General features: G+C 37.2%; 2 pseudogenes; one reads left to right on the forward strand and one right to left on the reverse strand.

The window, feature by feature from the left end:
* The first annotated feature begins 12433 nt into the window (after window positions 1-12433).
* Window positions 12434-13063, forward strand: LOC120212108 (annotated as a pseudogene).
* Window positions 13064-14389: 1326 nt separating this feature from the next.
* LOC120212107 lies at window positions 14390-21406 on the reverse strand (annotated as a pseudogene).
* Between the last annotated feature and the right edge of the window lie 49231 nt (window positions 21407-70637).

The following is a 70637-nucleotide window of genomic DNA, read 5'->3' on the forward strand; positions in this document are numbered from 1 at the left end:
TTTATACGAGCTGTGGTGACAGCATTAGTGCACAACCTCAATAGACTCACATATCTATAGTTCTAAAAGTGTACATGGGCTAAACAAAGAGATAACAATGAAGATGGTACTTGTGAAGTATATGTTTTTGTGATATGAATTGTATTATATGATTGTTATGATGATGTGTGTATGGTTTGAATGAGTCATATGCTGATGAAAAGTATGATTAAAGGATATAATTATAATAATGTGGAAATAGAATAAGATTAATTATGGAAATAATGTGTGATTTGTATATATGTACATTATATTATATATAATGATTGTGTGACATCATGAAGTAATATGTTCATACATATTTAAGTATTTAGAGTTTCCTTTATAAATTTAATGTCTCACTAAGTCATAGATTTAGCGTGTGATTGTTTCACACGTAGGTTAAAGAGCGAGAAGAGAAGCGAAGAAGAGCAAGACAGGTATCATCCCTTACAAAATTTCAGATCAGAAAATAGATGATTTAAATGTGTTTGGTTAATTTGAATATAGTTGTCATGTACTAATTGATTGAGTTGAATATGCTCTGATCGATTTTGATTATTTTGGTCAATTTATATAAATAAAACCGCTTTATTTAATGAAAGTTTTAAATTTTGTCAAGAGTCAAAGTTTGAAAAGTCAATATGACACCTCAGACTCGTATTTGGGTCGGGTATGGGTTGGGGGTGTTACATTTAATGGTATCAGAGCTAAGGTTTAGCCGATTCTAGGCTTAAAGTGAAGTCAAATGAGTTTTAAAAATGTATACATGCCAACATAAAGTGAAAATTTCTGATCTGATAGTGTAAGGAGTGTGTTGTCTTGCTAATAGAATTAGATGCTAAGTTATAATAGAAGTATGATTATGATAATTCAGAAATAAAGTGAAAGGTGATATTCCTGATGTTGTAGCTATTCACCTGTCCTGGCCAGGCAGGATAAAGAGCGGACACCTCAGGAGTGCCTCATAAAATCAAAGGTTGATTTCATAAGTCGAAAGCATATTAGAATAATGATAGAAGATTTTCCTAGTTTGAATCAAAAAAGTGATGTGAAGTATTCTTATTATTCATTGGATAAGGTAGAATATGGTGAACAAGTGTCACCATAAGAGCGTTAAAAGATCAAATGATGCAGTGAGAATTGGTAGAAGAGTTCAAGAAAAAATGTATTAGTGACAAGCGCATAAGATGTATAAAGTCAGAGCTTATGGGTTTGAAACGAAGGGATAATATTGAGTATAAGCAAGAGTGTGTATATGATAAGGTTTTGCAGTTAAGATGGAAAGAGTTAGCGATTGGCTAACCAGAGTATGTGATAAAAATGTATCGGAATTATAAGATAAGATATTGTCAGGTTAAGATAAAAGATATGAAGTGGATCTGGATATAAGTTAAGAATTGATCAGAAGAGTTTAAGAATGTGTATACGATGATCAGCTTATAAGACAAAGGAAGTCAGAATGTTGAGTTTGAACAACGGAAATTACCGGATGTATGAGGATAGAGGTGAAATTGATAAGTTAAGTAAACTAATTTTTAAATAATTTCTATCGGAAAGGATGTATATGATTGGTAGAATAGGCTTGTGCCCTATATTGAAAAGATGTTATTGACTAACTATCAGAGTAAAAGTGATAGAGTTATGAGATTGCAGGAAAAGATAAAGTTGAGTTAATAAATTATGATGTGAATCTGAATATAGTGTGTATTATGATTAGATAGCTATGATATAAAAAAAAGAGATAAGTATTTGCATGAAACCTTAAGGAAGAAAAATACAATTATAAAAAATGATAAATAATGAAGCTCTGTATAAGAAATGGGTTATCAAAGTTATGAGGATGCAATGAAGATTGGTACATAGAGATGAGTATAGTGTATAACACAAGAGTATGTGAACATGAAAGGAAAGATATGATTTGTGTATAAGGAATAAAGGAATAATGGAATAAAGAAATGAAAGGGATTGAATTAAAGGATCAGATACGATAAAGGTATGGAAGTGTAGATGTTAATTTTGATATAGAAGTAAGAAAAGTGTGCAAGGTGATGTGAAAAGATCTTAAAGTGTATGTTGAATCATATTTAAAGAAGATTTAAGGTCGTGTTCTTGGTTAAATGATGATGGAAAAAGAATTTGGTTATGGTTATAAGGTAATTAGAGATGGATGTTATTGTCTATGTGATGAGTGATTATATGGAATATTAGAAAGGTCAGAGGAAAATGCAGCATCGAATGAGAGAAAAGACATGAATGGATTGAGGTTACGGTTACTGTGTATATAATAAGTGATAGTAAATAAATGTATAAATGAAAAAGGAAGTTGAAGAACTAAAGGAAGGAAATGTTAAGTACAGGAGGCAACATGAGAATATTCGAGGACGAATTTTTAAAATGAGGGGAGATTTGTAATATCCTAAAATCAGGGTGAGTGACTAAAATGGAATTTTTGAAACTTTGAAGTATGATTTCAACAAATTGTAATGCAGGGTCTTATTGTAAATATTTTTGAGGGATTGTTGGTAATATTAAATGAAGTAAAGGGTAAAATGGTCATTTGACAAGGAGATTTTTATTTTCCCTTATAAGATAAGGAAACCACGTGAGAAGAAAGAAAAGGTTCAAGAGTTCTCTCTCTTCCTTCTTCATACGTGAAGGCTTGAACAAAAGGTGAGTCTTCTATTTAGATAATTTATGGTTAAATTAAGGTTGGGTTATGATCATTAGATGATAACTAAGCTTAAGGAAAGCTTAAGTTATCTTAAAATCAAAAGATAAAGGGAATAGGGAAGATTAAAGATTGGAGTTCTGAGTGAAATATTGAAATGAGTTTATAATAAGAATTAAAGTTGAATTTGACTTTCCATCAATAAGAATAAGAGATTATGAAGTTAGAAAGGATTAATAACAAAGTTGAAAGTTTAGTAATATTCTTAAATTTTAAGAATCACGATGAGATATGGAAGATAAAGATGGTTTATATGGATAAGTTAGTTTAAGTAATGGTAGTTGAGTTTAATGACATGATAAGGGCTTAAAATAGAAGAATGAGTGAAAAGTTGATGGTTTTCAGGATTAAATGCAATTTTGGGCAAGGTGTATTGATGCACTCTTTAAAGAAGAAACATCGAATACAATTAGTGCATCGATGCATAAGGAGTGCATCGATGCACCCCTTAAAATGAAAACATCGAAGATGATTGGTGTATCGATGCATGGGGTTAGTGCATCGATGCACATGTTAAAGAATGCATCGATGCACTGTAGAATGTATCGACGCACTTCAAATGGGAAATAGAAAAACCTTTCTTTTGGTCTAAGAAATGATAGATTAGAGTATATCAATTGGATATTGATATGTATCAATGTGTGATTATGTAGATATCAAACATGAACAAGTTCCGGAATGATTATCAAGTTAAGATTCGATCGAAAGAGAGGAAATCATAAGTGGATTGGAACGTATGAGGCCAAGGTGAGTGCAGTTATTTTTATGAGATTATATGGAAATTGGACTTGTGATAAGTCTATTTCCTATAGTAATAGCTCATTAAGTCATGATCATAAGTATGTTAACAACATGAAGTGTATGTATGTTTGATTATATGAATTTATATGTTTTGTGTGCTATGTGGTTACGTAAAAACACTATTAAGTGTTAAGGAGAGAATATAAAATAAGTTATGAAATTATAGGAATATAGAAGATAAGTCAAGTGATATATGGAAATGGAAATAGATGTCTATAAAGAGTTATAGGAGAACAAATATAAGTCATATGATAATGAAATATAAGACTATGTGAATACATGGTTATGAGATAAAATATGTAATAATAGGAAAATATGATGAAAGTGAGTTCATGAGAAGTGATAGGAACTAGGTAAACATGTGTAACAGTATATGCTTAATAGAAACATGAGTTGGACAAGTACATAGTGGTATGATCCATTATGAGAATTAGTATAATAGAGCTTTTGATTTAATGAGAGTTAAGGGAACTAAATAAGATTGAATTATAGAATGAAATGGGAATAGTATATCAATTAGGAAACTTGAATATAAAAAGGATGATACGAATATATAAGATAAGTTATATGCTAAAGATTTATGGAGCTATATGAAAAGGTTATAAGGAATATATGAAATTGAATTAAGTAAAAAGATTAAATTAATATAAATAAAATATTATTAAACGATATATGTTTAGAAATACAACATAATTTATGTAATCTAAAGGAATACAAAGAAATGAAGCATAAGGTAGATGATATGACAAAGTTATTATATACATATAGGATATATGTTATCAAGTAATATGAAAGGACTCGAAAAATTGATATAAGCTATGTGGAAGTGTTCTAGGTGTTTCTATGTGCTATATGAAGTATATATGATTATATGTGAACAAGATATGATATATAGGTTTACATGAACATCTAAGAAATGATCTAAGCTATATATGATCTACGTGATATATGCACTTTGGATATATGTTATATGACATGGATCTATGTGACTACGTGAGAAAGAATATAAGCTATGTGACGTGTAAATATTATATGATATGTTCTACGCGTAAGTGAACTATGTGTATATATGAATATGTTAAATGACATAAATGATAATACCCATGTTATGTGTCATGAGAGCTAGGGGTATAGTTGGCATGCAAATAGTCGAGGGTCTACGCGATCCTTCGGGACATATATTTATTCCTTGGAACATGTGTGATGTCTTTGAGACACATACTTGATCCTTTGTATATGTATATGATTCTTAAGGAATTTTCTACGTGGTCCGTAGGGACATTTGATATGGCACTTCAGTGCAATTCTACGCGGCACTTTGGTGCATTTATACGAGCTGTGGTGACAGCATTAGTGCACAACCTCAATAGACTCACATATCTATAGTTCTCAAAAAGTGTACATGGGCTAAACAAAGAGATAACAATGAAGATGGTACTTGTGAAGTATATGTTTTTGTGATATGAATTGTATTATATGATTGTTATGATGATGTGTATGGTTTGAATGAGTCATATGTGATGAAAAGTATGATTAAAGGATATAAATGATAATAATGTGGATAATAGAATAAGATTAATGATAGAAATAATGTGTGATGTGTATATGTGTACATTATATATATAATGATTGTGTGACATCATGAAGTAATATGTTCATATATGTTTAATCATTTAGAGTTTCTTTATAAATTTAATGTCTCACTAAGTTATAGACTTAGTGTGTGATTGTTTCACACGTAGGTTAAAGAAGCGAGAAGAGAAGCGAAGAAGAGCAAGACAGGTCAACATCTCCCTTACAAAATTTCAAATCAGAAAATAGATGATTTAAATGTGTTGGTTAATTTGAATATAGTTGGCATGTACTAATGATTGAGTTGAATATGCTCTGATCGATTTTGATTATTTTGGTCAATTTATATAAATAAACCGCTTTATTTTAATGAAAGATTTAAATTTTCTTTGAATTTTGTCAAGAGTCAAAGTTTGAAAAGTCAATGTGACACCTCATACTCGTATTCGGGTCGGGTACGGGTTGGGGGTGTTACATAGATAGTATGTTGAAAAAGAACCTTTTTGTTGAAGTTGTACCTCTTTGAAACAGAAGTTTCTAAGAAGAAAAAGCATAAGGCTTCAAAAGCTAAATATGTTATAGTTAGAGATGTTACCAATGTGAGTAGTTATTGAAGTAAAGCTAAACTTTGTTCATTATTTGATAAATATTGATTTTGATTTGTTTTGCTTTTAGGATGGATCTGTCCCTAACTCTGGCATGGTTCCCATATGGGGAGATGAAGGTATTATCCTATTTATCCTTTCTCATGGCGTTCTTCTTTTGGGATTACATGTAAATTTGATTCTCTTCACGTTATTTATGGTCAACAGGGTGGTAAATCTAGACAGGTGTCACAACAGTCCATTATTCCTGCAGTGGATGAGCCTGCTCTTGGCTATTCATACAATCCCTAATTTGAAAGTCATCAAGTAAATTTTGAACCCCTTTATTGTGTATATTATCTACTTTACTCTTTGCCCTACTTTATATGTTGAGATATTGTATATTTCTCTCATGTCAATCCAGGATTCGTTGGCTCAAACTATTGCCGAATAAATGCAAAAGGCCTACAAGATTGAGTTGGGACCCCAACTAGTTCCATTAACAGCTATAGGAGAAGTGGTTGATGAAGATGATGTGAGTCTCTATTGTTCTATTCATATATTAATTATTCTTTATACTTGCAATGCATTTCTAGACACTGATAAATTGTTTTCATGGAATCCGTTTTTACCATTGTTTTAAACTATTGTTACCGTCATGACTTAACCATCTTTTTTAGAAATACTTTATCGTGGTAGATGATAGAAATGATGAAATGAATGAGCAGGATTTGAATGAGGATAATCTAGAAATGAATTTAAAAACCAGTTGGTTAATCAGGTATAGTTCTTTCATAATGTCATATGCTTTGCTTGATTGATGCAAGGGCACTTGCAACAAATTATTGGGGTTTTCCTTAAGCATGTTACATGATTTACTGCTAGCTAATGTTATCATGATAGACTTATTCTCTTTCATAATGTTTTTCATCTGTCTTTGTTGGCGATTTAATACAGATTTATCTTGTCTAATGACATGAACTTTTTTATGAAATTTATAAATGTTTGTATTTTTGTGTTCCTTTGTATATATGTATATCTTACCTGGATCTTGCTTGTCTTTGATACTGGTTCTTCCTTGAAAAAATGTTCCAGTTATTGGAAGTCAAAATTGTGGGCATCGAATTCGGTGCATTTAATTTGGTTGATTTTTTTGGTATGGGATAACTATACTTTAGTCCCTGTACTTTAGCGTACTTTTAAGATTAGTCCTTAAGCTTCAACTATAAATACCCTAACCCATTTAGCTTCATAATCATCCCAAATCATTTCTTTCTCCCAATACTAAAGAGTTTAGAGAGTTTTCTTGTGAGTTATGAGTGTTTTGTAAACACCTGTAAATTTTCTCTCTTTAGTAAAAGATCTGCAGTATTCCAGAGACGTAGGCTTAATTGGCTGAACTCCGTTATCAATTTTGGGTATTATTTTTCCGCTTTATTTCACATTCTCACTAATCTGGTTATAGGGAAATTACTCGTACTCGTTTATTTCCCAACAACTGGTATCAGATCTTTGGTGGTGAATTTGTTTTTTTCTGCGATGTTACTATTCACATTAATAGTAAATTTTGTAAATAGTAAAATTTGGTCGGCGATACGATTTTGTCGACGGAGGTGTTCTAATACACGATGGTTTGCAGGAATTGTCAGAAATGATCTAAAAGAAGCTAGATTCGAGTGGGAGCGATTACTTTGAGAAACGAAGTTGATGAGCTCAAGAGGGAGCTGCTCATATGCAAGGGAGAAATGAGTGAATAGGGTGTGCTCAAGACCTTCTTGGAAGGACTTAGACCAGGGGCGATGCTCTGGGGAGAGCAAGGTGATGCCTAGAGACTTTCGGAGTCCATATCTGTAGTCGGAAAGCTGACTGAACTTGCAAGTGACAAACCAAGTAGTGATGTGTCGTCCAGGCCCATGTTCAAAGATAATGGTAATAGTGGGGGGACCAGGAAAAGGTGCAGCGGAGAGATGGTATAGAAAGCTCTTCGAGTGGTCAAGGTGAGCCATTGACTGTTCGTAGCCAAGGAAAGCTATTGGGAAGAATGTCAATGCTAAGTCCGATGTAAAGAAGAAGGGGAACAAGGAAAAATTGATGTGCTACTTATGTGATGGTCCTCATTTGATTAGAGGATGTCCCAAGAAGCGTCGCCTTACAGCCATCATGAAGAGGATGGAAGAAGGCGAAAAGTAGCGAGAATTTGTGCGGTCGCAAGTGTTAAAGCTACCAAGACAGGAAAAAGACTTGGCCCTATTAATGGGATCAATGCAGCCAAGCAAGGATAGAAATATGACGAGATTGCTGGTGTCAAAGCAGTCGAGCACAAGAAGGGACCCGGTGCGATAGCAAGAGATAAAGTCGTCAAGCTGAGGTGCAAAGTGAGCAAGTCTGCTCACAGTATGCCAGGATGGAGGCGTGGTCCAAGTTTAGGCGTCTCAGGCATAAAGGGACACTTAAGGGATGCGAGTCGATTCATAAAACTCATGCTCAAAGTTCCAAGTTTGACTGAAGAAGATAAAATTTTTCACTTTCATGTTCGGATTGAAGCCATGGGCGAAGAGAGTGTTAGGGCGAAGAGAGTGTTGGAACGAAGGAAAGTCAAGGAGTTGTCTAAAGCCTTGACAATCGCTGAGTCCATCAAATAATTTGGAGTCAAGAAGAACAAGACTTCCAAAGCAAAACTGAAAGCTGAGGATAGTGGAAAGAGATTTCGTGATGAAGGCTAGTCAGAGGATGAGGAACGTTGTTCCTCGAGTGGCAGAGAAAATCCACTTAATGATGAACCAGATGGTGAGTCTGGGGAAGATGTGTGCAGTCTTGGCACAAGTTCAAGTGCCAAAGATGCTAAGCCGAGGGTAAGAGTCGAGCAAACGAGGGGGCACAAACTTAAGATGCCAGAAGTGTTGCAAGATTACCCGAGGGGAGTCGAGTCATCCAAGGTGATGGATGAGCCCAAGATCGAGTTGTCCAAAAAAGAGGACGAACCCAGGATCGAAGAGGCATTGAGATTTGACTCAGTAAGGTTCATTTCTGCCAAGGCAAGTAAAATCCAAGTGCAGGAGGAGTTGGCCATGTGCAAGGAGTTTGTTGAGCATGTTCGTGTAGAGAACATGGCTTCAGAGACCATCATAAGAGAAGGGTTGAAGCAAGGGCTTGCTGAGGATGTTCAAGTAAGGAACAATCCTTCAAAGACTAGTAGACAAGAGTCGAAGGCAGTAAAGACATTAGAGGATAAGGCAACCGTGGAGAAACTACCCACTTGCAAGGTGAGAAGTGAGCTCCAACCTTCATGTTAGAAGGGAGGAGGCAAGAAAGGGCATCAAAATTTGTCGTGAGAAATTGTCAATGCATGGTGGTGTAAAGAACTCCAATGACAAGGGTTCAATGCGAGGAGTGTCAGACTTTGGAGAGTAAGAAGAACTAACGCAAATTTTGAGTAAATGCCAATGAAATCAGAGGGGAAGGTACATCTCAATACTACTCTAGTGTTCTTTTAAGGTTGATTTGATGTTTTAAGTGAGTATAGGTCGAGCAAGACCTAACTTTTAACGCGGAGAAACCAAAGTTTGGAGGGGATCCAAGACTTTGCCAGAGGACCGGGAGGGTCCAAACCGAGGTAAATCAAGACTTGTAGGAAAGAGAGTTCTTACGGTAGAGATGCATATGTGGGAGTGTTAGCCCATTTCATCACTTGGTGGCAAGAACCAAAGCAAGCACAATCGTTATAGGAGATCGAGTCCTTATGGGGGGACATGAGCAAGTGGTGGTGTCGAAAGGCAACCAAGTTGATGTTACATGCGGCAAAAGCCAAGGCAAGCAGTTCGTATAGGATGACCAGAGTGCTATGATTAAGCAATACAAGTGGAGGATTTAGTCAAGTGTGAGTCTTCCATGAAAGATGAGATAGACTCGCTTATGTCAAATCAGACGTGAGAATTAGCTGTATTACCACCAGACAAGAAAGCGCTCCATAACAGACATGTTAACAAAGACGGTGACTACGGACAAACTGAAATTGTGTTCAGCTTCAATTGGCATGCTAGAGTAACAAGACCAGAAATGTTGCTGCATTGATCGAGGTGTGAAGACAGATTAAAATCAGTCTTCAAGTGGGAGATTGTTGGAAGTCAAAATTGGGGGGTTGGAAATCAAAATTGGGGGCACCAAATTTGGTGCATTTAATTTTGTTGATTTTTTTTTTGCATGGGATAACTATACTTTAGTCCCTGTATTTTAGGATATTTTCAAGATTAGTCCTTAAGCTTCAACTATAAATACCCTAACTCATTTAGCTTCATAATCATCCCAAATCATTTCTTTCTCCCAATACTAAAGAGTTTAGAGAGTTTTCTTGTGAGTTGTGAGTGTTTTGTAAACACCTGTAAATTTTCTCTCTTCAGTAAAAGATCTGCAGCAGTCCGGAGACGTAGGCATAATTGGCTGAACTCCGTTATCAATTTCGGGTATTTTTTTCCGCTTTTATTTCACATTCTCACTAATCTGGTTATAGGGAAATTACTCGTACTCGTTTATTTCCCAACATGGTTGTACCCAAGGGTGGTTTGCTGCTTCTATTTTTCATCTTGCTTCAAAGTGAGTTTGGTTGCCTTTTTATCTTCATGTGTGATAGTTAAAATTTTCTATTCAAATCAAAGATTAGGCTAACATTCAGGTTTCGTGGATTTTCCTTTCATTGAAGATTGGCTATTTTTCCCTAATGAATTTCTTGATAATAGAAAATAAAACATAAATTCAAAAGAAAAACCAGGAAGGTGGAAGAATTGATAATAAAATTATGGTATGTTCCATATTTTACTACCAAGGTAATCCCAAAACACCATTTCAAAGATATATATGATTCTCTTTGTACTTTTAGCAGGCAAGCATTGTTCTATTATTCTAAAATTTGGAAACCAAGTTCATTGTATGTACGCTTATATTTTATTTATAGTAATTGTTGAGAGGCATGAAGAGAACAAATTTCTTTTCATTTTGGAAGCATAATAGAAATTGTTATTGAGAAGTTGCATTTGCGAACCTAGAGTTTCTATTGAATATGTTTAGGTAGATTTTTTTCACCTTAGCTAGCATGCACTGTTAAGCCTCATTTCTTTTTGGTTTTATAGTAGTGGGTAGTGTCTGCCAATGATAGTATAATACAAGTATAAAGTATTTGTTTTCAATACATGCATCTCCTGTACACTTTCTAGCTTTTTTTCCTTCTCTCTAGTTATGAATTTTGATGTTTCTAAACAATGGTGCTATACAGGGTGCACTTGAGAAAGAAATTTTCATCTAGTACGGAGACACAAACCGATATCAAGTTTAGGAGGTCATTGGAAAGGGAAGTTACGGGCTTGTTGCTTCTGCAATCGAAACCCACACAACCAGTCTTCTTTAATCGATTAAAACAACAGCTGAGTCAAGTTGATGAAAAATTACTCAAATGAAAGTCGAAGCTGAAGCGAGAGAAGCAGAGAGAGCAGCGAGAGAAAAAATATGAAGAACTTCAAAATCAAATTGAAGCTATGAAGCAGATGATGCAACATAATTAAACAAAGAATTCATCATCCTAGGTGTTTTATTAGGTTAATGTTTTGTTTATGTTATTAAAAAATATTGAACTACATTATATTTAACTTGGATGTTTGTAAACTTTGATTTATTTATGTTTTTATGTATTATTACTTAATTCTAATCGTAATTATGTTTAAGATGGTTATTGGATATTGTTACAGGTTAAATTTGGGTAATACAAAATATGAAGAAGATATGTTGAAAATCAGTTTCGATTAGCGGGTTTTAGGGGCAAAACGCCACTAACGGAGTGCATATTTGGCGGCGTTAAATTAGATACAAAAAAAGAGTTAAATTAGATGCGAGATTACTGAATTGGATGATTTTTAATTAGATTAGATAATTATAAGATAATATTTATTTAGAATTATTTTAATCTATTGATAATTTTGTATGCGTAGAAACTTCCAAGGAATGTAACATTATTTTTAATCAGTGAAATTGTTTAATAGATTCTAATTAACTTAAATATTACATTCTTCGAGTTGACTTGGACGTCACAATTTAAAGAAAAAATTGATCCGATCCATTGCAGTCCATCAAACCTTGCAAGAATACAAAGATGTTAGGGTTTCACTATTCCTATTCCATACTACTAATATATATCTAGGCCTGTAAACGAATTTAACGTTTAGTGAATCATTTGTGAATTATTCAGTAGAAAGTTCGTTTATTTATTAAACAAACGAATATGAATAAGATTTTGTGTTCGTTTAATTAAATGAACGAACACGAACAGATGACTCGTTTGTTCATTTACGTTCGTGAACGTTTGATAATATGTTTATTCGTTTATGTTCGTTTACTTTCGTTCGTTTATGTTAATTTATGTTTAGCCCAATCTCTCTAGATCCATTTAAAATATTAAGGCCCAATAAATTTTAATTTAATACCCATTAATATTTTAAAATTCAATTAATTTTAAATACAAATAAAAAAAACCAAAATAATTAAATACAAATTAACTATGAAGTTTCAACTTATACTAATGAATTTTATGTGATTATTGTTATTGTTGTTTATGTTCGTTTATTTCATTTATTGTATTCGTTTATGTTTGTGTTAATTCATTATTTCGGTTAAAGTTAAACGAACGAATATGAACAAACATATATATTACTTCGTGTTAGTTCGGTTAATTTACGGGATACCTCTTTGTAATTTTCCATTCTTTCTCGACTTAGGGCTTCTGCTTGGAGACAACCCCGAGGAGTAGTTGCAGCCGTCGTCGCCATGGTGAAGTTTCTGAAACCCAACAAGGCCTTAATCGTCCTCCAAGGTCGATACACCGGTCGCAAAGCGGTGATCATGAAATCCTTCGACGAAGGCACACGTGACCAATGTTTGGTTGCAGGGATAAAGAAGTATCCCAGCTAGGGTATCCGCCAAGAAAACAGCCAAGAAGTTACGCGTTAAGTGCTTCGTCGAGCTCGTCAATTACCAGCATTTGATGCGCTACACCCTCACGTTGACTTTAAAGAGCGGTTTCCGTCGACGCTCTTCAGACCAAGGACAAGAAAATCGATTCTTCCAAGGAGAGGTTCAAGACTGGGGTGTTTTTTTTTTTACTAAACTTAGGTTTGAGCGTCTTTTGGTACCATGTTATCGTTTTGTGCTTGATGTTCAACCTAGTGCTTCGAACATTTTGCATTTTAAGGACGGATTTGAATCCGTTTCTATGATATGTTTCTGGGTTGTTTTGTTGTACGATGCAATGCTATTTACTCATTTCTCTTGGAAGGTTATGAAAGATTGCTTTAGATTGATGGAAGATGATCTTTGAATTTCAAACATTCTTCAATTTTTTGTATTATCATTGCAGCATTTAGGTATTTGTTGAACCACAAACCATTAGATCCGTTTTGACAAACGACCAAGGGAAGGAATGAATAATCAAAGACTCATAGGGCTTTTCCTAAAATAATACCGACGATCAAAAGCTCCTCCCAGGATGAACTTTGAGGTGCCGCTTCCAACTTTTATCTTGATCTTCCTTTTTGACGGTGGTATAAAAGTTAATGGGTAAACTATTCAAGTCACCGTTTAATTATGAGATTAGTGTCGATATGATCATCATACTTTCAATTCTGACAATATAGTCATATGACAGACAAATCACCTGTACGGTTTATTTTGTAACGTAGTTGGCTATATCGAAATCACTTAAATAATTATATAATTATATTGTCAAAATTTAAAATATGATGGTCATACTGACATTAGTTTCATGGTTAAATGGTCATTTTAAGTAGTTTACCCAAAGTTAATCAATTACCATCCGATGATCTGATTTTTTATTTTTTGAAAAACTGTCTTACCATGATGAAGGTTTGATTGGTCATTACACAACGGGTAGTTCTATAATACGATAGTTTAATTCAAGGCTAATAAACGATAAGAAATGAGTACAATTGAAAATATTATAAGAAAATATAATATTTTCAGTTGGACGCAATATTTTTTCTTATTTTTTATAACATTTTAGATTCAACTAAAAATGTTATAAAAAAGAAATATTTTCGATTGTCAACAGAAAATATTATGAAAAAGGTAACATTTTTTATTGAACCGAAAATGTTAGCAAAAAGTTAGTTTTAGGTTACAATCTAACAAAAAAATATTATAATTTTTATAACATTTTCAATTACACTTATTATATGTAATTCTTTAACCGGCTATTATCCTTAAACTCATACACAACATTAAACACATAACTAGTAGAAATATACCAGTAGGATTTCATATTTGGTCTCGAAGTGGCGCCCAATCCATAAACGACCGACCAACCACCCTTTTATGTTCACAAGTTGTACCTAAACCTTATCTGATAACAAAATCAATTACAAATGTAAATTTACCCAACATAACAACGACATTTCCCATTTTGTTTTCATTTGAATTCATAAGAGTTTTATGGGTCGGATTACCTATTCAAATGAATATCCGAGAAGGTTTTGACCAAGAAATTTACTTGAACAAAACAATAAGCTACACTTAAAAACTCCTGAATTTATCCGACCCGTGAATACTTGTATCGTTTTATTTTTTGTCGGTTTAGTCGCAAACACGACAACAAATGAAATGCAGGTGAAAAACAAGAAACAAAGCATGACAGAAAACAGTTGCTTTATTAAGGCACCAAATATCTTTACAGATATGTCGTATGAACTCTATGCATATCAGAAGAGTCCACAGCTACCACCTTTATTTACTTACCGACTTAATAGAGATAGCTGTCAGTTCACAAGAAGCAGCATTACCTTTCACCATCATCAACTAAGTCTCTTCACTGTTTCTTCTGCTGGTACTTGAGTTCCTTCACCCTCTCCTCCGTCGCCTTCAACGCTCTCCCGTATTTGTTTATTAACTGCAGGTAGTAATGAGTCCAGGATTAGTATTTTTATAGTACAACCCTGCTTAACAACAGCTAGAACTGTTATTTCTATATGTCAACCAAGAGAAAGTCGAATAGCAAGTTTTCAGTTATTATCATTCTTCTGCGGTTTCGGCTCACAGCACCATCGATACTTACTACAATCATGATAAACATGACATGACCAAAAACCCTTCTTGCGATTTGAAACCAAACATTTAATTGGAAAAATTTTCTCTATGGTCGATGAAGCTTGAGAAGGGAAACTAAGAGTGACTAACGGTCATACAAGATAATTTGCTAGGACTTACTTTAAAATTTAAAGATAATTCAGCAGATAGAGCTAACATCCTTAACTTACTTCGTCGACCTCCGGAGGAGTAATTATTAATGGTGGAGACATCATTATGCTGTCGCCTGCAACACGTATAAGCAACCCTTGCTTCTCACATTGTGATCCAAAATATGCACCAATTCCTGTCGAGTAACGATATAAAATCCGTCACTAATTGCCTTTATATAAAATAAAAAAGCAACTCAAATCACCTATCATGCATACAGATGATAGTTTTCTCTCAAGGAGAAATAGGAAGTAGAAATGGAACATACCCCATTCAGAAGGGAACGGATCATTAGGTGACTTGTTGTCTGTAACTCGGTACCATGAATCAAGCCAGTGCCTCTGATCTGCAGAATCAGTGAAGGGTAACCATTTCATGTCTCACGCTTACTGAATATTGACTGCATAAACTGGATATATCAAATGCAGAACGTACCTCTCCAACAATAGGACTGTCGGAAAAGGATTTTAGACCATCTTGAAACCTAGGTGAGATGCTCTCCACTTTCTCAACAATGTTTCTCTCCCTGCAAGGATGTGAAATAGACTTCCCTGAGTATTGCACACAATATGCAAATTAACTCGAGTCAGAAAATGTCCAACGACGTTTTGCAGGTTAATTGATTAAATAAAGAATATTTAGCTGAAAAAGAGAGCCATATAACAGATTTCTTTAAAACGACTGTTAACCATATACAACCTGAAGAAATAAGCTTGGTAACGTTTTCATTATGGCACTATTTGGTTATTACTTCGGTTATTCATGTGCCTTTCAAGATAACATGAAGATTTAACCTATTTTATTTTTATTTACTCCATGGAGTTCTACTCCATGAAATAACAGCTATATAGAAACTTCTGTTAGCTATCTAGACATTTAAAAAATATGTTATTTTTTCTACTTAGTGGCAGGATAGAAACACACTTGTAGAGCTTGAGTGCTTCAATTGCGACTGCACAGGATACAGGGTGTCCAGAGTAGGTGAATCCATGAGAGAAAGTACCTGAAATGAGCGTAAATTAGACCAGGCACTGAGAAAGTGAATAAGAACACGTCATTTAATGAGTAATATTCCATACCAAGTTTGTTGCTTTCAGAATAAATGACTTCTGAAATTTCAGGGCTCACCATGACTCCTGCGATGGGCATATATGCCGAAGAAAGGGCCTGTAGAACACAATACCAGCATATGCCAGAAGATGAGAATTATCTCACAGTTGTAGCCTATTTTATACTCGAATATCATATTACAGCTTCACCTTTGCTACTGAAACAAGATCTGGTTTAATATTGTACTTGTCACACCCAAACATTGTCCCAAGCCTTCCAAATGCACAAATAACCTAAAGCAAGAACACAAGCATGCTTAAAAACAAATAATGGAAATATTTCTAAAAGCATTGATGGCAATATCAATATGGACACAGAGATAATTGAGTACCTCATCTGCGATAAAAAGTATGTTGTATTTCTTCACAACAGCTTGTATCTGCATGATATTTGAAATTCTACATCAGTAAAAACAGCAGAGAATTTTTTAAAGATATCGGAGCAGAAAAAATGAAAAATTGCAGAAAAGTGATAATGCTTTTGCACGCATCAAACTATGTTGTGCTACCATGCCGTTTTGAGTTCCAGTAAATCAGGAAAACCATGTTAAAATGCTCATGGGCTCAGAAAAAAAAACAGTTATTTCAAACTATAATTAGCTAGTAAAAGCTCACCTTCTCGAAATAAGTAGCAGGAGGAAGTATAACACCTCCTGCTCCCATCACAGGCTCAGCGATGAATGCAGCAATCTAAGATAAACAAACTTGCTAGGTCAGCTATAAAACCCCTTCAAGTTGCAAAAGGATTCCCATTTCATGTTTAAAACATATCAGCTGACATTACCGTTTCTGGACCCTCTTTCACGATAAGATTCTCTAAATTGTTGGCTAATCTGGTTGAGTACTCCTCTTCCGTCTCACCTGAGACATGAATAAAGATGCCTGTTATTTCGAACTCTCAAAAGTATATCTCAGAAAAGGCTGGTAAAATTGAAAACCTTCGAGATGATAGCGCCAATAATGAGGGCAGTCGGTGTGCAACACGAATGGAGCTGGAAGGTCAAACTTTTGATGTAAAGCAGGAAGCCTGTAATGGCAATCTAACCATTACAAACTAGATTTCAAGCAACTAAGCATAAACATCTTGACAAAAAAAGTAAAACATTTTGACAAAAAAAAGTAAACTTTACCCAGAAAGACTAGCTGATATCAAAGTTGAACCATGGTATCTAGAGATATTTAGAGAATAGAAGGGAGGTAAGTACTCAAGAAATAGCACAAAGAGAAGCAAAAAAGAACAATATTGATTCAGTAGTTGAATTTTACGATTTTGCTCGAGCAATAAATTTCTTCTTATTTGGTCTTCCAAGTGCATTATTATAATACCAAACGAGCTTCACCTACATATAAATAATGAAGAAAGTCAAACATCAGCAGGGACCAACTTCACCCCCTTTTCAGTTTATACTTATCATCAAGATATGTCCATTACATATATGAATGCTTGAAAAGACAACCTGAGTATCATTTGCTTCAGATCCACTGTTTGTAAAGAAGACCTTTGCCATTTTTCTTGCAGTAAAAGTTTCAAGAAGATCCTTAGCAAGATCCTGTAAGATCAATATTTTCTCTCTTTAAATTTGTTTGTAATAAACAACTCAAAGGCAATATGAACAATATATTATGCAGAACACGACATAACCTAATGAGAGAAATATTCTAAGTGAAAAAATTGCATTGGATGGATGAAACCATGGGATTATGAACTCTGATGAATACCAGTGAAGGTTTTGTCGTACGATTCCAAAACGAATGGTAAAATGGCAATTTATTCAATTGAGCAGTGGCAGCTTCCACAAGTCGAGGCTCGTTTCCTCCTACAAAATTTAGCAAACATAAGGGACTTCATGAAATTCTTCTGCCATAAAATCATAGCGTTTAGGCTCATTTTTTTTCTGTTGATTAAAAATGCATGGGTAAACAAGAAGATGCAGTGGACATTTAGAAAAGGCATAACTCCAATTTAACAATAATCCTAGAATGGGAACACAGTTAAGAAGTTAAAAGCTCTAACTCAGTTTGTGGTGGTGCATTTGCATATGTTTCCACATGCAAGAACAATAAAGAATGACTGATCTAGATACAGCACATTCTAAAAGGGGCAAACAACAAATATTTAACATGCAGGCATAAATGATATACTACATCCCTGAATGGTCATCACAGATTATAGTATAGACCAAGTGCAACAGCAGAGACATCATCAATGGTAGAGAATATTGAATGAGGAAGAGAATGCAAAGAAAACAACAGAGGAAGTACGGATGGCAAAAAAAAACCGAACCCGTCAGGGAAAACCGAATTAAACGGGTCGGGTTCGGGGATGATAAACGGGGACGGGGATGGGGAAAACCAAAATTTTTAAACGGGGACGGGTTTGGTAATCCCCGCCCCGATTAACCGAATACCCGGCCCGATAAATATTAAAAATAATTATTTTATTTATGTATATATAATATTAATAAATTTAATTTAAATTAAAAATATATATATAAAGGAGATTAGGATTTAGGAGTACACATCTAGACCTACTCGTCACTTTCTCTGCGGCTGATCTCAAGTCTTGCTTCGCCGATCTTCACCTTCCCTGCTCCACTGCTGGTGACTTCACTTCGCCAGCCGATCAATTCGGAGCTTGATATTTTGTCTTGGTGGAAAACAAATGGTTTCAAGTATCCAACATTACAAAAAATTGCCCCGAGACATATTAGCAATTCCAATATTCACTGTTGTGTCCGAGTCTGCCTTTAGTACAAGTGGTAGATTGGTGAGTCCTCATCGGAGTCGTCTTCATCCAAAGACGTTGGAAGTGCTAATGTGTGCCCAAAGTTGGTTAAAAAACGAAATAAGAGATAATCAATTGTTTCTTTTACTTATAAGTTTATTTTTTCAATTGTATTGTTGATATGATATGTTATATAAATTAATAAATACAGCAACTTGTTCACAAGAGTCCAAAGCATATTGTTAAAGCATCGAATATGATCGTGATGATGGTGACGAGGTACTAAATTGATATACAAGTTATACGTGATATCATTAACTTTTTTATATAAATTTTGGTGGCTTATAATTTTTTGTGTAATTGTAGCAATCGGGGGTCACAACTGTTTTGATGACAGTGGTGGTGTCGTTGACGTGACTTGGAAGTTGGAACTTTGGAAGAATGATTTCGTTTATGAAAGTTGAAACATTATATTATTAGTCGTTGTCATTATATTTGTCTATTTGAATTGTTTTGTTTTTATATTTTGGAAGCATTTGGTGGTGTTTGGCGTTTCAAGTAAGTTTAGATCCGATAATGACATTATTTTTTAAATAACTCGTGTCATCGTGTGAAATTTAAACGGTAACGGGGATCCCCGTAGTGAAAAATAACCATCTAAGGTAAACGGTTATTTAAACAGATAATTTTCACCGCGGTTATTCCTGTTGTGAAAATTACCCGTTTAAATAACCGTTTATGCTAAACAGGGATACTCGTTTCCCCGCGGTTTTCCTCGATTACCCGATGGGGATCTCCGTTTAAATCCCTGCGGTTTTTTAAGCGGGGACGGGTACGAGTTTTTTAAACGGGGACTAATCCCCTGCCCGAAACCGCCCCGTTGCCATCCCTAAGAGGAAGAGAGCCGAGAGATATTTTTAAAATAACAAGACAACATCAATACCTAATGCCGTACACCATAAACCAGCAAGAGCATCCAGATACCTTTTCCCATTGGCATCATAAGCATAGCATCCCTGTGCAAGATTAGTTTTACATTGATATCACAGCAGGAATGAAGAGTAGCTTTAGAAGAAAAGATGAAAGAGCATTTCTTGAGGTGAGTTCATTCACCTAAGCAATTTTGATTAAGTAAAAGAAAAAATATATATCTTAGACTCGTACCTCAGTCCTTTCAATAACCAGGGGATTTCACGTCAGTGGTCTGCCACCCTGCTGTAAATGGAGCGAGCATATCATGCCCCTTAAACCTGATATAAAGGAGATACATTAATACATACCCCATATGCATCAATATAGAATGCACCTTCAAATATAAATTGTCAGACATTAAATGAATTTATTTAAAAGAATAATAATCAATTTAAATCTCCAGATTTCATTTCTATATGCATAAACAAAGGTATCCACAATATGAGTAACAACACAGACAAGGGATGTACACTACTATATGAGATAAGACGAACATGAACAAAAGTTTGAATACTGAGTTATTGATACCTAAAATATACATACCCTTTACCATCCTTAAAATCTGAATCTTCTTTCTGCAAAGATGGCTCAGTACTATAAAATCTTGCCAGCAATGGACCCTTAAGTGGGTGGTCCATAGAACTTCTGTATGCAGCAGCATTTTTTATGTAGGAACCAAACTGTAAATGGCAAGGGGAAATAAAATTAATACAATGTTTGAGAATCAATGCAAAAAACTAAAGGAAGACGAAAAATCAAGTGGCTGTTGCTCCACTAAATTTGATATATGATATCTTAAATGAACCAAATCAAACACAGCTGCTTAAACCCAGTTCCTTCAGGGAGAAAAACATTCCCTTTTACCACTGACGCCACTCAATGACTTAGTAATGTGATCATTCAGATGTCACGGAAAGGGGTTTCATATTAATGGATTATAAACAAGACATGGCTATGCTAGCCAGAAATAAATCTTGCGCAGGTCAGTATTTTCTCAGAAACCAAGCAGAACCTGAAATTACAGCCAACGAAGTTGAATCTTGAAAATGAGGTAGTAGATTTAGTACGACAAAACATTTTTCAGTACTGAAGAATCCAGTCCATAATTTCCTGAGCATCTCCGATCATATTCCCTTTTAACATTTTTACGAAAATAGATACTCAAAAGTAGATCCAGGAAAAACAAGAAAGTTAATTTAATTTTAAATTCAAAATGCTTAAACGATGATATCCATTAACTCTTATCTGCAAAAAAAGTATACATAAAGCCGGAAACAGTGCAAAAAGTCCAACAAATCATGACAACAACAGTAAGAGAGAAAACACTAATAATTAAGCTTCTTCCTTCTACTAACACTTCTCAGTCAAAAAGAAAATCAAACATGATGATCTACAAGTCTTTGTTTACATCAGAAGAAGCGGAAAAAAGGGTTATCTTGTCATCATCCGATCATGGAAGAGAAAACATGAAAGATGGCTTCTTTAAAACAAAAGGTCGATCGAAGGGTAGACCAAAAAGAAAAAGAAAGCATCTGGCTATTGCAAAATTAGAACCTGGGTTTTGAGAGCTGATCGAAGGAGGCTGTTGGGCACCATTTTTATTTTCCTCTTTTATTATCTAAAACAAAGACAAAAGCATGCAGAGAAGCACAAGGCCAAATGAGAGCCGGAGAGGAGAGAGTGATGCGAGAAATGAAACTTTAATTTAGTGTCTGATTTTTCTTACATGAACCAATAAATAGATGCGGACAAATTTGAATGTAGGCTCCACCGTCAGCACCCTGTCATATTAAGATTAAGATTTTTTTTGTTTTTCTCTCTCCTCTTGTTAATTAAGATTCAAAATAATCCGAGTTAGACTAAGGTGGTGTTTTGTTCGTTGAAATGTTTATGAGAAAATTAAAATTTGTGAAAGAAATAGAATTTGTAGGAATTGAAATCTAAATTTGAAATATGTTTAGTTGACAGAAAATTGAATTGGAATCAAATTCTATATTTTGTTTTTTAGTAATATAAAATGACAAAATTACCCTTCTTATTTTTTTTTGCTTAATTTTAATTTGTTTTATTATAATTTACATGTACCAATATATTATAAAAAATTAAAAAATATTAAATTTTCATTTTATTGATTGATTATTTATTTCAATAAATTATAAAAATTATATTAATAAACATTATAAGTTAAAATCATCTCAATTAGGGATGGCCATAGGTCGAGTTTTTAGTCCACCCGACCCAACCTGAGAGCAATGGAACCTCCACCTGAAACCCGACCTGACCAAAATAAAGTTTCATCCGACCCGACCTGAATATATGAATTAGAAACCCGACCCGAAATAATAATAAAATATTTTTATTCAATAAAAACAGTGACTTAATTGAAAAAAATTATATATAGAGGGGTATTATTGTAATTATTCCTAAATATATAATGTAAAATTATATTTTTTTGGGTCGGGTATTTTTCACCATAAACCCGAACCGACTGAAATATCACACTTAAAAAACCCCGACCCGACCTGAATATCACACTTAAAAAAACCCCGACTCGAATATCACACTTAAAAAACCCGACCCGACCCGAATTCAAACTTAAAAAAACCCGTCCGACCCGAACCTGAAATTTTAAAAAAAAAATCCGACCTGAATACCAAAAGATTGATGAGGGTAGTATGGTCAAATTCCATATTCCCTCCTCCAAAGGATTTCAATTCCATCATGTTATAGATGAAATTTACTTTCACTCCCTTAATGTAATTGGATTCCAATTTCCCATTTGAAAATTTGAACCAAACATGAAAAAATAGTAGAATTGGATTTCTATTCCCCCTAATTCCATGAGATTCCAACGAACCAAACGCCACCTAAGAGTTGAAATTGCATAAGAATTTTGATTTCAACTTGATTATTTGAATTAATTTATTTGTTTTAAAATTTAATGTAGATTCTAATATGCTGATTTAAAATTAATTTAATTAAAGTCGAATCAATTTTATTTGAATTAATATATGCTCGAATTAAAGTAATTTAACTCGAAAAAACTCAAATTGAAAATAATTCCAATCAACAAATCAAACTTAAAATAATTACAAAAGAAAATAATTACAAAAGAAAATAATTCGGATTTAGTTTATCCAAATTTGATATAAACAGAACTTTGACATAATGAATAACAAAAATATTGATATTTGATAAATAAGTGTTTAAATTATATATTTTTATTTAAGTGTAACAGTTTATTTTATAATCATTAAAATTATAATTTTCTTTTTCGGAGAAGAACATATTTTTACCAATTTTTAATAAAAAATAATTTTTAAAATTTTTTAATATAAAAATAATAAGGTAAAGACACAAATGATTCTCTGACTATAGATACTATTTGATTGAGTTATTTGACTATTAAAAGTTATAAAATGATATCCGATTATATAGAGTTGCTTTGTTGAGTCCCTCGACTATTAAAAGTTACAAAATGGTCACTTGACTATTCATTATATTTCAAACTCGTCATTTTTCATTAAAATTTTAACAATAGTCTGAGTTGTACGCTAGCTTGTTGAGTGAGATATGATAAAATACAATCTTATAATCTCAAATAATTATCATATCTCAGTCAACATGTTAACATTAAGCTCAGAAGATTGTTAATTTTTTTATAAAAAGGACGAGTTTAAAACATAATGAATAGTCGAGTGACTATTTTATAACTTTTAATAGTTAAGAAACTCAATAAAACAGTATCTTATAATCTTAGAACCATTTCTATACTTTACCCAAAATAGTAAGATAATTTCAAATAGAACCATATGTCATGCATTCATTTACAAAACTATTTTTTAACAGACGTGACCAGGAAATTGGGACGTGATAAAACGTTTAAAAGCAGCGACCACGATTAGTCTCAGGATAAAGTATTTAAATAGTCCCCAAACTTTTAGGATGCTTATATTTTAGTCACCTAATTTTTGAAACTTATAATACAATCATCGAACTTTTAATTTGTTTTCATTTCCGTCCCTATCGTTACCTCTGTTCGTTTTTTTGTTGATGTGGCAGTTAACCTCCCGTCAACTCCTTCTTCTTCTCCTCCTCCTCCTCCTCCTGAAAACCTTATCCTCCAAAAAATCAGAAACCTAAAAGTCAAGACATTCAAAATTTTGAAAATCAATTTAAAACATTCAAATATTTATATACCATGTTATACGATCAAATTAACTCAAACAGTTATTTTTTTCTAAACACTTACGGTAATTACACCATACAATCAAAAGTAGAGGGTTTCAGTGATTCGGCTTCGACTCTTGATCATTCATACATACTATGCTCCTTGGAATAAACCCGAATGATCTTTGACGCCAGACAGAATAGTGATTATCCTGTAGGCTAGCTCCGACAGACGATTCACAAGAGAAAATTCGCCCAAAAACTAGAGAAAAAAAGTCTCTAGGGTTTAATAAAATATTATAAAATCAAAAACATCCAAAAAGCAGTCCACAAGCCGGGCTGTTATAGCAAAAAAATCGTCTTTATTCGAATTTTGCCAAAAATAGCAAAATCCCGAAAATCACTCTAAATTGAAATTCGAAATAAAATAAGCAATCTCCCAAAAATCCGGTCTAGATCGGATTTAAATTGACTTCCTAATTAACAAACGAAATATTACCATAAATAGTAAAAAAAGTAAATCTAGTGATTCGGAGGGAAAACGGCAGAATTTGAGGTTGAAAAAAAGGCCATATGGAGCGTAGCTCAATGTGGAGAGCGTGCGCGTTGAAAAGAGCTTTCCGGATTGGGGTCTTATGCGCGATTCTGACACCTGTAGCCAAAGTTATGGCCAAAAGACTGAAACATACTCAAAACGACCCCAATAAGGAACATGTCACAATCAATTCCCGCCTTTGCGCTGATCTGCCAACTCATGGTATCTCAGCGCCATCAACGTGCAATCTGATAGCTCAGCATCATCTGTCTCGGATCCCCCTGCATCAGTCACCCCGGGTTGGAAAGAACTCGTCCTCGAGTTCAGAGTAGTGTCATCAGGATCCACAAAACAATGACTCAGGTGCTTCACATTAAAGACATCAGAAGTCTTCAAGTGACTGGGAAGTCGCAACCTGTAAGCATTATCATTGATCTTCTGCACGACCTCACAAGGTCCAATCTTCCGATCCTTAAGCTTATTATACTCACCAACAGGAAAACGATCACGAGTTAATACAGCCCAAACAAAATCACCAACATCAAAAAGTACCTGACGACGATGATTGTCGACCCGAGTCTTGTACTTGGTATTGCTCTCATGAATGGTCTGTTTCACCTGCTCATGGATACCCGAAGATACTTTGCCATCTCATCTGCTTTAGGACTGAAACGTCCTATACGTGGAATAGGGGCTAAGTCCAACCCCGGATGGGTTCTGACCATAGACAATCTCAAATGGGCTTAAACCTGTGGTTCTGTTTTTTGATCTGTTGTAGGAAAATTCTGCCTGAGGCAATGCCAAATCCCACTGCTTCGGCTTCGTTCTTGCTAAACACCTTAAAAGGTTTCCCAAACTTCGGTTCACCACCTCAGTCTGGCCATCCGTCTGGGGGTGGTAGGCGCTACTGAAATTCAACTGCGTTCCCAGTTTCCCCCACAGGCTCTTCCAGAAATGACTGATGAACTTAGTATCACGATCTGAAGTGATGGATCGAGGAACACCATGTAAACGTACAATCTCCTTGAAATAGAGATGGGCAATCCGGTCAGCATCCATAGTCTTTCTGCAAGCTACAAAATGAGCCATCTTAGAAAACCTGTCAACCACAACAAAGATAGAATCAGAGGCCCTTTGGGTGCGGGGTAAGCCTAGTACAAAATCCATGCTGACATCAAACCAAGGAGCTTCAGGAACAGGTAAGGGAGTGTACAATCCCGTATTGGTGAGAACTCCCTTAGACCGCTGGCACACATAACAACGGTCCACATAATGGGCCACATCACTAGTCAACTTGGGCCAATAAAATTCAGAAGAGATAAGGGCCAATGTCTTATCTCGGCCAAAGTGTCCCTCATTATGGAGTTCACTTATAATTTGCTGCCTCAATGAACAATCTGGAATGCACAATTGTAATCCACGAAACAGATACCCATTATGCAAAACAAAATCATGACGGTGACCCTCAGTTACCTCCTGAAATATCCTTCCAAAGGAAGGATCAGCTGCATACATATCTGTGAACGTCTCAAATCCTGCAACTTTAGTACTCATGGTGGTGAGAAGTAAGGTACGACGGCTCAGGGCATCTGCGACGCGGTTCAAACTCCCTGCTTGGTGCCTCAGCGTAAAAGTGAATTCTTGCAAGTATGCTACCCACTTGGCATGACGTCTACTCAGCTTGTGTTGGCCATTGATGTACTTCAAGGCCTCATGATCGGTAAACAGAATAAACTCCTTCTGTACTAGGTAGTGACGCCAATGCTTCAGGGACTGAACTATGGCATAGAACTCCAGATCATAAGTGGAATAATTTTTCTTTGATCCCGATAGCTTCTCACTGAAAAAAGCAACCGGACGACCTGCCTGACTCAGAACACCACCAATGCCAACGCCAGATGCATCACAATTTACCTCGAACACTTTGTCAAAATCTGGAAGTGTCAAAACTGGAGCCTTGGTCATCTTCTGCTTGACCAGTTGAAAACTGGCCTCTGCCTCCTCAGACCACTGGAAATCACGCCCCTTGAGGTACTCTGTGATAGGGGCGATCAGAGTACTGAAATTTCTAATGAATCGACGGTAAAAAGACGCCAAGCCATGGAAACTTCGGATGTCATGTAAGGTTCTTGGTCTGGGCCACTCCAAGACTGCATCTATCTTTGACTGATCTGCATGAACACCATCAGTAGACACAACAAAACCAAGAAAAGTCACAGAAGTAGTGAAGAAAGAACACTTCTTTTGATTGACAAACAAGCACTCCGTTTTCAGCATCTCAAAAACAGCACGGAGGTGATCGAAGTGTGAAGTCCATGTCGGACTATAAACGAGGATATCATCGAAGTAAACTACAACAAATTTCCCCATAAAAGGCCGCAAGACCTGATGCATAAATCTCATGAATGTACTGGGCGCATTGGATAACCCAAAAGGCATGACCATCCACTCATACAACCCTTGTGGCGTTTTAAATGCCGTCTTCCACTCATCTCCAGGCCTTATTCTGATTTGGTGGTAACCGCTCTTAAGGTCAATTTTTGAGAAGATCTTAGAACCAGATAGCTGATCCAACATATCATCTAGACGGGGAATTGAAAACCGGTACTTCACTGTAATTCTGTTGATCGCTCGGCTGTCAACACATACGCCAAGAACCATCTTTCTTTGGCACTAATAGAGCAGGGACTGCACATGGGCTCATACTCTCTCGGATATAGCCCCTCTCCAACAACTCTTCCACCTGTGGCTGCAACTCTTCGGCCTCCTTGGGATTGAGGCGATATGCTGGTCGATTTGGCAAACTTGACCCAGGAACAAGGTTAATTTGATGCTGAATATCCCTCATAGGTGGTAGTCCAGGAGGAAGATCCTCTGGCATCAAGTTAGAGAATTCTGCTAGCAGCCGCTGCACCTCTACTGGTAAATCTGTATCCACGTCTACTGCATTGTTCTCGCAAGGTAGCAAGGCATAGACCACGCCGCCATGCTCAATCTCATCTAAAACCTGGACATAGAAAGCAGATTAGTATTATGGGTTACTGGGGTAGGAGTAAGTCCTTCCCGCCGGGGTGCCAACACAATCTTTTTTCCCTTGATGCTAAGGGAATATGTATTCTTCCGTCCATCATGAATGACACTGCGATCATACTGCCAAGGTCGACCCAACAATATATGACACGCATCCATAGACACAACATCACACCAGGCATTATCAAAATATTTTCTACCAATTGAAAAAGACACGAGGCATCGCCTATCAACTGTTACCTCACTGTCTTTATTTAGCCATGACAACTTGTATGGCTTAGGATGACGGTCCGTCTTCAACTGCAATTTCTGGACAACCTCCTCGGACACTACATTCTCACAACTGCCGCTGTCAATGATCATTTTGCAGACTTTATCTGCAACTGTGCAAGTCGTGTGGAAAATATTGGTTCTCAACCAATCGTCCCCTGAATCGCCCTTGGGGGTAAGTAGACTCTTGCGAACGACCAGAGTCTCATGACCATCTCCATACAACACATCATCAGTCTCATCATCGTCATACACGGGTTCGCCAATCTCCTCAGTCTCGTCTTCCACGTTTTCCTCAATCAACAAATTTTGCCCTTTTGACTAGCAGGCTTCCTGCAATCAGTCGCCCTATGCCCTTGTTCACCACAACGAAAACATCTAATAGTAGGGTTAGAATTACCCTGCGGTGGCTGCTGAGCAGGACGGGACTCTTGAGGGCGAACTGGTCGACTGTTGTGATCGCTCCTGATCACTGGTCTCCTGTTTTGCTGTTTTTCAACAGCAAGTGCACGCTGGTATGCTTCCGAAACACTCCACAATGAATGAAGGCTGAGGACATCTTGCAAGGGCTGGCGTAAACCCCCCAAATACGCGCCACCATTTGCTCCTCCGTCTCAGATAAATCGTTATGGGCGACCAATTGGTAAAACTCCTCCGTGTAATCATCGACTGATCGTGCGCCCTGCCTCAACGCATGAAGTCGCTGAAATAAGGTTTGCGTGTAACCGAAGGAAGGAAGTGGCCCTTCATCTCTTCTTCATCTTCTCCCAATCAATGATCTTGGCTTGCCCTGTATTTCTCGTGAACGTCGCAACTGTTCCCACCACGCAGATGCTCTGCCCTTGAGTTTGATGGCGATCAGTTTCACTTTCACACGATCGGGACTTCCTTATATTCAAAAAATACGCTCTACTTATTAATCCAATCCACAAATCCCTCGGCCTGTAACGTACCAGAAAACTCAGGGAGATCGACCCGAAAACTAGTCTCCATGACGCTCTTCCCGACCACGGTGTTCCCGGAATAGCGCGATTGTGATATGGGTTTTTGAAAGCGGAATTGGTATCGTGATCAGAGGCCTCACGATCCTCGAAATCCTGTGCCGCCAGGCGCTGGGTTAATTCTGCGACTTGCCTCTGTAAATCCACAATCATCACATCTTGAACGTTGCGATCACGGCGTTGGGCTTCCTCATTCGGAACCTGCTCACGACGACCACGACCTCCAGCCATTGAAACTGGTAAAATTTTCCAAGAAGATGTTGAAGCTCTGATACCAACTGACGCCAGACAGAATAGTGATTATCCTGCAAGCGCTCCAACAATGATTCACAAGAGAAAATTCGTCCAAAAAACCAGAGAAAAAAGTCTCTAGGGTTAAATAAAATATTATAAATTCAAAACCACCAAAATCAGTCCACAAGCCGGACTGTTATAGCCAAAAATCGTCTTTATTCGAATTTTACCAAAAATAACAAAATCCCGAAAATCACTCTAAATTGAAATTTGAAATAAAATAAGCAATCTCCAAAAAATCCGGCCTAAATCGGATTTAAATTGACTTCCTAATTGACAATCGAAATATTACCATAAATAGTAAAAAATATATAATTCTAGTGATTCGGAGGGGAAAACGGCAGAATTTGAGGTTGAAAAAAAGGCCACATGGTAGCTCAATATGGAGAGCGTACGCGTCGAAAAGAGCTTTCCTGATTGGGGTCTTATGCGCGATTCTGACACCTGTAGCCAAAGTTATGGCCAAAAGACTGAAACATACTCAAAACGACCCCAATGAGGAACATGTCACAATCAATTCCCGCCTTTGCGCTGATCTGCGAATTCATGGTATCTCAGCGCCATCAATGTGCAATCTGACAGCTCAGCATCATCTGACTCAGATCCCCCTGCATCAGTCACCCCGGGTTGGAAAGAACTCATCCTTGAGTTCAGAGTAGTGTCATCAGAATCCACAAAACAATGACTCAGGTGTTCACATTAAAGACATCAAAGTTTCAAGTGGCTGGGAAGTCGCAACCTGTAAGCATTATCATTTATCTTCTGCACGACCTCACAAGGTCCAATCTTCCGATCCTTAAGCTTATTATACTCACCAACAGGAAAACGATCACGAGTTAATACAGCCCAAACAAAATCACCAACATCAAAAAGTACCTGACGACGATGATTGTCGACCCGAGTCTTGTACTTGGATTACTCTCATGAATGGTATGTTTCACCTACTCATGGATACCCCGAAGATACTTTTCCATCTCATCTGCTTTAGGACTGAAATGACATATACGTGGAATAGGGGCTAAGTCTAGCACCCCAGATGGGTTCTGACCATAGACAATCTCAAATGGGCTTAAACCTGTGGTTCTGTTTTTTGATCTGTTGTAGGCAAATTCTGCCTGAGGCAATGCCAAATCCCACTGCTTCGGCTTCGTTCATGCCAAACACCTCAAGAGGTTTCCCAAACTTCAGTTCACCACCTCGGTCTGGCCATCCGTCTGGGGGTGGTAGGCGCTACTGAAATTCAACTGTGTTCCTAGTTTCCCCCACAGGCTCTTCCAGAAAAGAATGATGAACTTAGTATCACGATCTGAAGTGATGGATCGTGGAATACCATGTAAACGCACAATCTTCTTGAAATAGAGATGGGCAATCCGGTCAGCATCCATAGTCTTTCTGCAAGCTACAAAATAAGCCATCTTGGAAAACCTATCAACCACAACAAAGATAGAATCCGAGGAACTTTGGGTGCGGGGTAAGCATAGTACAAAATCCATGCTGACATCGAACCAAGGAGCTTCAGGAACAGGTAAGGGAGTGTACAAGCCCGCATTGGTGAGAACTCCCTTAGATCGCTGGCACACATAACAACGGTCCACATAATGGTCATATCACTAGTCAATTTGGGCCAATAAAAGTCAGAAGAGATAAGGGCCAATGTCTCATCTCGGCCAAAGTGTCCCTCATTATGGAGTTCACTTATAATTTACTGCCTCAATGAACAATCTGGAATGCACAACTGTAATCCACGAAACAGATACCCATTATGCAAAACAAAATCATGACGGTGACCCTCAGTTACCTCTTGAAATATCATTCCAAAGGAAGGATCATTTGCATACATATATGTGAACGTCTCAAAGCCTGTAACTTTTGTACTCATGGTGGTGAGAAGTAAGGTACGCGGCTCAGGGCATCTGCGACGCGGTTCAAACTCCCTGCTTGGTGCCTCAGTGTAAAAGTGAATTCTTGCAAGTATGCCACCCACTTGGCATTACGTCTACTCAGCTTGTGTTGTCCATTGATGTACTTCAAGGCTTCATGATCGGTAAACATAATAAACTCCTTCTGTACTAGGTAGTGACGCCAATGCTTCAGGGACTGAACTATGGCATAGAACTCCAGATCATAAGTGGAATAATTTTTCTTTGATCCCGATAGGTTTTCACTAAAAAAAGCAACTGGACGACCTGCCTGACTCTGAACACCACCAATGCCAACGCCAGATGCATCACAATTTACCTCAAACACTTTGTCAAAATCTGGAAGTGCCAAAACTGGAGCCTCGGTCATCTTCTGCTTGACCAGTTGAAAACTGGCCTCTGCCTCCTCGGACCACTGGAAATCACTCCCCTTGAGGCACTCTGTGATAGGGGCGATCAGAGTACTGAAATTTCTAATGAATCGGCGGTAAAAAGACGCCAAGCCATGGAAACTTCGGATGTCATATAAGGTCTTTGGTATGGGCCACTCCAAGACTACATCTACCTTTGACTGATCTGTATAAACACCATCAGTAGACACAACAAAACCAAGAAAAGTCACAGAAGTAGTGAAGAAAGAACACTTCTTTTGATTGACATACAAGCACTCCGTTTTCAGTATCTCAAAAACAGCACGGAGGTGATCGAAGTGCGAAGTCCATGTCGGACTATAAACGAGAATATCATCGAAGTAAACTACAACAAATTTCCCCATAAAAGGCCATAAGACCTGATGCATAAATCTCATGAACGTACTGGGCGCATTGGATAGTCCGAAAGGCATGACCATCTACTCATACAACCCTTGTGGCGTTTTAAACGTCGTCTTCCACTCATCTCCAGGTCTTATTCTGATTTGGTGGTAACCGCTCTTAAGGTCAATTTTTGAGAAGACCTTAGAACCAGATAGTTGATCCAACATATCATCTAGACGGGGAATTGGAAACCGGTACTTAACTGAAATTCTGTTGATAGCTCGGCTGTCAACACACATACGCCAAGAACCATCTTTCTTTGGCACTAGCAGAGCAGGGACTGCACATGGGCTCATACTCTCTCGGATATAACCCCTCTCCAACAACTCTTCCACCTGTCGCTGCAACTCTTCAGCCTCCTTGGGACTGAGGCGATATGCTGGTCGATTTGGAAAACTTGACCCAGGAACATGGTCAATTTGATGTTGAATATCCCTCATAGGTGGTAGCTTAGGAGTAAGATCCTCTGGCATCAAGTTAGAGAATTCTGCTAGCAGCCGCTGCACTTCTACTGGTAAATCTGCATCCACGTCTACTGCATTGTTCTCGCAAGGAAGTAAGGCATAGACCACGTCGCCATGCTCAATCTCATCTAAAAACATGGACATAGAAAGCAGAGTAGTATTATGGGTTACTGGGTAGGAGTGAGTCATTCCCGCCGGGGTGCCAACACAATCTTTTTTCCCTTGATGCTAAGGGAATATGTATTCTTCCGTCCATCATGAATGACACTGCGATCATACTGCCAGGGTCGACCCAACAATATATGACACGTATCCATTGACACACCATCACACCAGGCATTATCAAAATATTTTGTACCAATTGAAAAAGACACGAGGTATCGCCTATCAACTGTTACCTCACTGCCTTTATTTAGCAATGATAGCTTGTATGGCTTAGGATGGCGGTCCGTCTTCAACTGCAATTTCTGGACAACCTCCTCGGACACTACATTCTCACAACTGCCGCTATCAATGATCATTTTGCAGACTTTATCTGCAACTGTGCAGGTCGTGTGGAAAATATTGGTTCTCAACCAATCGTCCCCTGAATCGCCCTTGGGAGTAAGTAAACTCTTGCGAACGAACAGAGTCTCATGACCATCCCATACAGCACATCATCAGTCTCATCATCGTCATACACGGGTTCGCCAATCTCCTCAGTCTCGTCTTCCGCGTTTTTCTCAATCAATAAATTTTTGCCCTTTTGACTAGCATGCTTCCTGCAATCAGTCGCCCTATGCCCTTGTTCACCACAACTAAAACATCAAATAGTAGGGTTAGAATTACCCTGCGGTGGCTGTTGAGCAGGACAGGAATCCTGAGGACGAACTGATCGACTATTATGATCGTTCCTGATCACTGGTCTCCTGTTTTGCTATTTTTCAATAGCAAGTGCACGCTGGTAAGCTTCCGAAACACTCCACAGTGAATGAAGGCTGAGAACATCTTGTAAGGGCTGGCGTAAACCCCTCAAATACCGCGCCACCATTTGCTCATCCATCTCAGATAAATTATTTCGGGCGACCAATTGGTAAAACTCCTCCGTGTAATCATCGACTGATCGTGCGCCCTGCCTCAACGTATGAAGTCGCTGAAATAAGGTTTACGTGTAGCCGAAGGGAAGGAAGTGACCCTTCATCTTCTTCTTCATTTTCTCCCAATCAATGATCTTGGCCTTGCCCTGTCTTTCTCGTGAACATCGCAACTGTTCCCACCACGCAGATGCTCTGTCCTTGAGTTTAATGGCGATCAGTTTCACTTTCATACGATCGGGGACTTCCTTATATTAAAAAATACGCTCTACTTCATTAATCAAATCCACAAATCCCTCGGCCTGTAACGTACCAGAAAACTCAGGGAGATCGACCTGAAAACCGAGGTCTCCATGATGCTCTTCCCGAACACGGTGTTACCGGAATAGAGCACGATTGTGATATGGGTTTTCGAAAGCGGATTTGGTATCGTGATCAGAGGCCTCACGATCCTCGAAATCCTGTGCCGCCAGGCGCTGGGTTAATTCTACGACTTGCATCTGTAAATCCGCAATCATCACATCCTGAATGTTGCGATCACGGCGTTGGGCTTCCTCATTCGGAACCTGCTCACGACGACCACGACCTCCAGCCATTGAAACTGGTGAAATTTCCCAGGAAGATGTTGAAGCTCTGATACCAACTGATGCCAGACAGAATAGTGATTATCCTGCAAGTGCTCCAACAAATGATTCACAAGAGAAAATTCGCCCAAAAAAACCAGAAAAAAAGTCTCTAGGGTTTAATAAAATATTATAAATTCAAAACCACCAAAATTAGTCCACAAGCCAGACTGTTATAGCCAAAAATCGTCTTTATTCGAATTTTACCAAAAATAGCAAAATCCCGAAAATCACTCTAAATTGAAATTTGAAATAAAATAAGCAATCTCCAAAATATCCGGCCTAAATCGGATTTAAATTAACTTCCTAATTGACAATCGAAATATTACCATAAATAGTAAAAAAATATCTAATTATAGTGATTCGGAGGGGAAAACGATAGAATTTGAGGTTGAAAAAGGTCACATGGTAGCTCAATGTGGAGAGCGTGCGCGTCGAAAAGAGCTTTCTGGATTGGGGTCTTATGCGTGATTCTAACACCTGTAGCCAAAGCTATAGCCAAAAGACTGAAACATACTCAAAACGACCCCAATGAGGAACATGTCACAATCAATTCCTAGCTTTGCGCTGATCTGCCAATTCATGGTATCTCAGCGCCATCAAGGTGCAATCTGACAGCTCAGCATCATCTGACTCAGATCCCCCTTCATCAGTCACCCCGGGTTGGAAAGAACTCATCCTCGAGTTCAGAGTAGTGTCATCAGAATCCACAAAACAATGACTCAGGTGTTTCACATTAAAGACATCAGAAGTTTTCAAGTGGCTGGAAAGGCGCAACCTGTAACCATTATCATTGATCTTCTGCACGACCTCACAAGGTCCAATCTTCCGATCCTTAAGCTTATTATACTCACCAACAGGAAAACGATCACGAGTTAATACAGCCCAAACAAAATCACCAACATCAAAAAGTACCTGACGACGATGATTGTCGACCCGAGTCTTGTACTTGGTATTGCTCTCATGAATGGTTTGTTTCACCTGCTCATGGATACCCCGAAGATACTTTTCCATCTCATCTTCTTTAGGACTGAAATGACCTATACGTGGAATAGGGGCTAAGTCCAGCACCCTAGATGGGTTCTGACCATAGACAATCTCAAATGGGCTTAAACTTGTGGTTCTGTTTTTGATCTGTTGTAGGCAAATTCTGCCTGAGGCAATGCCAAATTCCACTGCTTCGGCTTCGTTCCTGCCAAACACCTCAAGAGGTTTCCCAAACTTTGGTTCACCACCTCGGTCTGGCCATCCGTCTGGGGGTGGTAGGCGCTACTGAAATTCAACTGTGTTCCCAGTTTCCCCCACAGGCTCTTCCAGAAATGACTGATGAACTTAGTATCACGATCTGAAGTGATGAATCGAGGAACACCATGTAAACGCACAATCTCCTTGAAATAGAGATGGGCAATCCGGTCAGCATCCATAGTCTTTCTGTAAGCTACAAAATGAGCCATCTTGGAAAACCTGTCAACCACAACAAAGATAGAATCCGAGGCCCTTTGGGTGCGGGGTAAGCCTAGTACAAAATCCATGCTGACATCGAACCAAGGAGCTTCAGGAACAGGTAAGGGAGTGTACAAGCCCGCATTGGTGAGAACTCCTTTAGATCGCTGGCACACATAACAACGGTCCACATAATGGGTCATATCACTAATCAACTTGGGCCAATAAAAGTCAGAAGAGATAAGGGCCAAGGTCTTATCTCGGCCAAAGTGTCCCTCATTATGGAGTTCACTTATAATTTACTGCCTCAATGAACAATCTGGAATGCACAACTGTAATCCACGAAACGGATACCTATTATGCAAAACAAAATTATGACGGTGACCCTCAGTTATCTCCTGAAATATCATTCCAAAGGAAGGATCAACTGCATACATATATGTGAACGTCTCAAAGCCTGCAACTTTAGTACTCATGGTGGTGAGAAGTAAGGTACGCGGCTCAGGGCATCTGCGACGCGGTTCAAACTCCCTGCTTGGTGCCTCAGCGTAAAAGTGAATTCTTGCAAGTACGCCACCCACTTGGCATGATGTCTACTCAGCTTGTGTTGTCCATTGATGTACTTCAAGGCCTCATGATCGGTAAATAGAATAAACGCCTTCGGTACTAGGTAGTGACGCCAATGCTTCAGGGACTGAACTATGGCATAGAACTCCAGATCATAAGTGGAATAATTTTTCTTTGATCCCGATAGTTTTTCACTAAAAAAAGCAACCGGACGACCTGTCTGACTCTGAACACCACCAATGCCAACGCCAGATGCATCACAATTTACCTCAAACACTTTGTCAAAATCTGGAAGTGCCAAAACTGGAGCCTCGGTCATCTTTTACTTGACCAGTTGAAAACTGGCCTCTGCCTCCTCGGACCACTGGAAATCACGCCCCTTGAGGCACTCAGTGATAGGGGCGATCAGAGTACTGAAATTTCTAATGAATCGGCGCTAAAAAGACGCCAAGCCATGGAAACTTCGGATGTCATGTGAGGTCTTTGGTCTGGGCCACTCCAAGACTGCATCTACCTTTGACTGATCTGCATGAACACCATCAGTAGACACAACAAAACCAAGAAAAGTCACAGAAGTAGTGAAGAAAGAACACTTCTTTTGATTGACAAACAAATACTCCGTTTTCAGCATCTCAAAAATAGCACGGAGGTGATCGAAGTGTGAAGTCCATGTCGGACTATAAACGAGGATATCATCGAAGTAAACTACAACAAATTTCCCCATAAAAGGCTGCAAGACATGATACATAAATCTCATGAACGTACTGGGCGCATTGGATAGGTCGAAAGGCATGACCATCCACTCATACAACCCTTGTGGCGTCTTAAACGCCGTCTTCCACTCATCTCCATGTCTTATTCTGATTTGGTGGTAAACGCTCTTAAGGTCAATTTTTGAGAAGACCTTAGAACTAGATAGTTTATCCAACATATCATCTAGACGGGGAATTTGAAACTGGTACTTAATTGTAATTCTGTTGATAGCTCGGCTGTCAACACACATACACCAAGAACCATCTTTCTTTGGCACTAGCAGAACAGGGACTGCACATGGGCTCATACTCTCTCGGTTATAACCCCTCTCTAACAACTCTTCCACCTGTCGTTGCAACTCTTCAGCCTCCTTGGGACTGAGGCGATATGCTAGTCGATTTGGCAAACTTGACCCAGGAACAAGGTCAATTTGATGCTGAATATCTCTCATAGGTGGTAGCCCAGGAGGAAGATCCTCTAGCATCAAGTTAGAGAATTCTGCTAGCAGCCGCTGCACTTCTACTGGTAAATCTGCATCCACGTCTACTGCATTGTTCTCGCAAGGTAGTAAGGCATAGACCACGTCGCCATGCTCAATCTCATCTAAAATCCTGGACATAGAAAGCATAGTAGTATTATGGGTTACTGGGGTAGGAGTGAGTCATTTCCGCCGGGGTGCCAACACAATCTTTTTTCCCTTGATGCTAAGGGAATATGTATTCTTCCGTCCATCATGAATGACACTACGATCATGCTGCCAGGGTCGACCAAACAATATATGACACGCATCCATTGACACAACATCACACCAGGCTTTATCAAAATATTTTGTACCAATTGAAAAAGACACGAGGCATCGCCTATCAACTGTTACCTCACTACCTTTATTTAGCCATGACAGCTTGTATGGCTTAGGATGGCAGTCCGTCTTCAACTGCAATTTTTGGACAACCTACTCGGACACTACATTCTCACAACTGCCGCCGTCAATGATCATTTTGCAGACTTTATCTGCAACTAAGCAGGTCGTGTGGAAAATATTGGTTCTCAACCAATCGTCCCCTGAATCGCACTTGGGAGTAAGTAAACTCTTGCGAACGACCAGAGTCTCATGACCATCCCCATACAGCACATCATCAGTCTCATCATCGTCATACACGGGTTCGCCAATCTCCTCAGTCTCATCTTCCGCGTTTTTCTCAATCAACAAATTTTTGCCCTTTTGACTAGCAGGCTTCCTGCAATTAGTCGCCCTATGCCCTTGTTCACCACAACTAAAACATCTAATAGTAGGGTTAGAATTACCCTGCGGTGGCTGTTGAGCAGGACGGGAATCCTGAGGACGAACTGGTCGACTGTTGTGATCGTTCCTGATCACTGGTCTCCTGTTTTGCTGTTTTTCAACAGCAAGTGCACGCTGGTAAGCTTCCGAAACACTCCACAGTGAATGAAGGCTGAGAACATCTTGTAAGGGCTGGTGTAAGCCCCCCAAATACCGCGCCACCATTTGCTCATCCGTCTCAGATAAATCGTTCCGGGCGACCAATTGGTAAAACTCCTCTGTGTAATCATCGACTGATCGTGCGCCCTGCCTCAACGCATGAAGTCACTGAAATAAGGTTTGCGTGTAGCCGAAGGGAAGGAAGTGACCCTTCATCTTCTTCTTCATCTTCTCCCAATCAATGATCTTGGCCTTGCCCTGTCTTTCTCGTGAACATCGCAACTGTTCCCACAACGCAGATGCTCTGCCCTTGAGTTTAATGGCGATCAGTTTCACTTTCACACGATCGGGGACTTCCTTATATTCAAAAATACGCTCTACTTCATTAATCCAATCCACAAATCCCTCGGCCTGTAACGTACCAGAAAACTCAGGGAGATCGACCTGAAAACTGAGGTCTCCATGATGCTCTTCCCGACCACGGTGTTACCGGAATAGAGCACGATTGTGATATGGGTTTTTGAAAGCGGAATTGGTATCATGATCAGAGGCCTCACGATCCTCGAAATCCTGTGCCGCCAGGCGCTGGGTTAATTCTATGACTTGCCTCTGTAAATCCGCAATCATCACATCCTGAATATTGCGATCACGACGTTGGGTTTTCTCATTCGGAACCTGCTCACGACGACCATGACCTCCAGCCATTGAAACTGGTGAAATTTCTCAGAAAGATGTTGAACCTCTGATACCAACTGACGCCAGACATAATAGTGATTATCCTGCAAGCGCTCCAACAAATGTGTCACAAGAGAAAATTCGCCCAAAAAAACTAGAGAAAAAGGTCTCTAGGGTTTAATAAAATATTATAAATTCAAAACCACCAAAATCAGTCCACAAGCCGGACTGTTATAGCCAAAAATCGTCTTTATTCGAATTTTGCCAAAAATAGCAAAATCCCAAAAATCACTCTAAATTGAAATTTGAAATAAAATAAGCAATCTCCGAAAAATCGGGCCTAAATCGGATTTAAATTGACTTCCTAATTGACAATCGAAATATTACCATAAATAGTAAAAAATATCTAATTCTAGTGATTCGAAGGGGAAAACGGCAGAATTTGAGGTTGAAAAAAGGCCATATGGTAGCTCAATGTGGAGAGCGTGCGCGTCGAAAAGAGCTTTTCGGATTGGGGTCTTATGCGCGATTCTGACACCTGTAGCCAAAGTTATGGCCAAAAGACTGAAACATACTCAAAACGACCCCAATGAGGAACATTTCACAATCAATTCTCGCCTTTTCGCTGATCTGCCAATTCATGGTATCTCAGCGCCATCAAGGTGCAATCTGACAGCTCAACATCATCTGTCTCAGATCCCCCTGCATCAGTCACCCCGGGTTGGAAAGAACTCGTCCTCGAGTTCAGAGTAGTGTCATCAGAATCCATAAAACAATGACTCAGGTATTTCACATTAAAGACATCAGAAGTTTTCAAGTGGCTGGGAAGGCGCAACCTGTAACCATTATCATTGATCTTCTGCACGACCTCACAAGGTCCAATCTTCCGATCCTTAAGCTTATTATACTCACCAACAGGAAAACGATCACGAGTTAATACAGCCCAAACAAAATCACCAACATCAAAAAGTACCTGACGACGATGATTGTCGACCCGAGTCTTGTACTTGGTATTGCTCTCATAAATGGTTTGTTTCACCTGCTCATGGATACCCCGAAGATACTTTTCCATCTCATCTTCTTTAGGACTGAAATGACCTATACGTGGAATAGGGGATAAGTCCAGCACCCCGGATGGGTTCTGACCATAGACAATCTCAAACGGGCTTAAACATGTGGTTCTATTTTTTGATCTGTTGTAGGCAAATTCTGCCTGAGGCAATGCCAAATCCCACTGCTTCGGCTTCGTTCCTGCCAAACACCTCAAGAGGTTTCCCAAACTTCGGTTCACCACCTCGGTCTGGCCATCCGTCTGGGGGTGGTAGGCGCTACTGAAATTCAACTGTGTTCCCAGTTTCCCCCACAGGCTCTTCCAGAAATGACTGATGAACTTAGTATCACGATCTGAAGTGATGGATCGAGGAACACCATGTAAACGCATAATCTCCTTGAAATAGAGATGGGGAATCCGGTCAGCATCCATAGTCTTTCTGTAAGCTATAAAATGAGCCATCTTGGAAAACCTGTCAACCACAACGAAGATAGAATCCGAGGCCCTTTGGGTGCGGGGTAAGCCTAGTACAAAATCCATGCTGACATCGAACCAAGGAGCTTCAGAAACAGGTAAGGGAGTGTACAAGCCCGCATTGGTGAGAACTCCCTTAGATCGCTGGCACACATAACAACGGTCCACATAATGGGTCATATCACTAGTCAACTTGGGCCAATAAAAGTCAGAAGAGATAAGGGCCAAGGTCTTATCTCGGCCAAAGTGTCCCTCATTATGGAGTTCACTTATAATTTGCTGCCTCAATGAACAATCTGGAATGCACAACTGTAATCCACGAAACACATACCCATTATGCAAAACAAAATCATGACGGTGACCCTCAGTTTCCTCCTGAAATATCATTCCAAAGGAAGGATCAACTGCATATATATATGTGAACGTCTCAAAGCCTGCAACTTTAGTACTCATGGTGGTGAGAAGTAAGGTACGCGGCTCAGGGCATCTGCGACGCGGTTCAAACTCCCTGCTTGGTGCCTCAGCGTAAGAAGGAATTCTTGCAAGTATGCCACCCACTTGGCATGACGTCTACTCAGCTTGTGTTGTCCATTGATGTACTTCAAGGCCTCATGATCGGTAAACAGAATAAACTCCTTCTGTACTAGGTAGTGATGCCAATACTTCAGGGACTGAACTATGGCATAGAACTCCAGATCATAAGTGGAATAATTTTTCTTTGATCCCGATAGTTTTTCACTAAAAAAAGCAACCGGACGACCTGCCTGACTCTGAACACCACCAATGCCAACGCCAGATGCATCACAATTTACCTCAAACACTTTTTCAAAATCTGGAAGTGCCAAAACTGGAGCCTCGGTCATCTTTTGCTTGACCAGTTGAAAACTGGCCTCTGCCTCCTCGGACCACTGGAAATCACGCCCCTTGAGGCACTCTGTGATAGGGGCGATCAAAGTACTGAAATTTCTAATGAATTGGCGGTATAAAGACACTAAGCCATGGAAACTTCGGATGTCATGTAAGGTCTTTGGTCTGGGCCACTCCAAGACTGCATCTACCTTTGACTGATTTGCATGAACACCATCAGTAGACACAACAAAACCAAGAAAAGTCACAAAGTACTGAAGAAAGAACACTTCTTTTGATTGACAAACAAACACTCCGTTTTCAGCATCTCAAAAACAGTACGGAGGTGATCGAAGTGTGAAGTCCATGTCGGACTATAAACGAGGATATCATCGAAGTAAACTATAACAAATTTCCCCATAAAAGGCCGCAAGACCTGATGCATAAATCTCATGAACGTACTGGGCGCATTGGATAGCCCGAAAGGCATGACAATCCACTCATACAACCCTTGTGGCGTCTTAAACGTCATCTTCCACTCATCTCCATGTCTTATTCTGATTTGGTGGTAAATGCTCTTAAGGTCAATTTTTGAGAAGACCTTAGAACCAGATAGTTGATCCAACATATCATCTAGACGGGGAATTTGAAACCGGTACTTAATTGTAATTCTGTTGATAGCTCGGCTGTCAATACACATACGCCAAGAACCATCTTTCTTTGGCACTAGCAGAGCAGGGACTGCACATGGGCTCATACTCTCTCGGATATAAGCCCTCTCCAACAACTCTTCCACCTGTCGCTGCAACTCTTCAGCCTCCTTGGGACTGAGGCGATATGCTGGTCGATTTGGCAAACTTGACCCAGGAACAAGGTCAATTTGATGCTGAATATCCCTCATAGGTGGTAGCCCAGGAGGAAGATCCTCTGGCATCAAGTTAGAGAATTCTGCTAGCAGCCGCTGCACTTCTACTGGTAAATCTGCATCCACGCCTACTGCATTGTTCTCGCAAGGTAGTAAGGCATAGACCACGTCGCCATGCTTAATCTCATCTAAAATCATGGACATAGAAAGCAGAGTAGTATTATGGGTTACTGGGGTAGGAGTGAGTCATTCCCGCCGGGGTGCCAACACAACCTTTTTTCCCTTGATGCTAAGGGAATATGTATTCTTCCGTCCATCATGAATGACACTGCGATCATACTGCCAGGGTCGACCCAACAATATATGACACGCATCCATTGACACAACATCACACCAGGCATTATCAAAATATTTTGTACCAATTGAAAAAGACACGAGGCATCGCCTATCAACTGTTACCTCACTGCCTTTATTTAGCCATGACAGCTTGTATGGCTTAGGATGGCGGTCCGTCTTTAATTGCAATTTTTGGACAACCTCCTCGGACACTACATTCTCACAACTGCCGCTGTCAATGATCATTTTGCAGACTTTATCTGCAACTGTGCAGGTCGTGTCGAAAATATTGGTTCTCAACCAATCGTCCCCTGAATCGCCCTTGGGAGTAAGTAAACTCTTGCGAACGACCAGAGTCTCATGACCATCCCCATACAGCACATCATCAGTCTCATTATCGTCATACACGGGTTCGCCAATCTCCTCAGTCTCGTCTTCCGCATTTTTCTCAATCAACAAATTTTTGCCCTTTTGACAAGCAGGCTTCCTGCAATCAGTCGCCCTATGCCCTTGTTCACCACAACTAAAACATCTAATAGTAGGGTTAGAATTATCCTGCGGTGGCTGTTGAGCAGGACGGGAATCTTGAGGACAAACTGGTCGACTGTTGTGATCGTTCCTGATCACTGGTCTCCTGTTTTGCTGTTTTTCAACAGCAAGTGCACGCTGGTAAGCTTCCGAAACACTCCACAGTGAATGAAGGCTGAGAACATCTTGTAAGGGCTGGCGTAAACCCCTCAAATACCGCGCCACCATTTGCTCATCCGTCTTAGATAAATCGTTCCGGGCGACCAATTGGTAAAACTCCTCCGTGTAATCATCAACTGATCGTGCGCCCTACCTCAACGCATGAAGTCGCTGAAATAAGGTTTGCGTGTAGCCGAAGGGAAGGAAGTGACCCATCATCTTCTTCTTCATCTTCTCCCAATCAATGATCTTGGCCTTACCCTGTCTTTCTCGTGAACATCGCAACTGTTCCTACCACGCAGATGCTCTGCCCTTGAGTTTGATGGCGATCAGTTTCACTTTCACACGATCGGGGACTTCCTTATATTCAAAAATACGCTCTACTTCATTAATCCAATCCACAAATCCCTCGACCTGTAACGTACCAAAAAACTCAGGGAGATCGACCCGAAAACCAAGGTCTCCATGGCGCTCTTCCCGACCACGGTGTTCCCGGAATAGAGCACGATTGTGATATGGGTTTTTGAAAGCGGAATTGGTATCGTGATCAGAGGCCTCACGATCCTCGAAATCCTGTGCCGCCAGGCGCTGGGTTAATTCTACGACTTGCCTCTGTAAATTCGCAATCATCACATCCTGAACGTTGCGATCACGACGTTGGGCTTCCTCATTCGGAATCTGCTCACGACGACCACGATCTCCAGCCATTGAAACTGGTGAAATTTCTCAGGAAGATGTTGAAGCTCTGATACCAACTGACGCCAAACAGAATAGTGATTATCATGCAAGCGCTCCAACAAATGATTCACAAGAGAAACTTCGCCCAAAAAAACCAGAGAAAAAAGTCTCTAGGGTTTAATAAAATATTATAAATTCAAAACCACCAAAATCAGTCCACAAGCCGGACTGTTATAGCCAAAAATCGTCTTTATTCGAATTTTGCCAAAAATAGCAAAATCCCGAAAATCACTCTAAATTGAAATTTGAAATAAAATAAGCAATCTCCAAAAAATCCGGCCTAAATCTGATTTAAATTAACTTCCTAATTGACAATCGAAATATTACCATAAATAGTAAAAAATATCTAATTCTAGTGATTCGGAGGGGAAAAGTGTAGAATTTGAGGTTGAAAATTAGGCCACATGGTAGCTCAATGTGGAGAGCGTGCGCGTCGAAAAGAGCTTTTCGGATTGGGGTCTTATGCGCGATTTTGACACCTGTAGCCAAAGTTATGGCCAAAAGACTGAAACATACTCAAAACGACCCCAATGAGGAACATGTCATAATCAATTCTCGCCTTTGCACTGATCTGCCAATTCATGATACCTCAGCGCCATCAAGGTGCAATCTGACAGCTCAGCATCATCTGTCTCGGATCCCCCTGCATCAAACTTCAAAATGTTACAGCAAACTGATTTATAGAATGTTCATGAACGTACCTTGGAACATCATTTCCACGTGCGTTTGCAACCAAAGCAAGTCCAGAAACAACACTTCTAGCTGCACTCACTCGCCTTAGTTGGGATCCTTACAAGCATGAAGATACAGCCTAGAAAGACGCCGAGCTGGAGCATGCACTTTACTCATGGAGCTTCCATGCTCAGCAACTACAGAATACAGAGCAGCCTCAAAGGCTGCAACTTGTCTCAACTGTCCTTCAAGCATCTTTATCCTATTTTTCAATTGCTGCACTTTGTTATACAAAACGACACTTCTGATATCCTTCGTATATACTTTCATTTTATTGCTCAATTTGCTTCTGAAGCTTCCTGGCCCATGGTGTGCATCTGCCACAAGCCCACACTCCGACTTCCCTTAACTTCCCATTTTAGTTGTTGCTCAACAACCCATTGCTCCTAGCCAAGTCTGATGAAGCTCGAACGGACTTGACATACATTAGTCTGCCACTTTTACCATCGTTTGTTCCTAGATTCCTGTTAGGCTATAACAGATCTGTTGTGTACTTGCTTGCACTATAGTATAACTAGTAATAGTTAGTTAGCTTAGGCGCCAAAGTTGTTAGTCTGTTAGCATATTCTGTTAGTTTAACAGACTAGCTTCATCAGCTATAAAGATGGTGTGCTTGTAAGTGAGAAAACTATGAATTCAATATATCTTTCACTATATACAGTTTTCAACATGGTATCTTTCGGCGTTGGTCTTGGGTGGGTTCTCACAAGAAAATCAATGTTGTTCTTGACGAGATGAACTTCTTCCTGTGGAAGTAGTAAATTCTGCTTACGGTAAGGAGTCATCGTCTTGAACGCCTGTTGACTGGAGTGCTGAAGCCACCGCCGGAGACGATCCTTGATGATACTGGTGCAACTCGTGCCAACGATGCATTTGAGGACTATGTGGCGCAGGATAGTGCTCTTGCCTCTTGGCTCCTGTCGACCATTAGTCCTCACATGTTTTCTCACTTTGTGGGCGTTGAATCGACAGCAGCAGTATGGAATGTCGTACAACAGCTCTTTGCGAGCAGTTTCACGACTGCTGCCATGAGTTTGTACTGCAAGTTACAGTCACTTAAGAAAGGTAGTGATAGTATGTGGGTTTACATCACTCGAGTAAAGGAAGTATGCGATGCGCTTGCATCGTGTGGTAGTGTTGTTTCACATATTGGCCATGTTGCAAGCATCTTGAAAGGCCTGCCTAGGGAGTATGAACTATTTATGGCGGTTATCACCATGATGAAGAAAACATTATCTCTAGATAGCCTTTACACTGTTCTTTTAGATGCTGAAGCACAGTTGACCGACTTCAATGAGCAGTTTGACTACGTACCTATGGCTGCCAATGTTGCTTAAAGAGAGGAGGTTCACGACTCTTTTGCTAATGGGCGACGAGACTCTAAACCTACACGCTCATCGTTTACTAACAGAACTGGTGGTCGAGGTCGAGGGCTAGCCAGGATTCAATGTCAACTTTGTGGCAAAGTTGGCCACCTGGTTGATCGCTGCTGGAACCAATTTGATGAGGAGTTTATGTGTGTTAAATCTGATTCTCAAACTCACAATGCTCATAAAGGATAATCTGTCAATACTCACTATTCAGTTACTGAGACTTCAAGCATGGGTTGTGAATGTTACAAAGGTCATTCTCAGGCAGTAGGTAATGTGCAAGTCAATACCGTTTCTAGATCCAATGACCATTGGGTGGTCGATTCAGGAGCTACGCATCATATCACTCCAGATGCTGCAAATATCCGGAATACTGTTGAATTTCGAGGTCCAGGTAAACTTACTGTTGGCAATGGGGTCTCTATTGATATTCATAACATTGACACTGCACTAGTTCCTCTTACTTCCTCCTCTTCAAGAACCTTGATCTTGAACGAATTATTGCATGTGCCTTACATAACCAAAAATTTACTTTCGGTCTCTAAGCTTGCTAGGGATAATAAGGTTTACCTTGAATTTAATGCTGAAAAGTGCTTTGTTCGTGATGAACTCTCTAAGGAGATCCTACTACACGGTGAAAAGAAAGGAGGCTTATACACTTTTTCCCTCAGTGGTCTTGGTGCAAAAGGTTGGAATGCTGAAGCTCACCTTGCAACTACATCTCAATCTGAACTATGGCACCGACGGTTTGGGCACCCAACTAGTTTTTCTTTTAGTAGAATTGCTAGAGAACTTGATGTAAAACTTGATGTTGATATAAATAAAACTTGTGTGGCTTGCTTTATGGGAAAAAGTCACAAGCTACCGTTTTCTTCATCCAATACTCAATATACTGCACATTTCGAGCTAGTATTCTCATATATGTGCGGACCTCCTCAGGTTACTTCAAATGGCTTTCATTATTATGTTACTTTTTTGGATGCATTTACTCGGTTTACTTGGATTTATCTACTCAAAGATAAAGCTCAAGTTTTTGAATCATTCAATGTATTTCACAAATTGGTTGTAAATCAATTTGGTGGTTTAATTAAAGCTCTTCAGTCAGATTGGGTGGAGAATATCGAGTGTTTTCTACCTTACTTGCCAAATCTGGAATAATGCATCGGTTGACTTTCCCTCACATGTCTGAGCAGAACAGAGTGGTCGAACGCAAGCACCTCCATGTTGTTGAATTAGGACTTTGATGGCCCAAGCATCTTTGTCTATGTTGTACTGGTCATATGCAATCGTGACTGCTGTTCACTTGATAAATCGTCTCCCCACGGTTGTACTTGGAGGGATAATTCCTTACGAGAAGCTATTTCAGATAAAACCTGAGTATGCTTCACTAAAGGTCTTTGGGTGAAAGTGTTTCCCACACCTCAAACCTTTTCAGAATAACAAACTATGTTTTCGATCTCAGTCTTGTACATTTCTCTGCGTTAGCTCACAACATAAGGGCTACCAGTATTTGGCAAGGAATGGTAGAGTTTATATCTCTAGACATGTGGTATTTAATGAAACAGTTTTTCCATCTGCAGAGAAGGTTGCAGCTTGCTTGTCACATGGTGCACAAGGTTTTCGCTCACAAGACATTCCAATCGTTGCAAATGCAAGGAAGTTGGTTAGTGATGTTGCTCTAACTATTCACCAGGATGTTGTATACACTGAGGAGACTGATGAAGTTGCAGAACAATCGTGCCAGAATATGTCTAAGTCACATGGTGATACTGCTGGGATCACATCACGTGAAGTCCCAATTGCTACTGTTGAGTTGGGGTCAGAATCTAGATTGTCTGATACAAATAATGCTGATATGGACAATAATACAACTCAGGAGCATGAAGAATCGGTGTTACCTACTGAAGCACCAACTACATCAGCTGTTCTACCGGTTATGGAAAATCATCATCTAATGATAACACGTAGCAAATGTGGAGTCTTCAAACCTAATTTGTACTCTAGTCACTTAAATAGTGAGATACCTTCCACAGTTCAAGAGGTATTACAATCAGTCGAGTGGAAGAAGGCAGTTCAAGCTGAGGTCGATGTGCTTCAAAGGAACGACACATGGAAGTTGGTCAAACTGCCAAAAGGTCGTGTTCCTATTAGATACAAGTGGTTGTTTAAGCTAAAGTGTAATCCAGATGGCTCCATCCATCGCTATATGGCGCGACTGGTTACAAAAGGCTACTCGCAAATACCAGGGCATGATTTTCTTGATACGTTCAGCCTAGTTGTTAAATTCTCTTCCTTAATGCAGTCTTGATGCTGGTAGTATCTAATAACTGGGAGTTGAGGCATATTGATGTTAATAACGTTTTCCTCAATGAGGATCTCACTGAAGACATGTTCATGCAACAACCGCCAGGATTTGAACAATTTGCTGAAGATGGATCCATCATTGTCTGCAAGCTTTTAAAGGCATTGTATGGACTACGCCAGGCACCTAGGAACTAACATGCTAAGCTCTATGACAGTCTTGTACAGATATGGTTTACAGCATCTCGAGCAGATATGTCATTATTTGTTTGTAAACGAGGTGCTAGTGACATATATGTATTAGTATATGTTGATGACATTGTCATTACTGGACACTCATCTAGTGAGATTCAAGAAGTAGTTCGATTACTCAGTGCTAGGTTTTCTCTTAAGGATCTTAGTTTGCTTCGATTTTTCTTGGGAATTGAAGTATATCGCTCTCGTGGTTATCTCTTCTTGAATCAGAATTTTTTTTGATGGAGTTGCTTGAGAAAACCAGCATGGTAGGGGCAACTGCATCCTCCACGACAATGGTTCTGGCATCGAAACTATCAAAAGATACTGGGGAGTTATTGACAAATGCGAGTGAATATCGCAACATAGTAGGTTCATTGCTCTACCTGTGCCACACTCGTCCTAATTTAGCCTACAATGTTGGAAATATGGCATAATTCATGCATGTACCACGAGAAACGTATTGGCTTGCAGTCAAGCGTATCCTTCGATACTTAGTTGGTATTGTAAATTATGGTTTAATGTTTCAAGCGAGTGAGGCAGAGTTAACTGTATAAGCCTTTGCAGATGCTGATTGGGGTGCAAGCATAGATGATCGACCGTCAATCTTTGGCTATGGTGTATTCGTTGGCAAATGTCTTGCTGTATGGAGTTCAAAGAAACAGAAAATAGTGTCTCGGTCCAAAATGGAGGCAGAGTACAAGATTCTGGCTGATACAGTTGTTGAAGTTACCTGGATGAGCTCTTTACTTACAAACTTAGGGTTTTAACAATGGAGGGAGTCGGTGGTTTGATGTGACAACACAAGAGCAGTGGCTATGAGTGCTAACCCCGTGTACCATGCACAGTCGAAGCATATAGATCTCGATATTCACTTTTTTTGAGAGAAGGTTGCAGTTGGCCAATTGAAAGTTAACTACATACCGGTTACACATCAAATAGTATATGGTTTTACAAAGCCTCTATCAAAATATGCATTTGAGGAATTTCGTCGCAGTGTGTGTGTAGTGCAAGGGTTGTAGAGTTGCTAACAAAAACAAGGAAAAGAGGAGAAAAGTAGGGAGAATATTAAGCTATAACAGAACTGTTGTGTACTTGCTTGCACTATAGTATAACTAGTAATAGTTAGTTTAGGCGCCAGAGTTGTTAGTCTGTTAGCATATTTTGCTAGTTTAATAGCATATTTTGCTAGTTTAACATACTAGCTTCATCAGCTATAAAGATGGTGTGCTTGTAAGTGAGAAAACTATGAATTCAATATATCTTTCACTATATACAGTTTTCAACAATTCCCCCGGCTTAAAACATTTTCTTCTAACTGAATATTCAATAGTTCATTTTCTTTCAAGTGTTGTCCTTCATCCCAAGTTCCCTTCTAGAGAACAGTTATATGCATCAGCAGCAGCTGAAGCCTTAGAACCAGAAGATGCATCTTCCTCACTTTGATCACGCCTAAACATGGTTCCTTTATTGGAAACCATTTCACGAGCCTTCTGAGATAAATCTTCACAACCATTGCTTCTCATGCCAGCCCATGCAGACGAATAGGAACCATAAGAGTTAAATCTGGAAGCACGAGCATCTATAGAGCTCTCAAAGTCTGATGATATATCTGTTGAAATCAAGTTTGCTACACTTGTTCTTTCCATGGTTGAATTTGAAGCCAACATGTTTTCCCCCATTAACTTCCTTGCCGTCAATTATGGCAATCGATCCGTTCTGCAATCATGTAGCAATTACTATATTACCAAGTGTAATTTAATTAATCAAAGAAAAATCAAGGCATCACATTAAACTGACCATAAGGCGATGCCCCAAAACAACATCGTGATCCAAGGGCAGATAATGGAGATATAGGATCATAAAGCAAATAATTGAGCTTCACTTCTTTATATCGAGGAAGGGAACTAACATTAGATTCCAAGTCGAAGAAGAAACAATCAAAGATGAGTATGAGAAAACATCATAATTGGTGAATGACGCAATCTCGACTTCCTCGGCATATTCTTCATCCATGAGAGAAGTAACAGACTCACTTCTTTTCCTATCCTATGGTAGCTCCTTCAACAAGCCACCACTTGATGGAGAATAGTTTTGATTCTTGGGAATTTTATCAATTTTAATGAACAAGATTGGTTGAGCAGTGTTACTATTATAGCTCCTTTTGCTTTTCATCAAAATAGTAACGTCTACCGTCTCTTTGATAACACCATATTTCGTCAAATCCACAATGCCGGTAGCTAACCACCGGATCTTTTCCCTTCGAGGTTCATACAAATTAAATTCTAAAAAATTCTTATAGAATAAATCAGCATCCGACCACCCGATGCACCACAAAGGTACATGAGTTATACGAGTGATCTCTACTTGTTCACTCTTCCTCTTGCAAACTCTCATGTGTTATACACTGTGCTTTTATTTATGTCTTATATTTTTATTAATATAAAGCATTTAAAGAATAATTATCAACTTCATACATTATTTTGACATATATTAATATTTTAATTAACTTAATAATTTATGTTTATATAAATGTTTTAAAAATATTATCAACGGATATTTGATACTAATTTCTTTTACCAAATCGATACTAACGTTATTTTTTTACAATCATTCACTTGACTTTTCAACATTTCACATTTAACCACTAATAAACTTTTCTTTCAATTATAAATCCAAAATTTAGTATATATGCAAATTAGTTCTTTAATATTCAATTTAAATCTATATCAACTATTTTCACATTATATTAAATGTAATACATTAACTTTACCCATTGTTGTTTCACCACCAACTTTCCTAAAACTTACGAATTTGATCTCTATCTTATATAACTTTTCACATTAAACCAAATCTCAATTTAACTATTCAAGTCCCTATTATAATTATTTAGACTTTATACATCATCTCATAATCAATTTCTAATTTAATCCCTAATTTATCCATATTTATAATTTAGTTCTTTAACTTATATATTCTTCCAAAATTGATTCTAAATCCATAATATTATAATTTCAACAATAAGTTAAATTATTTTAAATTTTCAATTCAACTTTTCTATTATGTTTAATATAGTCCTTCTTGTCATTTAATCCTAAATTCACAAATATTCCAATTCACCATCTAGACATCAAATTTAGCAGTCCAACTTTTAATCTCATCCTAATATAACAATTATTAAACAATTACACGTTAATCGTCATATATCTCAATTTATACAATTAGATCCCTATACTTTCACTATTTTCCAAATTGGCCCAAGTCATATTCTAATCATATAGAATCACTCATTCATAATTTCTAAACCTTGTAAAATTTTACCACAAATTTTCCTTATTTATTTCCTTTGGCCAATGTCCGCTGTTTTATGACTACTATATATGGACGCAGAGATATGTACAAGTATAAACAATCAAACAAGTAATACATTGATGAGTGAGTATCGTATCCACAGGGATTGGAGAGATCTTGAGTAAAGTTTATCCAATATTCTAAAGTAACTAAGTATAGCTAATGGTATTCACAAATGAGAATGTTGTGGCAAAATGGATGGAGATGACGTGACAAATTAAATTGTGTTTAGTGCAAATAAAAGGAAATGCAAAGGCAAAATAAAATGTAAATATAAGATTTAAATACTAGGACTTTAACTTCCTCACACGACAAGCTACTATGGGAATGAGTGATAGGAGTCACTAAGGAAAATCTAAGTCCACTTCTCATAATGGTCTTACTTTTATGCCTAATCTGCCCGACAGAGTCTACTAGGGTGCCCTATGCTATCTCTAGTAAGAGACTCGACAGAGTGAAGATGCCTTGGCAAAACCGGTTAGCGTAAACCCCTACAATGATCCTATTGGTCCAGATAACAGGATATGTCTCGATAATACCTTTTTGCGGCAGCATTAATATCTAACCTATTACTCATGCACATCTCCTTTTAGTCGAATGAAATCCTAGCCTTATCTCTAAGGTTGATTATGCCTAGTTACTATCTAGAACCCTTTGCTTATGTGGTTCTTCCCGAGTTTCTCTCGAATACTAAGGATGTGCTACTTAGACATTCTCTCGAACACTAAGTAATCACCTAAGGAATGGCTACTCTCACAGCTCCTACAACCTTAAGGCACTAAGATCCATAAACAAAACAAATAATAACATAGAAAAACAACCATTCATTAAAGTAAATCTTAAATATCCAAAATGAACTCCCACCAAATAGAATTAGTTCATGGTAGGGTTCGAAATAAGCAAGCACAAAGCAAGTTAATATGTTCCTTACAACCCAAATGACAAAATATGAAAGCAAAGAGCAAAGAGAATGAGGAAAAACCTTCGATGTGCACTGTCGGAGCTTCCCTCGGCCACCACGGACTGTCCCAGTGAACTTGCTCCTCTCGGACGCCTAGAACGCCACTCCCTTTAGCTTGTCAACAGAGGAATACCATGGCAAAAACGATTGACGAGAAAAATGAGAGACCTTTTTCACCGAATTTTTAGACTTTTGGCAGCTGTCAAAAAAGTTAAAGTCTCAAAGTCCTCTCAAAAAGTCTGGCTTCATCTCCTATTTATAGGGGAGAATGAACCTAGGGTTTTGTGTTAAAATTACCCTAGTACCCTAAAGTTCATTCCTTTTATGTGAGAGTCGGTGCAGAGATGGTAACTGACCTATCCTTTGTGGCTGATTGCAGAAATCACGTGTAGAGAATGACAGCTGGCTCTTACTAAAAATATTTTTCTTTCATTTTGATCGCTCTCGAAATGCCAACTGGTTCAGTATTTACATTCTGCTCAGCAATCTCCTTATGTCACGGCATTTCCCTTTTGTTTTTCCTTGCTCTCAAATCCTACACATCACCAAACGAACACATTCCTCATAAAGCATCACTGATTACAAAATAAAATACCGCGTGTAACATCCTAAATTAAGGGTTAGTGACTAAATTGTAAAATTTCAGAATTTGGGGATAAAAGTAGAATAGTTGAATAGTTCAATGATTTATGTGGAGATATTTCCTGAAAGTTGTTAGTAAATATTAAAGGAGTCAAAGGGCAAATGAGTAATTGAACAATGAAAATAATTAAATAATAATTAACAGGTATTATAATTCCCATGTGGAGAATGATTGAAGAGATAAGCTTCCAAGCAATTCTCTTCTTCATCTTATTCTCTTCTCCACGTGAAAGCTCAAGCAAAAGGTAAGTTTCCTCATTAGTTGATTATTTGTTTAATTAAAGGTTGGGTTTTGATCCTTAGATGATAACTAAGCTTAAGGAAAGCTTAAGTTATCTTAAAATCAAAAGATAAAGGAGTTATGATAGATTAAAGAAAATGGGTTTTTAAGTGAAATTTTGAATAATAAGGTTTAAATGAATTTGGAGGATAAATTTGACTTGTCACATATGAGAATAAGAAGTTAAAAGTGTTAGAATTAAGTTTGGATAACATAGAAAATTTGGTATGATTATTGATTTCTATATGGAGCATAGAATTTTGAGGTTTAAGATGGAATAAATAGATATAAATGAGTTTAAGCATGTATATTTGAGTTAAGAAAATGAAAGGGAATGAAACTTGAAGAATTGAAGTTGAAAGAGTGAATTTTCGTGTAATGAACAGTGATTTCTGGGTAGGTGCATCGATGCATTAAGGGGTACATCGATGCATGGATATTTCGAAGCTATTTTGTGTACTGATGCACCCATAGTGCATCGATACACTCCTAAAGGAAAAGATGAAATTTGGTTTATTAAATTAGCCTGAGTTATTAATATCAAGTTATAAGGTTTAGGCTTCTGATAATCATCTCGGAAATTATGCTTATGTAGAAATTGAGCCTAAACAAGTTTCGAAACAATCAAAGAATTAGGATCGAATCAAAGCAAGGCTAAGGTGAGTGCAATTTAAATTGTACTTTTGTTATTATATGTGTGACATAATTTGTATGAGTATATGCTAGTGTGATTGTGAATAGGTATAAAGGAAACAAGAGATGATATAAGAATCTATTATAAGATATATGATATGAAAATATGATAGTGTGTTATGTGAAAGAACTATGAAATATATGAGTTTATAGGTGCTATGTGATGTATATATATGTTTATGTGAAACCATGCAAAGTGATACGAGCTATGTGAACATAAGTGACATGAATTATATGAAAGTAAACTATGTGATTATATGCACATGTGATATGTGACAAAAAAGGGGAAATATGGGATTAAAAGAGAGATGATATGAATAAGTGATGTGAATATGTCAACATAAGTAAACAATACATGATATATGTGCTTACATGAGAACATGAGAAATAAGAAGCTACATGATAAGGATATAGAGAATGAAATGAATGACATGAAAGTGTATATAGGAATATGTGATATGTGAAAGTGAACCATATATATATATATATATATATATATATGAATATGAGAAATGATATAAGATATGTGACATGAAATACATGATAAGAAGATATGATACTCTGTAAGGGTATTACATGATACGAAAATAAAAGAGTTATGAGTTATATGCATATGAGATATAAGTTTACACATACATGTGATATGTTTACACATACATGTTGTATGTGACAGAATAGAAGGAACATGCAATTATAAGAGAATTGATATGAATACAAAAATATTATAAATGATAATGCCCATGTTATGTAATATGTGAGCTAGTGGTATAGTTGGCATGCCAAGAGTCAAGGAATTACCTATGTCTTTCGGGACATATGGACAATATACCTATGTTTTACGGAACATATGGACATAATTACCTATGTCTTTCGGGACATATGGACAGTATACCTATGTTCTACGGAATATATAGACAAAATTAGCTATGTCTTTTGAGACTTATGGACAGTATACATATGTTCTAAGGAACATATGGACAGTTTACCTAGGTTCTTCGGGACTTATGGACAGTTGCCGAGGTTCTTTATGACCTCTGGATAGGTCATTCGGGACATTTATACGAGCTGTGGTGACAACATAGTGGTGCACAACCTCAATGTACTCACATACCTTAAGTTCTCAAAAGTATACATGGGCTAATACATGATCTTTAAAGACAATAAATAACTTGATATGATATTTTGTGTGCTCTGTTGTAAAATGATATGGATGCCCAATGGTGAGTATAGAAAGGTTCAGTATATGCTTACATGATATAAATGAATTAGTGATAATAATATGAGTACTGATAAGTATTGTAAATGGTATATGCTTTTATATGATATGATAGTATTAATTGTTTATGCATTAATATGAGTATAGTAATATCATATGTTTTCATGCCTCATTAAGTCAACGACTTAGCGTGTGATTGTTTTACACGGTTGGTTCCGAGAAGAGGAAGATTGATAAAAGTTATGCAAGACAAGTCAGATCTCCTTTCCAAAGATCAGATCAGAAAAGAAATGTATATTATGTATTTTGTAATAAGGATAGTGGTTGGCATATAAGTATCGGTTTAAATCCGATATATTCTAATCAGTTTGTAAAATCATATGATAGAGTTTTGCAATGTTTTAAATGTGTATATGTAAATGGAAATTTATACGAATGAAAACTCTAATTTTTTTATGAATTTATATGTATTTTGCTGAAGTTATTGTAGCAGTGCATCGATACACAATTGATATTCGTAATTTTTCACTGTTCATGGTATTGTTCATGGTACTGTTCATTACTGTTCATATGATATTGTTCACTGTTCATATCGTATTTTACTGTTCATAAAACATATATTTTTCTTAATTTGGTTATAACAAACATGATTCAATAATATCTTATCGTATTTTCTTAAAAAGAGTTCAAATGTTCTATTATTTTGCAAGAATAAAGGTTTTGAAATGACAATGTGGCATCTCGAACTCGTATCCGGGTCGGATACGGGTTGGGGTGTTACATCGCGGCAAACAAAATTTTACCACATGCAACTATATGCTCCTAAGTGGGCTTTTAGACAGCCAATAACTTAAGTGAAAAGGTCCATACTATGACCTTTTTACGGAGTTATCACACCCCAAACTTAAGCTATTGCTTGTCCTCAAGCAACATATAGTATTAAGAAAAATAAAAATACCATGGCAAGTTCAGAAGCAGAATAGTTATATGGGATAGAATTTCAGCCCTCGGAGCATTTGGCTTCAACATGCTAGACTAGTTCGAGAAATCAAATATTGTCCCCTAGGGCAAGATTCTTTGTGTGAGTGTGTGCGTGTTTGTATCCAGTCCATACTTAACAAACCTAAAAATTTTCTAAGCAAGTTTTCTTGTTTTACCACGACATTTACAATTTTTACTCCCACATTCTTTTCTTTTTTTTTTTTTCATTAACTCTGCTACGAGGGGAGTCAGCCCATCACACCTACCATCCCACACTCTAGATGAATGGAGCATACCTTCCACCCCGAGCTAGTCAGGTAGAGTCATCCCGTGATTACTTTCATTCACTCAAATATCATAGCTGCCATTTATTTAAATATAGTTTCCAGGTAATGCCATGGCATAGCAGAGTGTCCCTCTATAGATATACCGAAGCATTTATTCGTAACTTCAATTTTTTTTTAAAAAAACATGTGGGCTTTCATCATTTAAAGTTTTATTCCACGACATTCAAGAATTCTCTTATAAAAAAATTTCTAAGTTCCTAAAGTTGGTTCTATCATCCTCAACAGTCATGTACATTCAATCCTAGCCATCAAGAATTCATCATCATCGGGCATCCTTAATTTACTCCAGAAAACTAATTCTACACTAACTAATGTCATGGCATATTCATTCTACTAATACAATCATGTAATTATTTGAGAACCCTACCTCCCCCAAACTTGAGAGAAACATTGTCCTCAATGCTAAAGAAAAACTAAGTAAAACTAAACTACATGATATGCAATGCAATGTAATACAATGTACCTTGATTTTTATGTGGATGGTGATGCGACGGTCGTGCGACGTGTGCGCTTATGCAGTTGTGTGGGGATGGAATGTTCAGAGCCTGATGCTAGTACAACAGGGGGAGTATTGGGGCATTCTGGGACTGTGGAAAGCTGAGGCTCCTTATGCCTATACAGTTTTTGAAATGGCATCGTTTCCAATTGTGCTACATCATGTGACTCCGTGAGCTGCGATGGTGTAGTCAGAGTTGGTAGTTAGGGCTCAGTCTCTTATTGTTCGATTGTAGGCAAAGTGTGAATTCGGTCAACATCTTCAGGCTTCTTCTCATTAGTTGGTTGGGGAGTATCTGTTGATGTTGTGGCATCCATAGAAGCACGCAATAATGTATCAGGGAAGATTGAAATATCAAGAGCTACATGCGGAAGGAGTTCCATGAAGGCTATGGCCACAACCTCGTCCCTTTGCTTGACATATGTAATGAAGGTCGTCAGGTTGTTGGTCAGATTCACCACTTGGTTTTGGGTTTGCTTGGCCAAAAGTGTTGCAATTTGTTGTGCCATTTCTTTATCCACATATTTAAGAGTCTGTGTTTTTCGAAACATCTCAAATTGTTATGGTATTTTTGTCTTGTTCGATTGGAGCACCAGTGTAGACCAAAATACCCCACACATATAATAGTTCTACCTTCAAAATAGTTTGCCCTGGCATTTATTATCTTTCACATCTGAATTATAGGACCCTTGCAGTAGTCCTCTCTTCTTCAAAGTACTCTCTGCATGTAGCTGAATGGTAGTGGAATGAGATCTCTTTTCGCTTCTTTTTGCTGTGGCAACTTGAAATCATTTGGGCAGCAAATTCGTTGAAGAGGTCGAGGTCATCCCTATGACAGTAGCCATCATTGTGTATGACCTTGTTTTTTCCTAGGCTATTCAAGTAAGGAAGCAAAACAACACTAACAAGAAAATTGACAATGTCAGCATACCACAAAATTACCGCGGTAAATAATAATTTCTCATTAGGGAATTTTTCCTTAATCTCTATTCCATTCCTTAATTCTTTTATAATTTCTAGTCTAGATAGATGAGCAGTTACTTGAGGTTTAGGATGAGTAAATTCAATAGAATCCAAAGGTTTAAATTTCATATCTAGTATAGCTATGGATGAACTAGACTGACTCATATCCTTTGGAATATCCTCAAGCTGCACTTCGTCTTCTTCAACAAGCTTCAAGTGATTATCAGTGCATAAATATTTATTGCGGAAAAATTTTGTAGCTTTCCTTTGGTCATCAAATCCTACTGATGGGGGCTTTTCTTTTGCCATGGCAAAATTTTTTTGTCTTCATTGGCTGCACTCTTAGAACCTTCATCATTGTTTTCCATCGAATGTGAATATTCTTGTGTCTTTTAATCTTCGTGCATAATATATTGATCGGCTCTCCGAGTGTCCCCCCCTAAACTTAGCATCTTTGTAGATTTTGATGTAACTCCTTAAGGTGAATATACCACAATGCTCCCTGTCTTGAACCTTAGTGACTTCAGTATCACTAGGAATACTGTAATATTGGCGGGACTGTAATGTCGTGCCAATTTGACCAACCTGACCCTCCAAGGCCTTTCAAAGATGAACTGTGACTTTGAACAAAGCTTCTTGGCTTTTATAGAGGTCGCATGGTCATGCAGCATGGTCTTCGTGGTTTTTATAAAATCTTGCATTGTGTCCTCCAAAGAACTTGTTGGATGAAGATGGTACTCCCTCGTTAGAATTATGCCATCATATTCGTTTGAAAACCCTGGGAGTTACTGAAGTTTGCTGCCTTGTGGGTTGACTAGCATTATTGGTTCCTTGATTTCCCCAAGAGAAGTTTGGATGTTGACACCATTAAATATTGTTAGAATATAGGTTATTGTTACCTCGATTGTAGTTCTCTACATAGCTGATGGACTCCAGATTGGTCGGACACTCGCTCTTGTTGTGATTTTCATGGCATAATACATGCTGAGTTGGTTGTCTTCACTTTTCATCTCACCTGATTGTTGCAAATTCTTCAATATTGGTGATGGCGGAAAGTTGGACGGACACGGAATCCATAGTATCCAACTCAAATGTCCCATGCTCTTTTCGCCCGGCTCTAAGCCTTGAAGATGAAAACTGATAATCATTGTTGGCAATCTTATCCAGAATGTCGAATTCCTCTGTAGGTGATTTATCGAGAAATGTTCCATTTATCAAGGCATCTAGCATCATCCTCGTGGGTGCATTGACTCCATTGTAGAACATCACAACTTGAGTCTAGTAGTGGAATCCATGATTGGGGCACTTGCGAAGCAAACTTTTGTATCGGTCCCAACACTCATACATAGACTCTTCATCGCCTTGGTGAAAATATGCTATGACATTTCTAAGATGATTGTTCATATTGAGTTGATTATGCCATAACAAAATTTTTTTGCACAAGTCATTCCAAGACCTTATTGAGCCGGAAGGTAATCCATTGAGCCATGTCCTGGCGTGATCTTTCAAAGAATATGGAAATAACTTCAATTTCAGCACATCTTCATGCACACCTTGTTGTCGAAAGGAGTCACAGACCTCCAAAAATGCTCGAACATGTTGCTTTGCATCCTCATGAGGAGCACCACCAAATTGTCCAATCAAGTCCAACATGTCGAACATAACCTGTTTGAGCTCGAATTGGGTTGCCTGAATCTTAGGAGCTACAATAGCAGGTTTTAGGTCATCCAAGATTGGAGCTAAGTGATCTCTAATAGTTCATTGTCGAGCAGCATTTGGAATTATCGTGGTATTTAGAACTGCAGGATCCTTTACCTGATTTTGAACAACATTATCCTCAGGTTCAATATGAAATAATGGTTCTTTGGGTTTTTTACAGGTCATGCGACAACATAACACCTGAGAAAGGTAAACACAAAAACAAGTAACTATGTACAAAGAAAATAAGTAAAACGGTGCAACAACTAAACTCAACATCGTCAATTGCCAATCTCTGGCAACGGCGCCAAAAACTTGTCCGCTGTTTTGTGACTACTATATATGGACACAGAGATATGTGCAAGTATACACAATCGAACAAGTAATACAGTGATGAGTGAGTATCGTATCCATAGGCATTAAAGAGATCTTGAGTAAAGTTTATGCAATATTCTAAAGTAACTAAGTATAGCTAATTGTATTCACAAATGAGAATGTTGTGGCAAAATGGATGGAGATGTCGTGACAAATTAAATTGTGTTTAGTGCAAACAAATGGAAATGCAAAAGCAAAATAAAATTTAAATATAGGATTTAAATACTAGGACTTTAACTTCCTCACACGACAAGCTACTATGGGAATGAGTGATAGGAGTCGCTAAGAAAAATCTAAGTCCACTTCTCATAATGGTCTTAGTTCTATGTCTAATCTTCCCGACAGAGTCTACTAGGGTGCCCTATGCTATCTCTAGTAAGGGACTCGACAGTGAAGATGCCTTGAAAAAACCGGTTGGTAAACCCCTGCAGTGATCATATTGGTCCAGATAACATGATATCTCGGCAATACCTTTTTGCGTCAGTATTAACATCTAACATATTGCTCATGCACATCTCCTTTTAGTTGAATGAAATTATAGCCTTATCTCTAATGTAGATTAGGCCTAGTTACTATCTAAACCTCTTGTTTATATGGTTTCTTCTGGTTTCTCTCGAATACTAAAGATGTGCTACTTAGACATTCTCTCGAACACTAAGTAATCACCTAAGGAATGGCTACTCTCATAGCTCCTACAACCTTAAGGCACTAAGATCCATAAACAAAACAAATAATAACATAGAAAACAACCATTCATTAAAGCAAATCTTAAATATCCAAAATGAACTCCCACCAAATAGGATTAGTTCATGGTGGGTTCGAAATAAGCAAGCACAAAGCAAGTTAATTCATTCCTTACAATCCAAAGGATAAATATGAAAGCAAAGAGCAAAGGGAAGGAGGAAAAGCCTTCGACGTGCACTACCGGAGCTTCCCTCGACCACCACGGACTGTCCCAGCGAACTAGCTCCTCTTGGACGCCTAAAACGCCACTCCCTTTAGCTTGTCAACAGAGGAATGCCACGGTAAAACGATTGACGGGAAAAAAGAGACCTTTTTCTCTGAATTTTTAGGCTCTTGGCAGTTGTCAAAAAAGTTAAAGTCTCAAAGTCCTCTAATAAAGTCTGGCTTCATCTCCTATTTATAGAAGAGAATGAACCTAGGGTTTTGTGTTAAAATTACCCTAGTACCCTAAAGTTCATTCATTTTATGTGAGACTCGGTACAGAGATGGTAATTGGCCCATCCTATGTGCCTGATAACAGAAATCACGTGTAGAGAATGACAGCTGACTCTTACTAAAAATATTTTTCTTTCATTTTGACCGCTCTTGAAATGCCAACTGGTTTAGCATTTGCATTCTTCTCAGCAATCTCCTTATGTCACGATATTTCCCTTTTTTTCATTGCTCTCAAATCCTGCACATCACCAAACGAACACATTCCCCATAAAGCAGCACTGATTACAAAATAAAATATCTCGGCAAACAAAATTCCACCACATACAACTCTATGCTCCTAAATGGGCTTTTAGACAACCAATATCTTAAGTGAAAAAGTCCCAAATATGACATTTTATGGAGTTATCAGCCAAATACTTTTAAGTTTTTCTAACATAGTTTCTATTTTGATTCAAACATAAATTCATCCTCTAAGCAACATTTCCATGAAATTATCATAATTTCCTCATATGATAAATGTCATATTTTTCATGCTAAGATAATAAAGTTGGCTCATTTCAACCAATTAAAATAGCATATAGCATAAAAATATCACAAAATTCATAATTTACCACCATTTCATATACTGGCAGTTTGCACTACCCTCAAAGAAGTATTTTTCTGTATTAATCTATACACTTAAAAATGATTCCATTTGTACCATTAAAAACTATAATTGTATATGAATCTAACCATATAAGGAACTTCTTCTAATTCAACTTGTACATTTTATGCCAAAATTTTCAATCTAGCTTACATAATCTGTTTGAAGCAGAATTTGCTACTCAAGTTTCTGACCTATCACCGATTAAAATTTTATATATTTTTGTATACACCTCTTTATCCGTTTGTTTTAAACAAAAGGCATAATGCAAACAAATACCCCTAACATTTGACCATATATGCAATTTTGCCCAAATTATTTTTTTTGGAACATTTGACCTCCTCACATTTCATTTTGGGCCAGAAAACACCCTTGTTGGATGAAAACCGTTAGTCAACTGACGGTCAACGCCTGAAGCTGACTCAGCAAGAACATGTGGAGGGAGATACTAACGTGACATGTCCATATCATAGTAAATGATGATGTGGCAGATCCACGTAGACTAAATGCTGACGTGGTATGTACACGTAGACTAAATACTGATGTGGAATGTACATGTTTACTGCCACATCATCTTTTTAAAAAATAAATAAATAATAAATAATTATTTTTACTAAATTAATAACAACCAATCAGATGTTGCCACGTGGCACATGAATTTTTTTATTAAATTTAGAAAAGAGAGATAAAACCTCCACAAAATTTACTATCCATGAGATTTGAACTTGGGCCTAAAGGATGAAAGCCTTGAAGCCTAACCATCATGCCAAGTTACTTAGTTGTTATTGAATGGCTAATAACAAGATTTAAAGTATATTGTTGCCATCAAAACCACCATTAAAACAAGCACTTTTTTTAAATTATAGTTAGATTTAAATTGTTAGAATTATTTGAGTCAATTTAAATTCATATTTAAAATTTTAATTAATTTTAAATTTATAACTAATTAATATAAATTTATTCATTTGTTTATTTTTATTCAAAATTTATAACTAATTAATATAAATTTAAAATTTATAACTATAATTAATTAATAATACTAATTAATATTAATTTAAAATTTATAATTATAATTAATTAATATACTAATACTATAATTAATATAAATTTAAAATTAATATTAATTATTTATTATTAATTAATTATAGTTTAAATTTAAAATTAATATTAATTAGTATTATTAATTAATATATTTATAAATTTAAAATTAATATTAATTAGTATTATTAATGAATTATAGTTATAAATTTAAAATTAATTAGTTATAAATTTTGAATAAAATAACAATGAATAAATTTATATTAATTAGTTATAAATTTAAAATTAATTAAAGTTTTAAATATGAATTTAAATTGACTCAAATAATTCTAACAATTTAAATTAACTATAATTTAAAAAAAATGCTTGTGTTAATGGTGGTTTTGATGGCAACAATATACTTTAAATCTTGTTATTAGCCATTTAATAACATAAGTGACTTGGCCTGATGGTTAGGCTTCAAGGCTTTCATCCTTTAGATTCAATTCAAATCTCATGGATTGCAAATTTTGTGGAGGTTTAATCCCTCCTTTCTTTTAATAAAAAAATTCATGTGTCACGTGACAATATTTGATTGGTTGCTATTAATTTAGTAAAAAAAAATATTATTTATTATTAATTATTTTTTTAAAAATGATGACGTGGCAGCACACGTATACATGTCACTTCAACATTTAGTCTACGTGTACATGCCACGTCAACATTTAGTCTACGTGGATCTGACACGTCATCCTTTACTATGATATGAACATGCCACGTCAGCATCTCCCTCCACATGTTCTTGCTGAGTCAGCTTCAGGCTTAACCGTCAGTTGACTAACGATTTTCATCCAACGAGGGTGTTTTTTGACCCAAAATAAAACGTGGGGAGGTCAAATGTTCCAAAAAAACAATTTGGGCAAAATTGCATATATGGTCAAACTTTAGGGGTATTTATTTGCATTATGCCTAAACAAAACTAGATTGATTTACGAATTCAACAGTATAAAAATCATCTTTTATTCATTCTTGTAGAATTTATATTGATTTTATAAACTTACCACCCAGATTACCAATTTAAACTGATTTCACTAAATTGCATTCTTAACTTATTCACTCACTTTTCACTCACTTTTATTAGCTTATCAAATGAACACAAATGAATCAATTGAAGATCCTAACATCATCAACACAATCACTTTCAGCACAATACAGTAATTTCCAATAATTACATAGTTATGCTTTAATTTCTCAAGTCATGCAAAATAGGCTCCTAGTACTCTCCAACCTATTTCAAGCTTGATTCATCAAGTAAAACTCATTTTCAATCAATTCTAATCATTCTCAATCAAATTCAAAGCAAAACAAATCAAATTCAACCAAGTTCCTAACATATCCATCAATGGCCAAATCACTAGACCAATCCCTCCAACAATTTTTATTCAACTTTCATGTTTACTTATAACTCTACAACACTCCTAATATCAAAATCCAACTTAATTTCAACAAATTCTCAACTCCCCTTCATCCACCAAAATCACAACTTTCATCATTCAAGCATGAAACCAAGAAATAATTACACCAATTTGTAGAGAATTTAATGAGGATCATTTTCTTATTTCACATTTTAGCCCAAAATCTTAGAAAATTAGATCAAAAATGGGAAAGAAAAGAAATTGCTCACCTTGGCTATGAGTTTCAGCAACCTGGGGAAAAGAAGAGACTCCATAAATTTTTGAAAAAAAATCCCCCAATTTTGACTTTTAAAACCAATAAAAAAATTATTCATTTTCGGTCGAAAACCCAAATTACCATTAATGAATTCCCAAAATTATAATCATGCCACTCCATTATCTATATTTTAATATTATTAAATAGTTGTAAAAATATCATCTCTCAATTTTTCTTTTTGGCCCTCTAATTTTTTAAAATTTCATTTTAGTAACTAAATTGTACTATCTCACTTTATAGTACAATTCTCACCAAATTTCACCGATCCAGTATAAATTTATCTATTTAAAAATATCCATATAATTTTTTCAACCCAAATCTACCTTCCTGCGAATTTTTATAAACTTTCGATTTGAGTCGGTTATTCGAATAAAATATCGAACTTTATCCTTAATAGACTTTTATTCAAACTCCGGATAAAAAATCCGAAACCTATTAAAATGATTGTTTTGGGCTGAACTACTAATTTACAAATTCAAAATATAATTTTTAAAAATTTACATTGTTAGTCCCTATACTTTTACAACTTTATACTTTAGTCCTCAAGCTTTCAAAATTGACACTTCAATCACTAATCAAAATTTTGGATATTACACGACACGACCGGTTCTTTGCATTCAAACCAACCCAGTGTTGCTGAAACACGAGTATTTTAACCGTATGCATTTGTTCTTAAACTATTCAATCCACAAGAGAGTTGAATTCCTACAATGCAGAAAGCATTACACTTTTAAAAGAGAAAACTTTGCATCGAAAATTAAATGCACAACGAATTTGTAAAGCTCAAATACAAACACGCACACTCAAAAGCTAAACCAATAAGGCATACTTGATTAGTATACAACTTAAGAAGTGATGATAAACAGTAAAAACAAAAGAGCTGATAATCATTCTCCCAATATGGAAGAAGACATGAAGCAATGAAATTGACAGTAACTTTCAGCTCATCCATGCCATGAACATCAAACAAGCTAGACAGAGCTGAAAAAAATTAAAAATATACCTAAACAAAGAAACTTTAAAGTTCAAATAAACGACAAAAATACTAGTAAATGGGAAACTTGATTATTCTTGAGCATCAGTTGCAGTTCAAACAAACAAAATATGGCGAAAAATGTTAAATTTCTAACTCAAATCAGCTGAGAAAAAGTGGAATCTTTATAATGTAGAGATACAAAGTACCCCATAGAGGAAAAGAAAAGGAAACTGAGAAAAGCAACAGATATTTCACTTCGGGTACCCTCAATATGGCAATAAAATTTACCAGGAAAAATTAGAACAAGAGCAACAGGGCAGCAATAACAGCAGCGATGGAGAAACTAAAGACTAAGGTGGTGTTGTTTTTGCAGAGGTAAAAGGTCTGTAGTCTGCGGACATCTGCAGGCATCTGCAGAGAAGAGGTGGACCAAAAGTCTGCAGTCTGCAAGAAGAAGACTGTTTGTTTTTTAACGTATGCAGACTGCTAAAATGAACTGAAATATAAATAAACTGATTTTTTAAACTTAAAAGAGTTTTGTAATACTAAGATTTAAATAATTTTAGTTTTACAGTACTGAAATTTAAATAATCCATACAACTACAATAATAAATTATTTAAAATAAATCAATTCATATTAATAAATTATTTAAAATAAATCAATACATACAACTACAATAAAATCAATCCATATTTTAAAATAAATCAATCAATCCATACAAATAAATTATTTAAAATAAATCAATCCATACTAATAAATTATTTAAAATAAATCAATCCATATTTTAAAATAAATCAATCTATACTAATAAATTATTTAAAATAAATCAATCCATACAAATAAATTATTTAAAATAAATCAATCCATACTAATAATTATTTAAAATAAATCAATTCATACTAATAAATTATTTAAAATAAATCAATCCATATTTTAAAATAAATCAACTATACTAATAAATTATTTAAAATAAATTATTTTAAAATAAATCAATCCATATTTTATAATAATTTATTTTAAAGTAATAAATAAATTATTTTATAATAAATTATTTTAAAATAAATTATTTTATAATAAATTATTTAAAATAATTATTTTAAAATAAATAACCTTATTAAATTATTTAAAATTATTTAATAAATAACTATATTTATAATTGTTCTTGAAGAGGTTTGAAGACCTTTGAAGACATGAAACCAAGTCTGCACCAAGAAGAGCTCGCGCAGACGTTTGAAGAGCTTTTGTATTCTAAAAAACAAACGGTCTGCGAAGCCTAATGTCTACGGTTGGTCTGCGCGACGCAGACATAAGTGGTTTGAAGAGCTTGCACAGTGAAAACAAACACCACCTAAAACACTGCGTTTTGCGTTGGTTTCCACAGTAGAATAATAAACAAGCAGAGATATTTTGAGGTCTCGATTCTTGTCGAAACGCTATCGTTTCGGAAGGTTTCGTCGTGTCGTTTTTTCTTTTTCTTTTTTTCACTTTGATTGTGATAACATGGCGGAATCGGTTTCATTAATTCAACATTAGATACCATCCAATTTTGAGTCCTGACTTTCTATACCGTCAAGTTTTTTATTTTTCAATTTTAACATTAACATCAGTGGCGGATTCAAAAATTTATAAATGGGGATCCAAAATTTTAATTTTCTTTTTTTAAAAATAATGGAGGTGCAAAAAAAAATTCTTATTTTTCTTTAACATATTATACTAAATTTCACTTTTTCCTAAGTAATGGGATGCACTTGACCCTTAGGGGGCTTAGTGCATCCGCCCCTGACGTCATATTTTACGTTCAATTATACCATTCTGCCCTTAATAATTTAGTAGGACAATAACATGACAATCGGGAACTATGACGATAAAGAAAAAAAAATTAAAAATGAACTACAAAAATGATCACTTATCTTTCATATTTATACACTTTTGCTTATCAATTGAAAAAAAAAAAATTTGGCCACTTACGTTATCGTTTTATTAAGTTTTAGTTATTGATATGTTAAATGTCATTAATTTGATGTCATGACACGTTAACAAAATAGTTTAATTTTCATTTTAACCCCTATATTTAAATAAAATTAATTATGGATCTTTTTGTAAATCTAAACAATGTACGGATAAGTTTTTAATTTATCCGTTTTCTATAATGTGTTTTCTTTTACGTCAAAACTCTTATCTCCCTCACTTACACTAGTTTCTCGGTCTCGTCTTCATCTTCGCCGCCACATATAATTTTTGTCTGACTTTTAAACACCTTTCATGAACATATCCCTACATCGAAACTCTTCACCTCTCCCATCACCCGCTCCTTGTACTGCTTTTTTTCTTGTATAAACAAAACCCACTTCTGCATTCCCAGTGATGATCTAGAAATTTATGAAAGATGTCTAAAATTTAACTTTTAAAAAAAATAATGGATAGGTAAAAATTGTATTTTTTTAACACATTAAATTAAATTTAACTATTTTTCAAATAATATGATGCACTTGACCCTTGTAGATTAATGCATCCGCCCCTGATTATCCCGCAATGAAGGGTCTATATGGCTTTTTGTCAGCTCTTAACTCTCCCCGAAAATGGTGATTTCCTCGATGGATTTGAATATACAGTAAAAAATAGAGAATTTGAAATTAAAGGCTTAGGTTGACATACATGTTCCTAAAATATGTTTTTCGTACTATACTCCTATTCCTCCGTATTGCTCTTAATTTCTTGGCTTAAAACTCATCTATTTTCATACAAAGTTCCTTAGAAGCTTTTGTGCACCGAGGGTCTTCCTCACCAACTTTCTGGAGTTTATCCAAGGTTCTACATAGACTTCCACTAGAACTAACTCTCCAACAAGAATTTCATTAACCAAGCACAATATAAGCTTCCGATTGAATTTCTCTTGACCTGACTTTAAGAGCGAAACCTTTCCGTAGTCACTATCTTCTTCGATAGCAAAAAGCTTGCTTTGGTTTGCTCCAAACAAAGAATAGCTTCAAGTTGATCGAATGGCCTGATGCTAATAATATCTCATTAATGTATTTGTGATACGGATTCATATTCTCACAGAGGGATACAATAATTTGTATTGGCTTCATCATGAGAAGAGTTCAGTCTTCTAAGTTTTTGGAACAAAATTCGATCTTCTTTAGTTTTTGTTATTAATATCCGATACAAAATCAGACCTCGTATTTTTTGACAAACAGTCATTTGCAGAGTTTCGTTGCTCATCTAACTGCCTGTCATCAAAATTAAAACTTCATTATCAGACCGCTCTGCTATTTGTTGCTCGTGGCTTTTCTCTTCTTACTTTATCGTTGATGAGAAGAGAATGCCAAAGTGAAAAAAAAAAAGGTAAAAGGTCAAAGTGATCCTACTTGACTGAAATGAGTTTAATGAAATCGTCCACATCACTGTCACGGCACACAATTTCATGTCAATCGTCTCGTTAAATCATTAACCTTAGAGTAATATAATTGAACGTAAACATAATATTAATAAAATTGATAAAATTAAAAGGTTGGAGATATAAACGAATCTAGGCTCAAAGTTAGATCGTTTCTGATGTAATTTACCCTTAATTTTAAACGATTTCTTCCTGCCATCCTGGCTGTCGAAAGATGCCTGTGATGCATAATACGTGCATTGCTTGACTTTCAACAATCTCCCACTTGAAGACTGATTTAATCTGTCTTCACACCTCGATCAATGCAGCAACATTTCTGGTCTTGTTACTCCACATGCCAACTGAAGTTGACTGAAGTTGAACACAACTTCAGTTTGTCCGTGGTCACCGTCTTTGTCAAATGTCTGCCGGATTTTGAGCTCCACTAATCTTTTCAAGTTTCAAAATCATCTTCCATAAGAGACCGGATAAAATGATACCGTAATTGTATGGCTTCGTCCTGGAATGAAAGACAGATTCTTTGCTAGATGGATAGCACTTTGACTGTCGCAATACAAGACATGTTTTCTTGTTTCTTGCCTAACTCTTCCAAGAAACTTTGGAGCCAAACCATCTCCTTTGGCTTCCGTAACAGCGACATTCTGCTTCAGTTGTGGAGAGAGAAAACTATCTTCTGTAGTTGAGAAACCCAACTCACTGCAGTACCTCCTAGAGTATAGACATACCCTGTAGTACTCCTTCTGATGTCAATATTTGGCTAAGTCAGCATCTACATAGCCTGTCAGTATCGTATATCCACCTTTGAAACAAAGTGCTTTGTTTGTGGTACCCGCAGATATCTGAGGATCCATTTGACTGCTTCCCAATGTACCTTGCCTGGATTATCATGTACCTGCTAACAGCTCCCACTGCATGAGCAATATCTGTCTGGTACATACCATGGCATACATCAGACTTCCAATGCTGAGGCTACAGCACCTTTACCATGTGCACGTTCTTCCTCCGTCTTTGGTGACTGTTTTTTGGAGAGTCTAAAATGAACACCTAAAGTGTACTTACTGGTTTAGCATCTTGCATGTTGAACCTGGGAGAGTACTTTGTTGATGTACTCAGCCTGTGTAACATCAAAGCCCCCAACTTTATGTCTCTCTTGATCGTCATCCCAAGAATCTTCTTTGCAGCA

Source organism: Hibiscus syriacus, unplaced genomic scaffold (assembly GCF_006381635.1).
Source record: "Hibiscus syriacus cultivar Baekdansim isolate YM2019G1 unplaced genomic scaffold, ASM638163v2 tig00109993_pilon, whole genome shotgun sequence".
In the NCBI taxonomy this organism is placed as follows: domain Eukaryota; kingdom Viridiplantae; phylum Streptophyta; class Magnoliopsida; order Malvales; family Malvaceae; genus Hibiscus; species Hibiscus syriacus.